The 72,089-nt window shown below is 38.8% G+C and overlaps 1 protein-coding gene and 1 long non-coding RNA gene across 2 annotated transcripts; one reads left to right on the top strand and one right to left on the bottom strand.

Annotated features, from left to right (window-relative positions):
* Positions 1-25,545: 25,545 nt before the first annotated feature.
* LOC311022188 lies at positions 25,546-26,815 on the top strand. The gene is made up of 3 exons (XR_014598095.1): positions 25,546-25,686; positions 25,965-26,217; positions 26,391-26,815. It is a non-coding gene; the product is annotated as an uncharacterized lncRNA (long non-coding RNA).
* A 400-nt stretch (positions 26,816-27,215) lies between these two features.
* On the bottom strand, positions 27,216-51,989 carry LOC311021982 (uncharacterized protein). The gene is made up of 6 exons (XM_084022943.1): positions 51,932-51,989; positions 30,133-30,347; positions 29,856-29,957; positions 29,066-29,129; positions 27,594-27,650; positions 27,216-27,348 (listed from the first exon to the last, which is right to left on the bottom strand). Exons 2-6 carry the CDS (start codon positions 30,342-30,344, stop codon positions 27,313-27,315), a joined length of 471 nt encoding a protein of 156 aa, XP_083879069.1. The 5' UTR covers positions 30,345-30,347; positions 51,932-51,989; the 3' UTR covers positions 27,216-27,312.
* Between the last annotated feature and the right edge of the window lie 20,100 nt (positions 51,990-72,089).

Below are 72,089 nucleotides of genomic sequence, written 5' to 3'. Positions count from 1 at the left end.
CCGCGCAATACACACCCATTGAAATCTCAGGATTTCTCCCAAAACGATCATGGTCATTGAACAGTGATTGATCAAAAACTATATGAGCTATTGAAACGCGAATTGACACACCAAGACAGAAGACTTGTGTCTACGTTTTAGAGTTTAAATGGAGTTTCTAGGTGAAAGTATGACTGAGCAGCAGGCTTTTGAAAAGCTACATTTTCTGCTTTTTTTTTCGCATTCATTTTTAGGGCCACGGGGCAATCGCACCGAGCACTGGTCCCTACAGCTATAAGCTGAAGGGACCAGTGCTCGGGGCGAAGCCCCGAGCACTACTGCTATTCATAGGATTTTTTCCTACTTATTGGTGGAAATGCTTTCAAGCATTTCCAACCTATGTTATCCTAATCTTTATTTTTATTTTTCTTCTTCCGTACGTTTTTCAGTCGCCTCTAACTTCTGCATACTTTCAGCTACAAAAACCATTCAACTATCAAAATGTTCAGCTTTTTCAGCTCTTTTATGCTCACCTTCAACCTTTTTTCTACCTTTCATACTTTTTCATATATTCAGCCTTTTCCATATTTTTTTTTCAATGCATTCCTATGGAGATCAGCCTAAAAACCTCTGTAACATCCTCCTCTTTGAACTCCGAATACTTTCACATACTTCCACCTACAGACTCCATTTAAACTTTAAACAACCTACAAGACTTTGAACTGTAACCATATTACTCAGTGTTTTGATATCTTTTACAGTTTCTCTATAATCACAGTTTATGTTTTATGTTTTTTTCAGACCTCATCAGAGTTTATAATGGGTGTGTATTGCGCCAGCTAGAGTGGGTGACATCATCGCTTAGAGTGTGAGAGCAGCCCAACACACTTCAGCTTTTTTTTCTTTCCAAACTCCTCCCGGCCACAATTTTCACGTTACAGATGTGATATTTTCCAATTTTGTAGACAAACTTGTCCTGTCTCTATCAATGTGCTCAAAAACTCTGTGAGATTTACAGAATTTGAACTAGCAACCTCTAAGCGCGGCCATGTCGGTTTTTTCTCCCAATGGGCTGCCATACAAATTGAGAAACAGATTTTCACAGAAACCTGAAAGCAGGGCCATTTCTAACTCGCCCTAGCGTCCACATTTCTGACACTAGGAAAAAATAAAAGTGATCATTGTCTTCAGCAGAGTCTTGTGGCGCTAACGGTGCGAAAAATTTTGGCGATGGGAGTTTCGGTGTGAGCGTGGCAAGCTTTTGTTCGGAGCGCCCGCAAAGCCGGAATGGAGCGATAGTGAGAGGCAGTTACACACACGCATAGAGGGCTTTGATCTCTGTGGCTTTGATCTTTAGAAGTGACAGCAGGTGTGCTCTGATTGGCTGACAGGAGCAGCAGACAGGAGCAGTCAGTGGGATTTGTAGTTCTTTGTAGTTCAGGCATACTTTCACCTAGAAACTCCATTTAAACTTTAAAATGTAGACACAAGTCTGTCTATCTCTCTCTGTCTCACTCTCTGTCTGTCTGACTACTACTACTACTACTTCTCCTACTAGCCTACTACTGATACTACGTCCCCTACTTGTATTTGTACTAGTACTACAACTGCTTCTACTACTAGCCTACTAGTGATACTACGTCCACTGCTCATACTTGTACTAGTACTACTACTACTTATTCTGCTAGCCTACTACTGATACTACGTCCACTACTTGTACTTGTACTACTGCTACTACTAGCCTACTACTGATACTATGTACACTACTTGTAGTAGTACTAGTATTACTACTACTACTACTACTAGCCTACTACTGATACTACTTCTAATACTTCTACTACTAGCCTACTACTGATACTACCTCCACTACTTGTAGTAGTACTAGTACTACTACTACTTCTTCTACTGCTGATACTACGTCCACTACTTGTAGTAGTACTAGTACTAGTACTACTACTTCTACTACTAGACTACTACTGATACTACTTCTAATACTTATACTACTAGCCTAATACTGATACTACCTCCACTGCTTGTAGTAGTAATACTACTACAACTTCTTCTACTACTGATACTACCTCCACTACTTGTAGTAGTACTAGTACTACCTCCACTACTTGTAGTAGTACTAGTACTAGTACTACTACTTCTACTACTGATACTACTTCTAATACGTATACTACTAGCCTACTACTGATACTACCTCCACTACTTGTAGTAGTACTAGTACTACTACTACTTCTTCTACTGCTGATACTACGTCCACTACTTGTAGTAGTACTAGTACTAGTACTACTACTTCTACTACTAGACTACTACTGATACTACTTGTAATACTTCTACTACTAGCCTACTACTGATACTACCTCCACTACTTGTAGTAGTACTAGTACTACTACTACTTCTTCTACTGCTGATACTACGTCCACTACTTGTAGTACTACTTCTACTACTAGACTACTACTGATACTACTTCTAATACTTATACTACTAGCCTAATACTGATACTACCTCCACTGCTTGTAGTAGTAATACTACTACAACTTCTTCTACTACTGATACTACCTCCACTACTTGTAGTAGTACTAGTACTACCTCCACTACTTGTAGTAGTACTAGTACTAGTACTACTACTTCTACTACTGATACTACTTCTAATACGTATACTACTAGCCTAATACTGATACAACCTCCACTGCTTGTAGTAGTAATACTGCTACAACTTCTTCTACTACTGATACTACGTCCACTACTTGTAATAGTACTACTACTACTACTACTTCTACTACTAGACTACTACTGATACTACTTCTAATACTTATACTACTAGCCTACTACTGATACTACCTCCACTGCTTGTAGTAGTAATACTACTACAACTTCTTCTACTACTGATACTACGTCCACTACTTGAACTTGTACTAGTACTACTACTGATACTATATCCACTACTTGTAATAGTACTACTACTACTACTAGCCTACTACTGATACTACCTCCACTACTTGTAGTAGTACTAGTACTACTACTTCTACTACTGATACTACGTCCACTACTTAAACTTTTACTTGTACTACTACTCCTTTTGCTACTAGCCTACTACTGATACTACATCCACTACTTGTAGTAGTACTAGTACTACTACTACTACTACTACAACTAGCCTACTACTGATACTACTTCTAATACTTCTACTACTAGCCAACTACTGATACTATGTCCACTACTTGTAATAGTACTACTACTAATACTACTACTACTAGCCTACTACTGATACTACCTCCACTACTTGTAGTAGTACTAGTACTAGTACTACTACTTCTACTACTAGCCTTGTACTGATACTACCTCCACTACTTGTAGTAGTAATACTACTACAACTTCTTCTACAACTGATACTACGTCCACTACTTGAACTTGTACTAGTACTACTACTGATACTATGTCCACTATTTGTAAAAGTACTACTACTACTACTACTACTACTACTACTAGCCTACTACTGATACTACCTCCACTACTTGTAGTAGTACTAGTACTACTACTTCTACTATTGATACTACTTCTAATACTTCTATTACTAGCCTACTACTGATACTACCTCCACTGCTTGTAGCGTAATACTACTACAACTTCTTCTACTACTGATACTACGTCCACTACTTGAACTTGTACTAGTACTACTACTGATACTATGTCCACTATTTGTAATAGTACTACTACTACTACTACTAGCCTACTACTGATACTACCTCCACTACTTGTAGTAGTACTAGTACTACTACTACTTCTACTACTGATACTATGTCCACTATTTAAACTTTTACTTGTACTACTACTCCTTTTGCTACTAGCCTACTACTGATACTACATCCACTACTTGTAGTAGTACTAGTACTACTACTACTACTACTACAACTAGCCTACTACTGATACTACTTCTAATACTTCTACTACTAGCCAACTACTGATACTATGTCCACTACTTGTAATAGTACTACTACTAATACTACTACTACTAGCCTACTACTGATACTACCTCCACTACTTGTAGTAGTACTAGTACTAGTACTACTACTTCTACTACTAGCCTTGTACTGATACTACCTCCACTACTTGTAGTAGTAATACTACTACAACTTCTTCTACAACTGATACTACGTCCACTACTTGAACTTGTACTAGTACTACTACTGATACTATGTCCACTATTTGTAAAAGTACTACTACTACTACTACTACTACTACTACTAGCCTACTACTGATACTACCTCCACTACTTGTAGTAGTACTAGTACTACTACTTCTACTACTAGACTACTATTGATACTACTTCTAATACTTCTATTACTAGCCTACTACTGATACTACCTCCACTGCTTGTAGCGTAATACTACTACAACTTCTTCTACTACTGATACTACGTCCACTACTTGAACTTGTACTAGTACTACTACTGATACTATGTCCACTATTTGTAATAGTACTACTACTACTACTACTAGCCTACTACTGATACTACCTCCACTACTTGTAGTAGTACTAGTACTACTACTACTTCTACTACTGATACTATGTCCACTATTTAAACTTTTACTTGTACTACTACTCCTTTTGCTACGAGCCTACTACTGATACTACCTCCGCTACTTGTAGTAGTACTAGTACTACTACTACTACTACTACTACTACAACTAGCCTACTACTGATACTACTTCTAATACTTCTACTACTAGCCTACTACTGATACTACCTCCACTACTTATAGTAGTACTTGTACTACTACTACTTCTTCTACTGCTGATACTACGTCCACTACTTGAACTTGTACTAGTACTTCTACTCCTTTGCTACTAGCTTACTACTGATACCATGTCCACTACTTGTACTTGTACTAGTACTGGTACTACTTCTAGTTTACTACTGATACTACGTCAACTACTTGAACTTTCACTTGTACTACTACTCCTTTTGCTACTAGCCTACTACTGATACCATGTCCACTACTTGTACTTGTACTAGTACTAATACTACTACTACTAGCCTAATACTGATTCTACCTCCACTACTTGTAGTAGTACTAGTACTACTACTACTACTACTAGCCTACTACTGATACTACTTCTAATACTTCTACTACTAGCCTACTACTGATACTACTCCTTCTACTTCTATTAGTACCCTACTAATACTACAAACAAAAAGAACATTCAAATATTAAAATGTTCAGCTTTTTAAGGACATTTCAACTTTTCTTCAACATTTTTTTGCCTTTCATATTTTTTGTAATAATTAGGTTTTTCATATTTGTTCAGCTATTTAGCTTATTTCATACGTTTGCTGATATTTAGCTTTCTTAATATTATTTTCAAATATTTAGCTTTTTTCATAATTTTGCACACAGTCAGCTTTATCTTACTTTTCACATATTCAGCTTTTGGAATATTCTCTACAGCTATTCAGCTTTTTCATACTTTTCATATATTCAACTTTTTGAATATTCTCTTCAACTATTCAGCTTTTTCATACTTTTCACATATTCAGCTTTTGGAATATTCTCTACAGCTATTCAGCTTTTTCAAACTTTTTGCATATTCAACTTTTTGAATATGCTCTTCAGCTATTCAGCTTTCTCAAACTTTTTAGAATATTCAGCTTTTTTTAATATTCTCTTCAAATATTCAGCTTTTTCATACTTTTGCACATATTCAGCTTTTTGAATATTCTCCTGAGCTATTCAGCTTTTTCATACTTTTGCACATATTCAGCTTTTTTTAATATTCTCTTCAAATGTTCAGCTTTTTTAATATTTTCTTCAAATATTCAGCTTTTTTAATATTTTCTTCAAATATTCAGCTTTTTTAATATTTTCTTCAAATATTCTACTTTTTTTTCAGTGTTGCTTCAGCATTAAAGCATTTCCACGTATTTCCGCAGGAAATGCATTTTCTAGTTAGGGCCACGGGGCAATCGCACCGAGCACTGGCCCCTACAGCTATAAGCTGAAGGGACCAGTGCTCGGGGCGAAGCCCCGAGCACTATTGTTATTCATAGGATTTTTTCCTAGTTGGTGGAAATGCTTTAAAGCATTTCCAACCTATGTTATCCTAATTGGTGGAAATGCTTTCAAGCATTTCCAACCTATGTTATCCTAATCTTTATTATTTTTTTTATTCTTCTTCCGTACCTTTTTCAGTCGTCTCTATCTTCTGCATACTTTCAGCTACAAAAACCATTCAAGTATCAAAATGTTCAGCTTTTTCAGCTCTTTTGTGCTGATTTTCAACCTTTTTTCTACCTTTCATACTTTTTCATATATTCAGCCTTTTCCATATTTTTTTTTCAATGCATTCCTATGGAGATCAGCCTAAAAACCTCTTTAACATCCTCCTCTTTGAACCCCGACTACTTTCACATACTTCCACCTACAGACTCCATTTAAACTTTAAACAACCTACAAGACTTTGAACTATAACACTATAACTCAGTGTTTTGATATCTTTTACAGTTTTTCTATAATCACAGTTTATGTTTTATGGTTTTTTCAGACCTCATCAGAGTTTACAATGAGTGTGTATTGCGCCTGCTAGAGTGCGTGACATCATCGTTAGAGTGTGAGAGCTCCTCGTCATACTTCAGATTTTTTTCCTTTCCAAACTCCTCCCGGCCACAATTTTCACTCTACACACGTGATCTTTTCCAATTTTGTAGACAAACTTGTCCTGTCTCTCACAATGTGCTCAAAATCTCTGTGAGATTTACAGAATTTGAACTAGCAACCTCTAAGTGCGGCCAAGTCCTTTTTTTCTCCTCATCCGCTCCAATGTTAATTGAGAAGCAGATTTTCAAAGAAACCTGATATGAACAGCATTTCTAACTCGCCCTAGCGTCCACATTTCTGACACTAGGAAAAAATAAAAGTCAACAGTGTCTTCAGCAGAGTCTTGTGGCGCTAACGGTGTGAAAATTTTGGCAATACGACTTTCGGTGTGAGCGTGAGAAGCTTTTGTTCGGACCCTCCGAAATGGAGGAATAGAGACAGGCTCTAGACAGTTACACAGGCGCGTAGATGGCTTTGATCTCTGTGGCTTTGATCTTTAGAAGTGACAGCAGGTGTGCTCTGATTGGCGGACAGGAGCGGCAGACAGGAGCAGTCAGTGGGATTTGTAGTTTTTTTTGTCAAACATCTTCTCCTCAGGTATACTTTCACCTAGAAACTCCATTTAAACTTTAAAATGTATACACAAGTCTGTCTATCTCTCTCTGTCTCACTCTCTGTCTGTCTGACTACTACTACTACTACTTCTACTACTAGCCTACTACTGATACTACGTCCACTTCTCGTACTTGTACTAGTACTACTACTACTGCTACTACTAGCCTACTACTGATACTATGTCCACTACTTGTAATAGTACTACTACTAATACTACTAGTACTAGCCTACTACTGATACTACCTCCACTACTTGTAGTAGTACTAGTACTACTACTACTACTACTACTACTTCTTCTACTAGCCTACTACTGATACTACTTCTAATACTTCTACTACTAGCCTACTACTGATACTTCCTCCACTACTTGTAGTAGTACTACTACTACTTCTTCTACTACTGATACTACGTCCACTACTTGAACTTGTACTAGTACTACTACTGATACTATGTCCACTACTTGTAATAGTACTACTACTACTACTACTACTAGCCTACTACTGATACTACCTCCACTACTTGTAGTAGTACTAGTACTACTACTACGTCTACTACTGATACTACGTCCACTACTTGAACTTTTACTCGTACTACTACTCCTTTTGCTACTAGCCTACTACTGATACCATGTCCACTACTTGTACTTGTACTAGTACTAGTACTACTTCTAGTTTACTACTGATACTACATCCACTACTTGTAGTAGTACTAGGACTACTACTACTAGTACTTCTACTTCTACTACTACTAATACTACTAATACTTGTACTAATATTACTAGTACTAGTAGTACTTCTACTTCTACTACTACTAATAATACTAATACTTGTACTAATATTACTAGTACTACTGCTAATACTACTGCTACTACTAATACTACTTTTACTAATAATACTAGTATTACTGCTACTACTACTACTACTGATACTACTCCTACTACTTCTATTAGTACCCTACTAATACTAAAAACAAAAAGAACATTCAAATATTAAAATGTTCAGCTCTTTATGGACATTTCAACATGTCTTCAAAATTGTTTTGCCTTTCATATTTTCAAATATTCAGGTTTTTCATATTTGTTCAGCTATTTAGCTTATTTCATACATTTGCAGATATTAAGCTTTCTTAATATTATTTTCAAATATTTAGCTTTTTTCATGATTTTGCACATGTTCAGCTTTTTCAAAATTCTCTTCAACTATTCAGCTTTTTGAATATTCTCTTCAACTATTCAGCTTTTTCAAAATTCCCTTCAACTATTCAGCTTTTTGAATATTCTCTTCAACTATTCAGCTTTTCCAAACTTTTGCACATATTCAGCTTTTTTAATATTCTCTTCAGCTATTCAGCTTTTTCAAACTTTTGCACATATTTAGCTTTTTGAATATTCTCTTCAACTATTCAGCTTTTTCAAACTTTTGCACATATGCAGCTTTTTTGAATATTCTCTTGAAATATTCAGCTTTTTTAATATTTTCTTCAAATATTCAGCTTTTTTAATATTTTCTTCAAATATTCAGCTTTTTTAATATTTTCTTCAAATATTCAGCTTTTTTTTCAGTGTTGCTTCAGCATTAAAGCATTTCCACGTATTTCCGCAGGAAATGCATTTTCTAGTCTTTATTATTTTTTTTATTTTTTTTATTCTTCTTCCGTACGTTTTTTGGTCGTCTCTAACTTCTGCATACTTTCAGCTACAAAAACCATTGAACTATCAAAATGTTCAGCTTTTTCAGCTCTTTTGTGCTGAATTCAACCTTTTTTCTACCTTTCATACTTTTCAAAATATTCAGCCTTTTCCATATTTTTTTTTCAATGCATTCCTATGGAGATCAGCCTGAAAACCTCTTTAACATCCTCCTCTTTGAACTCCGAATACTTTCACATACTTCCACCTACAGACTCCATTTAAACTTTAAACAACCTACAAGACTTTGAACTATAACACTATTACTCAGTTTTTTTATATCTTTTACAGTTTTTATATAATCACAGTTTATGTTTGATGGTTTTTTAAGACCTGATCAGAGTTTACAATGGGTGTGTATTGCGCCTGCTAGAGTGTGTGACATCATCGTTAGAGTGTGAGAGCTCCTCGTCATACTTCAGATTTTTTTCCTTTCCAAACTCCTCCCGGCCACAATTTTCACGTTACAGATGTGATATTTTCCAATTTTGTAGACAAACTTGTCCTGTCTCTATCAATGTGCTCAAAAACTCTGTGAGATTTACAGAATTTGAACTAGCAACCTCTAAGTGCGGCCATGTCGGTTTTTTCTCCCAATGGGCTGCCATACAAATTGAGAAACAGATTTTCACAGAAACCTGAAAGCAGGGCCATTTCTAACTCGCCCTAGCGTCCACATTTCTGACACTAGGAAAAAATAAAAGTGATCATTGTCTTCAGCAGAGTCTTGTGGCGCTAACGGTGCGAAAATTTTGGCGATGGGTGTTTCGGTGTGAGCGTGGCAAGCTTTTGTTCGGAGCGCCCGCAAAGCCGGAATGGAACGATAGTGAGAGGCAGTTACACACACGCATAGAGGGCTTTGATCTCTGTGGCTTTGATCTTTAGAAGTGACAGCAGGTGTGCTCTGATTGGCTGACAGGAGCAGCAGACAGGAGCAGTCAGTGGGATTTGTAGTTCTTTGTAGTTCAGGCATACTTTCACCTAGAAACTCCATTTAAACTTTAAAATGTAGACACAAGTCTGTCTATCTCTCTCTGTCTCACTCTCTGTCTGTCTGACTACTACTACTACTACTTCTCCTACTAGCCTACTACTGATACTACGTCCCCTACTTGTATTTGTACTAGTACTACAACTGCTTCTACTACTAGCCTACTAGTGATACTACGTCCACTGCTCATACTTGTACTAGTACTACTACTACTTATTCTGCTAGCCTACTACTGATACTACGTCCACTACTTGTACTTGTACTACTGCTACTACTAGCCTACTACTGATACTATGTACACTACTTGTAGTAGTACTAGTATTACTACTACTACTACTACTAGCCTACTACTGATACTACTTCTAATACTTCTACTACTAGCCTACTACTGATACTACCTCCACTACTTGTAGTAGTACTAGTACTACTACTACTTCTTCTACTGCTGATACTACGTCCACTACTTGTAGTAGTACTAGTACTAGTACTACTACTTCTACTACTAGACTACTACTGATACTACTTCTAATACTTATACTACTAGCCTAATACTGATACTACCTCCACTGCTTGTAGTAGTAATACTACTACAACTTCTTCTACTACTGATACTACCTCCACTACTTGTAGTAGTACTAGTACTAGTACTACTACTTCTACTACTGATACTACTTCTAATACGTATACTACTAGCCTAATACTGATACAACCTCCACTGCTTGTAGTAGTAATACTACTACAACTTCTTCTACTACTGATACTACGTCCACTACTTGAACTTGTACTAGTACTACTACTGATACTATATCCACTACTTTTAATAGTACTACTACTACTACTAGCCTACTACTGATACTACCTCCACTACTTGTAGTAGTACTAGTACTACTACTTCTACTACTGATACTACGTCCACTACTTAAACTTTTACTTGTACTACTACTCCTTTTGCTACTAGCCTACTACTGATACTACATCCACTACTTGTAGTAGTACTAGTACTACTACTACTACAACTAGCCTACTACTGATACTACTTCTAATACTTCTACTACTAGCCAACTACTGATACTATGTCCACTACTTGTAATAGTACTACTACTAGCCTACTACTGATACTACCTCCACTACTTGTAGTAGTACTAGTACTAGTACTACTACTTCTACTACTAGCCTTGTACTGATACTACCTCCACTACTTGTAGTAGTAATACTACTACAACTTCTTCTACAACTGATACTACGTCCACTACTTGAACTTGTACTAGTACTACTACTGATACTATGTCCACTATTTGTAAAAGTACTACTACTACTACTACTACTACTACTAGCCTACTACTGATACTACCTCCACTACTTGTAGTAGTACTAGTACTACTACTTCTACTACTAGACTACTATTGATACTACTTCTAATACTTCTACTACTAGCCTACTACTGATACTACCTCCACTGCTTGTAGCGTAATACTACTACAACTTCTTCTACTACTGATACTACGTCCACTACTTGAACTTGTACTAGTACTACTACTGATACTATGTCCACTATTTGTAATAGTACTACTACTACTACTACTAGCCTACTACTGATACTACCTCCACTACTTGTAGTAGTACTAGTACTACTACTACTTCTACTACTGATACTATGTCCACTATTTAAACTTTTACTTGTACTACTACTCCTTTTGCTACGAGCCTACTACTGATACTACCTCCGCTACTTGTAGTAGTACTAGTACTACTACTACTACTACTACTACTACAACTAGCCTACTACTGATACTACTTCTAATACTTCTACTACTAGCCTACTACTGATACTACCTCCACTACTTATAGTAGTACTTGTACTACTACTACTTCTTCTACTGCTGATACTACGTCCACTACTTGAACTTGTACTAGTACTTCTACTCCTTTTGCTACTAGCCTACTACTGATACCATGTCCACTACTTGTACTTGTACTAGTACTAATACTACTACTACTAGCCTAATACTGATTCTACCTCCACTACTTGTAGTAGTGATAGTACTACTACTACTACTACTAGCCTACTACTGATACTACTTCTAATACTTCTACTACTAGCCTACTACTGATACTACTCCTTCTACTTCTATTAGTACCCTACTAATACTACAAACAAAAAGAACATTCAAATATTAAAATGTTCAGCTTTTTAAGGACATTTCAACTTTTCTTCAACATTTTTTTGCCTTTCATATTTTTTGTAATAATTAGGTTTTTCATATTTGTTCAGCTATTTAGCTTATTTCATACGTTTGCAGATATTTAGCTTTCTTAATATTATTTTCAAATATTTAGCTTTTTTCATAATTTTGCACACAGTCAGCTTTATCTTACTTTTCACATATTCAGCTTTTGGAATATTCTCTACAGCTATTCAGCTTTTTCATACTTTTCATATATTCAACTTTTTGAATATTCTCTTCAACTATTCAGCTTTTTCATACTTTTCACATATTCAGCTTTTGGAATATTCTCTACAGCTATTCAGCTTTTTCAAACTTTTTGCATATTCAACTTTTTGAATATGCTCTTCAGCTATTCAGCTTTTTCAAACTTTTTAAATATTCAGCTTTTTTTAATATTCTCTTCAAATATTCAGCTTTTTCATACTTTTGCACATATTCAGCTTTTTTTTAATATTCTCTTCAAATGTTCAGCTTTTTTAATATTTTCTTCAAATATTCAGCTTTTTTAATATTTTCTTCAAATATTCAGCTTTTTTAATATTTTCTTCAAATATTCTACTTTTTTTTCAGTGTTGCTTCAGCATTAAAGCATTTCCACGTATTTCCGCAGGAAATGCATTTTCTAGTTATTGGTGGAAATGCTTTAAAGCATTTCCAACCTATGTTATCCTAATCTTTATTATTTTTTTTTTTCTTATTATTATTCTTCTTCCGTACGTTTTTTGGTCGTCTCTAACTTCTGCATACTTTCAGCTACAAAAACCATTGAACTATGAAAATGTTCAGCTTTTTCAGCTCTTTTGTGGTGATTTTCAAACTTTGTTCTACCTTTCATACTTTTTAAAATATTCAGCCTTTTCCATATTTTTTTTTCAATGCATTCCTATGGAGATCAGCCTAAAAACCTCTTGAACATCCTCCTCTTTGAACTCCGAATACTTTCACATACTTCCACCTACAGACTCCATTTAAACTTTAAACAACCTACAAGACTTTGAACTATAACACTATTACTCAGTGTTTTGATATCTTTTACAGTTTTTCTATAATCACAGTTTATGTTTGATGTTTTTTTAAGACCTGATCAGAGTTTACAATGGGTGTGTATTGCGCCTGCTAGAGTGCGTGACATCATCGTTAGAGTGTGAGAGCTCCTCGTCATACTTCAGATTTTTTTCCTTTCCAAACTCCTCCCGGCCACAATTTTCACTCTACACACGTGATCTTTTCCAATTTTGTAGACAAACTTGTCCTGTCTCTCACAATGTGCTCAAAATCTCTGTGAGATTTACAGAATTTGAACTAGCAACCTCTAAGTGCGGCCAAGTCCTTTTTTTCTCCTCATCCGCTCCAATGTTAATTGAGAAGCAGATTTTCAAAGAAACCTGATATGAACAGCATTTCTAACTCGCCCTAGCGTCCACATTTCTGACACTAGGAAAAAATAAAAGTCATCAGTGTCTTCAGCAGAGTCTTGTGGCGCTAACGGTGCGAAAATTTTGGCAATACAACTTTCGGTGTGAGCGTGAGAAGCTTTTGTTCGGACCCTCCGAAATGGAGGAATAGAGACAGGCTCTAGACAGTTACACAGGCGCGTAGATGGCTTTGATCTCTGTGGCTTTGATCTTTAGAAGTGACAGCAGGTGTGCTCTGATTGGCAGACGGGAGCGGCAGACAGGAGCAGTCAGTGGGATTTGTAGTTTTTTTTGTCAAACATCGTCTGCTCAAACATACTTTCACCTAGAAACTCCATTTAAACTTTAAAATGTATACACAAGTCTGTCTATCTCTCTCTGTCTCACTCTCTGTCTGTCTGACTACTACTACTACTACTACTTCTACTACTAGCCTACTACTGATACTACGTCCACTGCTCGTACTTGTACTAGTACTACTACTACTAGCCTACTACTGATACTATGTCCACTACTTGTAATAGTACTACTACTAATACTACTAGTACTAGCCTACTACTGATACTACCTCCACTACTTGTAGTAGTACTACTACTACTACTACTTCTTCTACTACTGATACTACGTCCACTACTTGAACTTGTACTAGTACTACTACTGATACTATGTCCACTACTTGTAATAGTACTACTACTAGCCTACTACTGATACTACCTCCACTACTTGTAGTAGTACTAGTACTACTACTACGTCTACTACTGATACTACGTCCACTACTTGAACTTTTACTCGTACTACTACTCCTTTTGCTACTAGCCTACTACTGATACCATGTCCACTACTTGTACTTGTACTAGTACTACTACTACTAGCCTACTACTGATACTATGTCCACTACTTGTAATAGTACTACTACTAATACTACTTGTACTAGCCTACTACTGATACTACCTCCACTACTTGTAGTAGTACTAGTACTACTACTACTACTACTACTTCTTCTACTAGCCTACTACTGATACTACTTCTAATACTTCTACTACTAGCCTACTACTGATACTTCCTCCACTACTTGTAGTAGTACTACTACTACTTCTTCTACTACTGATACTACGTCCACTACTTGAACTTGTACTAGTACTACTACTGATACTATGTCCACTACTTGTAATAGTACTACTACTACTACTACTAGCCTACTACTGATACTACCTCCACTACTTGTAGTAGTACTAGTACTACTACTACGTCTACTACTGATACTACGTCCACTACTTGAACTTTTACTCGTACTACTACTCCTTTTGCTACTAGCCTACTACTGATACCATGTCCACTACTTGTACTTGTACTAGTACTACTTCTAGTTTACTACTGATACTACCTCCACTACTTGTAGTAGTACTAGGACTACTACTACTCGTACTTCTACTTCTACTACTACTAATACTACTAATACTTGTACTAATATTACTAGTACTAGTAGTACTTCTACTTCTACTACTACTAATAATACTAATACTTGTACTAATATTACTAGTACTACTGCTAATACTACTGCTACTACTAATACTACTTTTACTAATAATACTAGTATTACTGCTACTACTACTACTACTGATACTACTCCTACTACTTCTATTAGTACCCTACTAATACTAAAAACAAAAAGAACATTCAAATATTAAAATGTTCAGCTCTTTATGGACATTTCAACATGTCTTCAACATTTTTTTGCCTTTCATATTCTTTTCAAATATTCAGGTTTTTCATATTTGTTCAGCTATTTAGCTTATTTCATACATTTGCAGATATTAAGCTTTCTTAATATTATTTTCAAATATTTAGCTTTTTTCATAATTTTGCACATGTTCAGCTTTTTCAAAATTCTCTTCAACTATTCAGCTTTTTGAATATTCTCTTCAACTATTCAGCTTTTTCAAAATTCCCTTCAACTATTCAGCTTTTTGAATATTCTCTTCAACTATTCAGCTTTTTCAAACTTTTGCACATATTCAGCTTTTTTAATATTCTCTTCAGCTATTCAGCTTTTTCTAACTTTTGCACATATTCAGCTTTTTGAATATTCTCTTCAACTATTCAGCTTTTTCAAACTTTTGCACATATTCAGCTTTTTTTAATATTCTCTTGAAATATTCAGCTTTTTTAATATTTTCTTCAAATATTCAGCTTTTTTTTCAGTGTTGCTTCAGCATTAAAGCATTTCCACGTATTTCCGCAGGAAATGCATTTTCTAGTTATTAGGGAGGCAGTGCTAAGCACAGCCACCTACTGTTTGCAGAGACAAACAGTAGGTGGCTGTGCGAAGCACAGCCACCTATTGAAATCCTGCGTGTTTTTTCTTATTATTCTTCCTCTTACCCGCTTTTTTTGATTCGCTAAAACTACCAAACAAAAACGAGCACCTACGCGAATGTAACATCAAAACGTGCGCCTTGATCGCGATCGGTGTGCTACTTTAAAAATGTCCAGAATATTAATTTTTCGCGACGTGAGTCGCGAAAAACCAACGAAATTTTCCCATTGAAATGAATGGGACGAGCGAAAAAAAAAAAGCAGAAAATGTAGCTTTTCAAAAGCCTGCTGCTCAGTCATACTTTCACCTAGAAACTCCATTTAAACTCTAAAACGTAGACACAAGTATTGTGTGCTGGTGTGCCAATCCGCGTTTCAATAGCTCATATAGTTTTTGATCAATCACTGTTCAATGACCATGATCGTTTTGGGAGAAATCCTGAGATTTCAATGGGTGTGTATTGCGCGGAACCTTCTGGGCTAGAGTGCGTGACATCATCGCTTAGAGTGTGGGGGCTTCTCAGATCTTTTTCCTTTCCAAACTCCTCCCGGCCACAATCTTCACTCTACAGACGTGATATTTTCCAATTTTGTAGACAAACTTGTCCTGTCGCTCACAATGTGCTCAAAAAGTCTGTGCGATTTACAGAATTTGAACTAGCAACCTCTAAGCGCGGCCAAGTCAGGTTTTCTCGTCATCCGCTCCAATGTTAATTTAGAAGCAGATTTTCAAAGAAACCTGATATGAACAGCATTTCTAACTCGCCCTAGCGTCCACATTTCTGACACTAGGAAAAAATAAAAGTCATCAGTGTCTTCAGCCGAGTCTCGTGGCACTAACGGTGCGAAAATTTTGGCGATAGGAGTTTCGGTGTGAGCGTGGCATGCTTTTGTTCGGACCCATGCCCAGAGGGGGAATTGAGCGATAGAGAGAAGCAGAGAGACGCTCCAAAGCAGTCATACACACGCAGCAAGGGCCGTTGCCATGGTGACAGCACTGTGTGGCACTGATCTTCATAACTGACAGCAGGTGTGCTCTGATTGGAGGACAGGAATGTACTAAAACTACATTAGTAGTGGGATATGTAGTTTTTTTAGTCAAACCTCTTCAGCTCAGCCATACTTTCACCTAGAAACTCCATTTAAACTTTAAAATGGAGTACTCGGTAGTACTTGAGTGACAGCTGAGTTCAGTGACCTGTACCTAGTAGTTCTCAGTACTTGAGTCTCAGTAGTACTCGGTAGTACTCGGTAGTACTCGGTAGTGCTCGGTAGTACTTGAGTGACAGCTGAGTTCAGTGACATGGATTGGCTAACAGTTGAGTGCGAAGCACTCAACTGTTTTACAATACATTGTACCTAGTAGTTCTCAGTATTTGAGTCTCAGTAGTACTCGGTAGTATTCGGTAGTACTTGAGTGACAGCTGAGTTCAGTGACCTGTACAGGGAAACAGTTGAGTGCGAAGCACTCAACTGTTTGACAATACATTGTACCTAGTAGTTCTCAGCACTTGAGTCTCAGTACTACTCGGTAGTACTCGCTAGTACTCGCTAGTACTCGGTAGTACTCGCTAGTACTTGAGTGGCAGCTGAGTTCAGTGACCTGTACAGGGAAACAGTTGAGTGCGAAGCACTCAACTGTTTGACAATACATTGTACCTAGTAGTTCTCAGTACTTGAGACTCAGTAGTACTCGGTAGTACTTGGTAGTACTCGGTAGTACTCGGTAGTACTTGAGTGACAGCTGAGTTCAGTGATATGTACTGGAAAACAGTTGAGTGCGAAGCACTCAACTGTTTGACAATACATTGTACCTAGTAGTTCTCAGTATTTGAGTCTCAGTAGTACTTGGTAGTACTTGGTAGTACTTGAGTGACAGCTGAGTTCAGTGACCTGTACAGGGAAACAGTTGAGTGCGAAGCACTCAACTGTTTGACAATACATTGTACCTAGTAGTTCTCAGTACTTGAGACTCGGTAGTACTTGGTAGTACTTGGTAGTACTTGAGTGACAGCTGAGTTCAGTGACCTGTACAGGGAAACAGTTGAGTGCGAAGCACTCAACTGTTTGACAATACATTGTACCTAGTAGTTCTCAGTACTTGAGACTCAGTAGTACTCGGTAGTACTTGGTAGTACTCGGTAGTACTCGCTAGTACTCGATAGTACTTGAGTGACAGCTGAGTTCAGGGCATATTTTCACCTAGAAACTCCATTTAAACTTTAAAATGGAGACACGAGTGGTGTGCTCTGATTGGTGGACAGGAATGTACTAAGAACTACATTTAGTAGTGGGAAATGTAGTTTTTTTAGTCAAACGTCTTCTTCTCGTCCATACTTTCACCTACAAACTCCATTTAAACTTTAAAATGGAGACACGAGTGGTGTGCTCTGATTGGTGGACAGGAATGTACTAAAAACTACATTTAGTAGTGGGAAATGTAGTTTTTTTAGTCAAACGTCTTCTGCTCGGTCATACTTTCACCTAGAAACTCCATTTAAACTTTAAAATGGAGACACGAGTGGTGTGCTCTGATTGGTGGACAGGAATGTACTGAGAACTACATTTAGTAGTGGGAAATGTAGTTTTTTTAGTCAAACGTCTTCTTCTCGTCCATACTTTCACCTAGAAACTCCATTTAAACTTTAAAATGGAGACACGAGTGGTGTGCTCTGATTGGTGGACAGGAATGTACTAAAAACTACATTTAGTAGTGGGAAATGTAGTTTTTTTAGTCAAACGTCTTCTGCTCGGTCATTCTTTCACCTAGAAACTCCGTTTAAACTTTAAACTTTTACAGACACACCCCCGGGCGGCGGCCCACTGCCTCCCTCTCAAAATTTCCCGGCGGGGGAATTTTCTAGTTATTATTATTTTTCCTACGGACGAATTTCGAGTGCCTAAAAATCCTACAGCTTTAAGAGTTGTAGGACAAATGATATATCAAAACGTGCGGTTCGATCGGGATCGGCGTGCTATTGCTTTTCTTAGCCGAACACGAATTTTTCGCGACGTAAGTCGCGAAAAACCAACGCATTTTTCCCATTGACTTGAATGGGACGAGCGAAAAAAAAAAAAAGCAGAAATTGTAGCTTTTCAAACGCCTGCTACTCAGGCATACTTTCACCTAGAAACTCCATTTAAACTTTAAAACGTAGACACAAGTCTTGTGTCCTGGTGTGTCAATCCACGTTTCAATAGGTCATATAGTTTTTGACCAATCACTGTTCAACGACCATGATCGTTTTGGGAGAAATCATGAGATTATAATGGGTGTGTATTGCGCGGAACCTTCTGGGCTAGAGTGCGTGACATCATCAGTTAGAGTGTGAGGGCTTCTCAGAGTTTTTTCCTTTCCAAACTCCTCCCGGCCACGATCTTCACTCTACAGACGTGATATTTTCCAATTTTGTAGACAAACTTGTCCTGTCTCTCACGATGTGCTCAAAATCTCTGTGAGTTTTACAGAATTTGAACTAGCAACCTCTAAGCGCGGCCAAGTCTCTTTTTTTCCTCATCCGCTCTAATGTTAATTGAGAAGCAGATTTTCAAAGAAACCTGATATGAACAGCATTTTCTAACTCGCCCTAGCGTCCACATTTCTGACACTAGGAAAAAATAAAAGTCATCACTGTCTTCAGCCGAGTCTTGTGGCGCTAACGGTGTGAAAATTTTGGCGATAGGAGTTTCGGTGTGAGCGTGGCAAGCTTTTGTTCGGACCCAACGCAGAGGGGGAATGGAGCGATAGAAAGACGCAGACAGAGGCTCCAAAGCAGTCATACACATGCAGCAAGGGCCGTTGCCATGGTGACAGCACTGTGGGGCACTGATCTTCATAACTGACAGCAGGTGTGCTCTGATTGGTGGACAAGAATGTACTAAAAACTACATTTATAGTGGGATATGTAGTTTTTTTAGTCAAACGTCTCCTTCTCGTCCATACTTTCACCTAGAAACTCCATTTAAACTTTAAAATGGAGACAGGAGTGGTGTGCTCTGATTGGTGGACAGGAATGTAGTAAAAACTACATTTAGTAGTGGGATATGTAGTTTTTTTAGTCAAACCTCTTCTGCTCGGGCATACTTTCACCTAGAAACTCCATTTAAACTTTAAAATGGAGACACGAGTGGTGTGCTCTGATTGGTGGACAGGAATGTACTAAGAACTACATTTAGTAGTGGGATATGTAGTTTTTTTAGTCAAACGTCTCCTTCTCGTCCATACTTTCACCTAGAAACTCCATTTAAACATTAAAATGGAGACAGGAGTGGTGTGCTCTGATTGGTGGACAGGAATGTACTAAGAACTACATTTAGTAGTGGGATATGTAGTTTTTTAGTCAAACCTCTTCTGCTCGGGCATACTTTCACCTAGAAACTCCGTTTAAACTTTAAAATGGAGACACGAGTGGTGTGCTCTGATTGGTGGACAGGAATGTACTAAGAACTACATTTAGTAGTGGGAAATGTAGTTTTTTTAGTCAAACGTCGTCTGCTCGGGCATACTTTCACCCAGAAACTCCATTTAAACTTTAAAATGGAGACACGAGTGATGTGCTCTGATTGGTGGACAGGAATGTACTAAGAACTACATTTAGTAGTGGGAAATGTAGTTTTTTTAGTCAAACGTCGTCTGCTCGGGCATACTTTCACCTAGAAACTCCGTTTAAACTTTAAAATGGAGACACGAGTGGTGTGCTCTGATTGGTGGACAGGAATGTACTAAGAACTACATTTAGTAGTGGGAAATGTAGTTTTTTTAGTCAAACGTCGTCTGCTCGGGCATACTTTCACCTAGAAACTCCATTTAAACTTTAAAATGGAGACACGAGTGATGTGCTCTGATTGGTGGACAGGAATGTACTAAGAACTACATTTAGTAGTGGGAAATGTAGTTTTTTTAGTCAAACGTCGTCTGCTCGGGCATACTTTCACCTAGAAACTCCGTTTAAACTTTAAAATGGAGACACGAGTGGTGTGCTCTGATTGGTGGACAGGAATGTACTAAGAACTACATTTAGTAGTGGGAAATGTAGTTTTTTTAGTCAAACGTCGTCTGCTCGGGCATACTTTCACCTAGAAACTCCATTTAAACTTTAAAATGGAAACACGAGTGGTGTGCTCTGATTGGTGGACAGTTTTTGAAGTACATCACAATACTCAAAACGGACTACTCTGACAGCTCAGTCAGCAAGCAGTCTCTGTATTTGCCTCTAAAACAACTCCGTCTCGTTTGAAATGTCGAAGAATCTCATCGTATTGTATATACACTCCGGCAGTAGCCCCCGTGGCCCTTTCAAAATTTCCCGGCGGGGGAATTTTCTAGTTAGGGCCACGGGGCAATCGCACCGAGCACTGGTCCCTACAGCTATAAGCTGAAGGGACCAGTGCTCGGGGCGAAGCCCCGAGCACTACTGCTATTCATAGGATTTTTTCCTACTTATTATTGGTGGAAATGCTTTCAAGCATTTCCAACCTATGTTATCCTAATCTTTATTGGTGGAAATGCTTTCAAGCATTTCCAACCTATGTTATCCTAATCTTTATTTTTATTTTTCTTCTTCCGTACGTTTTTCAGTCGCCTCTAACTTCTGCATACTTTCAGCTACAAAAACCATTCAACTATCAAAATGTTCAGCTTTTTCAGCTCTTTTATGCTCACCTTCAACCTTTTTTCTACCTTTCATACTTTTTCATATATTCAGCCTTTTCCATATTTTTTTTTCAATGCATTCCTATGGAGATCAGCCTGAAAACCTCTTTAACATCCTCCTCTTTGAACTCCGACTTCTTTCCCATACTTCCACCTACAGACTCCATTTAAACTTTAAACAACCTACAAGATTCTGAACTATTCAATTCATATTCAGTTTTTTGATATCTTTTACAGTTTTTCTATAATCACAGTTTATGTTTTATGGTTTTTTCAGACCTGATCAGAGTTTACAATGGGTGTGTATTGCGCCTGCTAGAGTGCGTGACATCATCGTTAGAGTGTGAGAGCTCCTCGTCATACTTCAGCTTTTTTTTCTTTCCAAACTCCTCCCGGCCACAAACTTCACGTTACAGACGTGATATTTTCCAATTTTGTAGACAAACTTGTCCTGTCTCGCACAATGTGATCAAAAACTCTGTGAGATTTACAGAATTTGAACTAGCAACCTCTAAGCGCGGCCACGTCATTTTTTTCTCCCAATGGACTGCCATACAAATTGAGAAACAGATTTTCACAGAAACCTGAAAACAGGGCCATTTCTAACTCGCCCTAGCGTCCACATTTCTGACACTATGAAAAAATTAAAGTGATCAGTGTCTTCAGCAGAGTCTTGTAGCGCTAACGGTGCGAAAATTTTGGCAATACGACTTTACGTGTGAGTGTGAGAAGCTTTTGTTCGGACCCTCCGAAATGGAGGAATAGAGACAGGCTCTAGACAGTTACACAGGCGCGTAGATGGCTTTGATCTCTGTGGCTTTGATCTTGACAAGTGACAGCAGGTGTGCTCTGATTGGCGGACAGGAGCGGCAGACAGGAGCAGTCAGTGGGATTTGTAGTTTTTTTTGTCAAACATCGTCTGCTTAAACATACTTTCACCTAGAAACTCCATTTAAACTTTAAAATGTATACACAAGTCTGTCTATCTCTCTCTGTCTCACTCTGTGTCTGTCTGACTACTACTACTACTACTTCTACTACTAGCCTACTACTGATACTACGTCCACTGCTCGTACTTGTACTAGTACTACTACTACTGCTACTACTAGCCTACTACTGATACTATGTCCACTACTTGTAATAGTACTACTACTAATACTACTAGTACTAGCCTACTACTGATACTACCTCCACTACTTGTAGTAGTACTAGTACTACTACTACTACTACTACTACTACTGATACTACGTCCACTACTTGAACTTGTACTAGTACTACTACTGATACTATGTCCACTACTTGTAATAGTACTACTACTACTACTACTAGCCTACTACTGATACTTCCTCCACTACTTGTAGTAGTACTACTACTACTACTACTACTACTACTACTTCTTCTACTACTGATACTACGTCCACTACTTGAACTTGTACTAGTACTACTACTGATACTATGTCCACTACTTGTAATAGTACTACTACTACTACTACTAGCCTACTACTGATACTACCTCCACTACTTGTAGTAGTACTACTACTACGTCTACTACTGATACTACGTCCACTACTTGAACTTTTACTCGTACTACTACTCCTTTTGCTACTAGCCTACTACTGATACCATGTCCACTACTTGTACTTGTACTAGTACTAGTACTACTTCTAGTTTACTACTGATACTACCTCCACTACTTGTAGTAATACTAGGACTACTAGTACTTCTGCTTCTACTACTACTAATACTTGTACTAATATTACTATAACTACTGCTAATACTACTGCTACTACTAATACTACAACTGCTGCTGCTACTACTACAACTACTTCTGTTACTACTACTACTACTACAGCTACTACTTCTGCTAGTACTACTACAACTACTACTAAACGGGCGGAATAATAATAATAAGTACTTCTGCGAGTACTTCTTCTGCTACTCCTACTACTACTTCTAGTACTTCTGCTAGTACTGCTACTACTAGTACTTCTGCTACTACTACTACTACTACAGCTACTACTTCTGCTACTACTACTACAACTACTACTACTAGTACTTCTGCTACTACTACTACTTCTACTACTACTGCTACTACAGCTACTACTTCTGTTAGTACTACTAAAACTACTACTATTAGACAAGACTATAAGACAAGTGTACCACAGGTATCTTATGCTGATGTTGTCAAGAGAGTACGTCCCAGTAATGACTCATGTGTAGCAGAACCTTCTAATGTGACCCAGGTAACCCACAGAGGTCAAAGTGATAAGACAAGTGCACCAAAGGTATCTTATGCTGACATCGTAAAGACAGGACATCACAGAGATGAACCATGTGTTGCAGGACCTTCTCATGCAGTAAACCTGGGACATCAGCCTTCTGTAAGACATGTGTGTGCGTCACGCAGCCAGGCTTCTAGTAGATATGGTAGAAACAAAAATAAGCAGTGTACCTGTAACTCAAATATGGACATACAGTACATACTGAACGCACACGGATGCATTGTGTATCTCACAGAGTACATAATCAAAAAAGAAGCTGGCATGTCTGAATACTTAAAAACAGTCATTGAGAACTCCAACAGAGACCATGTCAACGAATGTGATGAAATGAGGGAAATCATGCAGGCATACTCAAAAAGTGTGTGACCCGTGCATGTGGCATTAACATGAAAAAGTGTTCCTGTGGTGTCGTATTTATACCGACTGATGACAACGCATTGAAAATGAGTCGTCCCCTCTCGTTCCTGGAGAACACAACATCAGAATGTGCAGATGTGTGGATGACGTCTTTGACTGACAAATACAAAGCCAGACCTGAAACACCAGAGTTTGAGGAGATGTGTTTGGCTGATTTTGCAGCTATACTTGCAGGATTGTCTATGGCCAGCAAACAAAGGGGAAAGATGTGTTGCCCCTCCTGAATGAGATGGGATTTGTGCAAAGGCGGAAAAACGATAAGCCTGCTATCATCAGATATCACCGCACATCACAGGAAAAATATCCTGACAAGTATTATGGCACATTACTGAAACTGTACATTCCTCACCGATCAGAGCAGGAACTGAAAAGGCCGTACTTTCCCACATATGAGTCCTTCTACAACAGTGGCTGTGTTCAACTACCAGGCTCTGACCATCCCGAATATGTCCAACACATTGTGAAACGAAACAGAGACAAATATGAGAAAAACAGTGAGCAGATTGAGAATGCTGTTGAAGAGTATGAGCAGAACAGAGGTGTGATTGATGAATGGTGTAATCTGGCACCAGAATCTGAAGTAGTGAGGTTGGAGTGTGTTGAAGAGCTGGAGTCAAGAGAGCCAGATCATGAAAATGAACAAGAGAATGTCCCAGAGTAGGGTTGGGCATCGTTTGGATTTTACCGATTCCGATCCCGATCCCGATTCTCTGTTTCGATTCCTGTTCTAAACGATTCTCGATTCCGATTCTTTGAGGTGCAGGTCAACAGGTCCAGTGTTGCCACAGTTACTTTGAAAAAGTAATCTGACTACTGACTACTCCTTTAAAAAGTAACTTAGTTAAGTTACTGACTACTTGATTTAAAAGGTAACTAAGTTAGATTACAAGTTACTTTATAAGTTACATTCAACAGCTGCATCAGACTACCGATTATGCCAATACTCACTTTATTGATGTGCTTTTTTAACAGTAACATCAACAATATATCCATTTTAAGTTGCACTTGAAAACTATGTCCTGATATAAAATACATGTTTTTATATAAAAAAAATAAAGACAGTCTTTCTTGACTTCACTTAACTTAAATAATTGTTTGCATATTGTAATGGCAGTAACATCATGAATGAACATTTTATGAATATTGAACCAGGATTACAGCAGCAAGGATTGGTTTTATGAAACAAATGAGCACAGTCCTCAAGTATGAGAGGCGTGACGATGAAGGGAGGGGGCGGGGCCAGCAAGCAGCGAGACATTTCTCCACTTAAAGCTAGGGTCTACGATCCTGGAGAGCTAGCAAGAGAGCTAGCAAGATTTCAAAGTCGCACTTCCTCTAAGTTCCCCTCCCCCCCTCCCCCTCCCGTCAGTGCTCCGTCCAAAGCCACGCCCCCACAAACTTGAACGCGCATCTGGCAGTGAGACTCAGCAAGGAGGAGAGCCGACTTTGCCGACTCAGCCATTTCTGCCTCAGACTACGACTACCTCATGTCTCATTCATCAGTAAGCAAACTATTTTATTATTCTAATGATAATTAAAAAAAAAAAAAAGTACAATAGTATGTCTCTGCCGACCCAGAGGCTGCAGATTCAGCTTTCAAGCTAGCATGTTATGTTTAGTAATAATAACTTTAGATGTTTTGTGTTTGATGAACTCTCAAATGTACGTCACTTTGGATAAAAGAGTCTGCTAAATTACATGATAACAATGTAACGTTTTTTTCCCCCCTGACAAACGTGAATTTTGTGTTCAAATATCTCTTTGTTATTATGCTTGTTAGAGCTTTCACGACGAGAGCATTGGCTCTGATCCTAGCTACAGTCCGGGGCTGAGCACGTCTTCAGGTCTAAGGGGACAGGCCCGAGGTCATCGAACAAGAAGAGGCCGTGCTAGAGGTGGTGCACCGGGTAGGAGCCGAGGAACCTCGAGGTAGAGGACGTGGAGCAAGCCGGACTGCGACCGGAGAACACCTTCAACATGACGACATTGTGCGAGTGGAGAATCTGCAAGCTCAAAGAATTGCAGATGAGCAGGTAGCCTATCTAAAATAGCATTTTTAATCAATATTTTTCGGACCTCAACATCACCAATAACTATAAATGATGATGACCTGCCTTGTAGGCCTGTGAACACAAAAGTCCTCTTACAGGACAATACAGATCTGTCCAAAAAAGTCTAATCTTCTTGATGAATTATTGTTTTACAGGCCAGAATTCAAACACTGAGCTTTGAAGAATGCAAACATTTGCTGCAGACCTGCCTGACAAGGGACCCAAGCCTCATCTTTGATATCCTGCACATGTCAACATCAGGAGATGCTCCTCCACCAGGCCCTCCAGCTCCAGGTCAACCCACTTGGTGTGTGTGCCGCAACTGCCGTGACATGCCCACAGATATCGAAAGAAAGTGTTGTGGGCAACAACCTGACTCCTGCATTTCCATACTGCCTCACTTTGATGTATACATTCTGCAGGAGGGGGTCTTGCGACTTGCCAGAAGGATCTGGAACGATGTCCGGGCTGTGGAGGACCTTCCAAACCCAGGGGAGAGTAATAAACAATTCCGCCACGCAGCATACCAGCAATATGTTGTGTGGCAATATGGGGCACTGGGAGCTGGGCACAGAGTAGTAATTCCTAGTTGCTGTGTTTGGAAAATAAGAGACCACTACCCAGATCCACACAGACAGTATAAAGATTTCATCCCCAGTAGAGTGCAAGCACAGTGCAATAAATAGCATTTACTTTTGAGCCCTGCCGTTTACACTGTGTACTGCTTTACATATGCCTGTAAAATTTGCACTGAGGTTTACAGTCTGTACAGTCCAAAGTTCTGTTTTTTATTGTAATTTATAATTTGTCTAGTTTGAATAAAATTTAGAAAATGATAAGTGCCTTTCCTTTACTGTTTCTGCATAAGCAAGCTATTACATTTCTCACCTCCTTACATTCTAAATGAATGACAACAAATGTGGTCTAACACTTTTTATTATTTTATAAAAAAAATAAACATAAAAAAATAGACCTAACAAATACTTTTAAAAACAAGAACACCTGAGTGTATCTACACAAAAGAAAAGGTGTTTCCAGGGATGGCTGACAGGTCATGCTGTGCATGCGGCGTTATTGTCAGCTGTGGTGATCACTCCTTTGGCAGCGATTTACCTTTAGGAAGAATATCAAAATTACACATCTGACAATAATTACTGTGTTTCAGAGACACACAATGAATGACAACACTTACAACTTTGTTTCCATTTCACAAACATTTATGACATGTGTTTCATCCTTGGCTTTGTTAAGATAATTATTTTAGATCATAACTTATGATATCGATTTTTAAAATGACCTTTTGCACATAATTATGTTTGAACTTCGTGATCAAGCTACAATATTGTAAGAAAACTCACATAGCCCTCTGCTGAGTTGACTCTGCAGAAGCTCCTGCGTTGATGGGGCCGGGACACCTGACAGAACCCCATGTTGACGGGGATCATCAGGCCTCTTCCTTGCGACCCGTGGCACACCCCCAGTAGCGGACAACCTGCGCCGCAGAATTGCACTTTGGAGGTCCACAATGTATGTGTAGTCCTTTTCCACCTTTACTGTGTAAAGGCTCCACTTCCTGGACTTTTTATTGTACACCTTGCCGTATCTACCATAAGAGAAAAGATTAGAAGCTTAGTGATACATTCCTATTACCTTACAGTGTACATTATTTCATTTTTCCATATAAAATTAAACATACTGAAGAGAGCCATCAGCCCTTCTCTTGGCTGGTCTGTCAACGTGGTGGTTGTTGTCCAGGGCAGCCAACATGACTCGAGCAGCGTACACGGGCGGTGAAAAGCTGAAGCGCTTGCTTGCGTACATGAGAATATGATTGTGGAAGGACTCCAACTCTGCAGTTGACCTGAAACCACAGAGGAAAGATACAATTGCTTTATACTCTGGTAATACAAATGAAGAAATAGCAGTACAAATACAGAAGTACAGTTGAATATTTTCACAGGGGAAAACAGTAATTTGGACATAGACCTATGCTGACATACCTAAAGATATTTGTGTATGCTCTTTAGCCAGCGTGCATCAAGGACTAGTTCTGTCAGTCTGTGGTGTGCCATAGAACCCTTCTGGATCCACCCCTTCTCTCTGTCCCCCACCAAGGGACCATGATGACAGGCACCAAGGGCCCATGCATGTTCTCCAGTCACATGGTGAAGAAGTCCGGTCCACATGTCCTGCGGAACAAAAATTACACAGGTTGTGAATAATGTGATCAATAACAATAGAAGCCATTTTTGCCCCATAACTATTTAGTAGCGATGTCCAAATGAAGCATTTTCTTTATTTTCTGAGCCCAATAGATGGCGCTCTCTGTTCAACAAAGGGTTGAAGGCCGATATATTTCCATTTGCTACTGGTCTGCCATAGTTTGATCTGGGGCATTGTCTGGAGCATCATGCACAGTGTCCTCCATGCTAATTTCCTGAAGTGATTCCAAGCAAATTGGAGTCTTCAGAGCACCGCCAGTCCTGTTGTAATAAGAACAGCTATGAGAAATAAAAAACAAAACACAATAACTTGACTGTAAGTGGAGCTAGAGGGTATTGAAACTACCTTACACAAATACGAGGCCTAAAATCTGGATGGTCACTGTCATCATCATCATCATCTGTGTCCACTTCTCTGGTTGCATCTTCTTCTAATGATGACACAGACTGTGTTTCCGTATCAGGATTCCAGGTGTTGTCTTCTTCTTCCCAGTCAATGCTATAGAAAAAAGAAATTCAGAGAAAATAATATAATAATTCACAAAATGAATACAATTTTCCACAAACAGGAAAGTAAAAACATCTCTGCACACCACACATCAACTTACATAGTTTCGAATGTCGTTAAATTCATCTGCATCAACATCAGTGTTGAGGTCCAGTGACAACATACTAAAAAGACAGAAACACACACACACACACACACACACACACACACAAATGAGAGAATATTACATCACCACATAATAATGCACAGACCATGAATGTACTCTAAGTTTTATTCAGGAAATACTTGGCCAAAATCATCTAATAACATACCTTGCATCCAATTGCTGGAGAGCTGTCTCCTCTGGGCAGCTAATGTTTAACTTTAGATTGTTATAAACTGTTGAGAGGATCCTCAGTTTGCCCCTATCCTCTCTGCATAGCATCTACCAGCAGAGAGTCCATAGAAGAGACAGTAACATGATCAATTACTCCACTAACACCCCACAAAGGTAGAGGTACAACTTATTGTTAGTGTGTTTTATTTTATTACTAATGTTACAGACTCTGTGAAGTGCTGGACCTCCTAAGCTGAAGGACAGGTTTTTATCTTCAGGACATAATACTTCTCAAACGATCTAATCAACTTTCCTTGCCCCAACCACACCAGCAAGTAGGTTTCACTTTTCACCAAAAGTACACACACTCTTTTGCATTTACCCACTGTCTGCTATTAGATTTAGCAGAGATATCACTGATAGTATTGTATGTTTTTTTTTCTGGGGTTTCTCAAGGAGCACTTTCGCGCACATAAAACAAACAAGCTAGATATGAAAGATAGATGTTGTGTTGTGGATATATCCCACTACGTCGGTCAAAGCCATGTTCCTAGCAGCAGCTATTTGAACTCACCGGTCGGACAGAGACTCTGAAAATATAGTTGACACAGGTGGGAGAGGGGGTCTCATCAATCTGTGTTTTACTGGCGTGGAAGTTGATCGATCCTTCTCATGGCTAAAAACAACACACAACGGAGCTAACGTTAGCATTCGGCTAATACGAGCTACACACTAGCCAACGAAGCTAACGTTAGCATTCGGCTAATACGAGCTACACACGTAGCCAAGTTGGCAAACCTTACATATTTCATGAAAATAACAAATCCCCCCGAAACAAAACAAATCATTACCTGTCCAACAGAAAGAGAGCAACCTCTGCATCACTTTTCAGGCCCTTCACATGCCCCAGTTGTCTCCACCGCTCAAACGCTGCACCGATGTTGACTCGGGTCCGACTTCTTTCTTTATCCTGAGCCTTTCTCATTGCAACCTTTTCTGCCTCAGGCTTTCTTTTCCTTGCCTTTTTAGTGGGGTGAGTTGGTAGAAGTAACGCTGGCTGCATTTTCTCCGCCATTGTAACCAAATGAACTCCGTATTCCTGCAGAGGAGTGTGCTGAAATGTTCAGGTGTTGTGCCACCGGCATCAGTGAGACCCGACCTGTGCACGCGCGGAGGAGGGCGGGACATGAAGGCATCTGACCAGTCAGGGCAGTTTACCAATCCGTGCTAGCCGGACCTGCTAGCACTGATTGACTACTGGTTTGGCAATAGTAGCGCGTTAGACTACTCGTTACTGAAAAAAGTAGTCCGACTACAGTAACGTGTTACTAAGTAGCGCGTAGTTTTCCACATATGTTGCACTGTGCTAATCCGTCTTTGTTCAAATTAAAATGAAGCCAGACTTCCGAGCGGCGTCTTCTTCTGCCATCCATGTTGAGCGAGTGACGTTCTTCAATCTATCGCGCGCCGGGCAGTGTAATACAAACAAACTAGTGCGAGCGGAGTAAAACAAACAAACTAGTGAGGACGTTTTAAAAAACGAAAAAAAAGGATCGCAATTCCAACAGCTTCTTATCCGATGCCCAACCCTAGTCAAGAGTCTCGGTCGGTCGGTCAGTCTTTACAAAAAACATAGCGCCCTTTACCTGTGTGGCATTGAATTGCATTTCGACACGTAAACCCAACGCAGAACCATCACGGTCTCCAAGCAACCGTTGCGTAGCCGTTGCGTGATCACTACGCGGAAGCATAATCAGGGCTTTACTGTGTGCGCGAGCTTCGATAAGTGCTCCAGTGGCGCGAATTGGCTCATTGATCCAGAAGAAGTTGAAGAAAGAAGAAGTAAGTGTTCTTGTTCTTGTCTATGTTTGCTAACATATGCTAATTATTGAAGTTTAAAATCGATCATTTTAATTGATAAGATGTATTCCTATGTCGAGCTTTAAAAAAGAAAAGAAAAATGCCTACATTTGAGTTGGCTATAGGCTATATCAGCGCTGGTTAACTGTGAACTGTTACAGTGAAATGAATGAAAACGTTATGAAGATTTTAAAGAAAAGTGTTCATAACAAGAATGTAAGAGAGAGGAGTTTGGCAATAATATCTCTGCCATCTTAGATGACAGTGTGTGTGTGTGTATGTGTGTGTGTGTGTGTGTGTATGTGTGTGTGTGTGTGTGTGTGTGTGTGTGTGTGTGTGTGTGTGTGTGTGTGTGTGTGTGTGTGTGTGTGTGTGTGTGTGTGTGTGTGCTTATCTGTATAGTAATGTTACTTGTGTTTATCTTGTCATTTCAGATGGCTTTGAAATCACTGCTGTGGACTGAGCCCGACACCCCCTTTTTCCGGCCACCACCTCTCCACGTATGCGTGGTGGAAACGGCCGAACAGACAAAAGTCCTGTCATGGACATTTTCAAACGGTGGTGCCACAGCAGGCACCATCAAGAGAAATAAAATAGCGGTAATTTCTGATGGCAAGACGATCAGCAAAGTGGTTTTTTATGAAGAGTTTGCCTCAAAAATATCAGAGGGAAAAAGCTACGTTATAAAAGGCCACACACTGAGGGGGCAGAGTCTGCCTTATTATATTAATATAACGAAGAACACAAAATTCTTTAGAAGCGCACCGCTTCTAATTTCGGATGAGCTGCGAGAGGAGGCAGGTGCTCTCCTCCGACCCAGGTCTGCTGTGACCGCCCTCAGCAGATGTTCGGAGGGGATAGGTTTGATGACGGTGGAGGGCGAAGTTGTGGAAGTGAGTAAAGAAATAAAATAAATAATAAATAATATATATACATGCATACAATTTTTTATTATTATTTTAAGCCTTGCACATACCTTTAAAACGACAAAATGCCTGCATTTAAAAAACTGCCATTAAATGATAATATTAATTTCCACTTTCATTGAGTTAAATCTTGTAACCCAGCTTTTTTATTTTTATGTGTCTAATTTAAAAAGCAACAACTCCCATTTATTACTTTAGAGGACACAAATGTCACCTTCCTGAACCATCTATTTCACAACCAAAATAATCGAAAAAAATTAAGTATAAAGCCAAAAATGCCCCTACGGATGCACAAGGGTTAAATAAATGCATTGGCTACTAAAGGAAATTAAATTTAACATTTCTTGAGGATTGCTATAAAGTGTAAAATCAACATAACAATCCAACTTGTTGTTCAGGTATCAGCCTTGCAGAGGGTCGAGAGTGGGAAAGATGTGGTCCCTCTACGTAGGCTGACACTGCAACAGGTAGAGTATCCATAGTTTCATTATTTTAATTTAAGTTGTTGAGGTAAATTGGGGATAATTTATCTATTTTCATAGGCATTATGCTGTCAATAGTCTACATTACAATATTGTATTACCTTATATTCTACAGGATACAACTCGCATGCCCCTTTGCCTGTGGAGGGACGCAGCCGTCACTGAGACACCTGTGCAGGTGGGGACCCGCATCAGAGTGACACATGTCAATAGGCCTGCAAAACGCTCTGATTACGGCCCCCAGCTGCAAAGCACCACATTCTCAAAGATAGAGGTAGGCTACTTTGGTGTCACTTTTTCTGTTTGTTTGTTTGTTTGTTTGTTTGTTTGTTTGTTTGTTTGTTTGCTTGCTTGCTTGATTGCTTGCTTGTTTTTAACCATTTTGGAACACAGTGAATGCGATCGAGAATTTTTACAGGCATACACAAAAAAACCTTACACAATCACATTTGCAAAATATACAGCTATGTTTAATGGCCTAATTAACCCATTTAACAATGATCCAGTAGAAAGAAAGGAAGTACTGCACCAGCAATAGTTTTGGGAGCTAGCAGTCATTTACTTTTGAGACCATATTCAGACTTTATTTAAATTATTGTTTGATTATTTTCTTTACACAATCACATTTCCAAAAACAGTCTGCTGAAACAATTGTGTGATTTTCCACTATGTTAATCTGCCTGTCATAAAACATATCATAAAAAACCATGGTATAGTGGGCTTTACCATTAAAACTGTCATAAAAAAAATCATAATGTAATCATGAAATACAAAGTCATTGTATAGTTCATAAAACAGTAATAGCATGTCATTAAAAAAGTCATGGTAGATTATGTCATTAAAAATTACAAGTGATAATATAGTAAGTCCTAAAAGGGTAATAATATAGTATGTCATAAAAAAGTCATAATCATTAAAATAAAATAAAATATGAAATAAAAAAGTAATAGTATAGTTGGCTATATCCATAGAAATGTCATAGTCATGATAAAGGAATGCAATAAAAAGTCATAGTAAAGCAATTGTATAGTATGTCATAAAAATCATAATATAGTATGTTGAAAAAAAAAGTCATAGCATCATAAAAATGTAAATTTAAAAAAGTCGAAGCATGTCATTAAAATGTCATGGAAAATTCATAATACAGTACGTCATTAAAAATCATAAAAAGATCATAGTATAGTTCAGTATGCTATAAAGAAGCATACAAATAATAATATAGCTTGTCATTAAAATGTCGTAAGAAATAATATAGTATGTAAAAAAATAAAATAAAAGTCATTGTCAAAAAATCCCCAAAAAGTAATAGAATGGTATGTCATAAAATGAAATAAAAAGTCATTGTATGGTATGTCATAAAAAATATTTAAAAAGCTCATAGTATTGTTAGTATAAAAGTGTCATTAAAAAAGTCATAGCAAAGTATCTCATTAAAAGTGACATAAACATCATAACTTAGTATGCCATAAAAAAGTCACAGCATGTCATTATAATGTCATGGAAAATTCATAATGCAGTATGTCATTAAAATCATAAAAAGAAAAGTCATAGTGTAATATGTCATTAAAAATGTAATAAAGAAATTATAGCAATGTCATAAAAGAGTCATAGTATAGTATGCCATAAAGAAGTCTTGAAGTAATAATTTAGTTTGTCATTAAAATGTCATAAAAAGTAGTATAGTATGTAAAAAATGTAAAAAAAAAAAAAAGTAATTGTATATTCTGTCAAAAAATCCTCAAAGAGTTATGGAATAGTATATTACAAAAATATAGTAAAAGTCAAAGTATATCATAAAATTGTAATAAAAAGTCATTTTATAATATATCATTACAAATGCCATAAAAAAAGTCATGATATGGCATCTTATTAAAATTTTTAAAAAGTGTATGAAAAGTTTATCTAATACAGTATCTATATACGTACCTATATATACGTTTGCTTTCTCTCGATAGGTGGTCTCATCCCTGACAGAAGAAATTGTTGGGGCCATGGGGGTCACAGAAATAGAGGGGAAAGAGGGCACCCTCAACCTCCTACTCGAGGACGCACGTCTCCTTGAAATACCAGAGGCTCTCTGGTGTCCAATCGAGGCCCAGTTCGTGGCAGTGCCTCTAAAGGTGGAGATCAGTGTCTCTGGGACCACAGTTACAAGCATAAAAGTTGTGTAGGTGACACATAGGTGATTTATTCATCTTGCTGTTTTTTATAGTGTTCCGTCCTTTCACTTAACTGTTTTATCTGTTCGTATTTTGTTAATTTGTTAAAATTAAATGAATTAAATGTCCTACCTTGTTGCCGTTGTGTCAATTACACCTTATTAGAGATGTTAAAAGCTATTTGAATATCAATTTTGACTTATCCTATTTCTAGATTTCTGTAGATGACAACATTTAAGGCTTATTATATATTTTAAATGAATACATTTTCACATTACCTCAAATAAATTCCTACTCATAAGCAATAGCACACAAGAGAGTGAGTGATGTAGTGATCATCTAGCGTGTACAGTAATCAAGTGCAGCCCACACTTACCCCCCCCCCCCCCCCGGATGATAAGACAAACCTTTTTGACCCCCAGAGGAGAAATGTGTTGCTTACAGCAGCACAAAGAAAGCAACAGTGCACATAATTGAATAAATAATTAAATAAAATAGAGAAAAAATAATACAAAATATTAACAGGTATGTAAAAAAGTAAAATAAAGTAATAATATAATTCAAATATTATTTATCAAAATTAGAAGATAAAGTATTTGAATAGTTATTTTTATTTATTGAAAAAAGATTTTGCCAAATGCCATTTAGCTGTCTGTCCAGTCCTGACAAAGTCTTCTGCCTTGAAATGACAGCTGCATACAACTGTTGAACGGAGGAGGGGACATCTGTGTTATTGTCCATACCTTTATCTTTTGGGAACATATTCATAAAACTGGTCCATCTGGACATCACAATGCAATTCAGCATGGTTTTGGAGTTACAATTGAGGCATAGATTAAGTTCATGTCTGTTAAGTTAATGCTAGGCACGTTAGCCTCATGAAACAATAATAATAATAGTTAAAGCTGCGAGCAGGGATGAACGGGCCCTCACGCCTGGCTTGTGTCGGGGGAGCCAGGCAATGGAACCCTGGCAATGCAGTTCAATGAAGATGCACAATCTTTGACATGAAGCATCATCATGCTGCTATAGTCTGTCAAGAGAGATCCTGTGTTCCTGTGATACTCTGAGCTTCTATCATCTCTATCTGTATCATTCATGTCCCATTAATGCATGTTACTAACTTTCTTCCCCGGAGTTGTGCTTTCTTAACGCTTCCTGCTGCTATTATTACTGTTATTCATATATTTTATTATTAGTTCTATTAATTTTTTAACATTAATGAAAACACTACCAGTTGTATTTTTCTTTAGTATTGCAGCTTTTATTGCTACTACTTATCTTTTGATCATATTCACCACCATAATTATTATTATTCATATTTCTATCTAATTAACTGCCATTTTTTCTACTATTCATATCACTCTGGTATATTAACTGCAATAACTTGTTAGTCATATTCACATTACTACAGATATTATTACAGTTAATGTTAATTTTGTGGTTGCACCTTGCATCCCTGGGACTGTCTGTCTTGGTGTAGGCCTTTGTGCTTGTCTGTCCATCTGTCTGTTGTCTCTGTAAATCATAATTAAGACATAAAGTGTGGTTATGCCCTTCTCTCAATAATGTGTTGAGATAACTTTTGTTAGAATTTGGCACTAAATATAAAACTGAAGTAAATTGAGTTAAATATTCCAGCTAGTCTGGGGCTTAAACCAGGATCCTATCACTCACAAGCACGCTTCTCTAACCACTAGACTCTCACTGATGCTGTTATGCTGCAATAGGATATATTAGAGTCTACCACTAGCGGTTTTGGGCACGGGCCAAACGGGCAGCCGCCCGGGGTGGCGTGTTTCATAACATGTGGGCAGAGGTGGGTAGAGTAGCCAAAAATTGTACTCAAGTAAGAGTACTGTTACTTTAGAATAATATGACTCAAGTAAAAGTAAAAAGTATTGTCACCCTGTGTTACTTGAGTAAGAGTAAAAAGTAATGGGTGAAAAAACTACTCAAGTACAGAGTAACTGCCGAGTAACCTCCTTTATTAATCAGGTCAAATAATGTCAAATAATGCACGGAGAATTCCCTTAGACAACTGAAACAGTTTATAATAAACAATAATAAATAAATAACTCCACTTGTTTCGGGAGACACAAATGGCAACGCATAATGTAGCTGTTTTTTTTTTTGCCTGGAGTGTGAACATTTCTTTTATGTGGGGCCAGGTGTGTTGTGCCTCCTCCTCTTCGGCTTCTTCGGAATTGCATGCCGTCTCCATCGTTTTGTTTCTGCGCTCTTTTCCGCCTGTTTGCCGCGGGGAATGTGTGTGCGGTCATGTGATGGCTTAGGCTTTGCCTGATTGGTGAAACAGAGTTAGACGTCGCTAGGATTCAATTTCAATGTACGCACAGAAACGGCAAAATACAACAACAAATGGAAAAATACGTTTTTTAAGACAAAATCGAATGTTTTCAGTATCAGTGAAATCAGTAGTGTATATCATGGTGATCGGCCCGGTGCAAATAATTTTTTTTGTGCCCTCCATCCGCGCCCTAAACACAAGCGCACGCTTGTGAGCACTCCACGCACGCACGCACACACACGCTTGGACACACACGCACAGTACGGTATGATAACTCTCCCGGCCCGGGGAGAGAGACGTGCATCGGCTCGGCCCACAGTGCTCAGCAGCAGAGAGGTGACGAGACTAGAGCCGAGCTGTATTGTGTAGTGGAGAGGGCCAACACGCTATGCGTAATTGCGCACACACGCGCGATCGTCCTCTCAAATGCGGCTGCGTCTCTCCAGATCACTGTGTGAGCGAAAGAAAAGCTCTGACTTGCTTGGGCAGACGCACAGTGCGTACAGGATTCCGGCTGGCGGCGCCACTGGCTCTGGTCCCCACATAAACAAAACAGACCATGCAGCAGACGGATCGATAAAAAAAAAGTAGCGAGCAGAATCAGCCCAATGTAACGGAGTAAAAGTACCGCTCCTTCTTCACAAATTTACTCAAGTAAAAGTAAAAAGTTTGCTGCTTTGAAACTACTCATAGAAGTACAATTTTTCCAAAAAGTTACTCAAGTAAATGTAACGGAGTAAATGTAGCGCGTTACTACCCACCTCTGCATGTGGGGGTCGACACGAGCACTTAAAAAAAATCATCTTGGCCGCGCGGACCGTATTTCTATTATCTATCTGTCATATCACTATGTTGGGAATTGGCCAATTGGCCCCCTGCAGCTGCAGGCGCTCCTGCTTGCTGACATTTTCGTGGCCTGTGATCTGGCTCTGACGTCACCTACCAAGGAACAACAACACAGTTGCTTGGCGGTCATTATCTGAGCAAGTTTGACATTAACTAATGTGAATCACTAAAGGAGATATGAAACCAACGCAACGTTACAGAAACTACAGGAAATGACTCACCTACGGTACAGAAAACGATGTTATCATTAACGTAACTGTAACAGCAGGGGATTGTTGGTATATTGTATCTAGATCTAACTTAACTGACTTTAATGTGGTGGATCAATCAATGCATGAGAAGGGGAGAGAGAGTGTGTGTGTGTGTGTGTGTGTGTGTGTGTGTGTGTGTGTGTGTGTGTGTGTGTGTGTGTGTGTGTGTGTGTGCAGGCCCGTGCTCGGGACAAGATTATTTTCAGTGTGCCCCCCCCCCCCCCCCCCCCCCCCTTGCGCAAAAAGATGACAGCTTACAATGAAGTGTTGAAAGTGGTTATCTTTTTTTTTCTAAATTATTTTTTGTGAGTTTAATGTAGGCTTTCAATGAAGGCGAAGTGCAAAATACGTTTTCCCTGTATATTCTTGGACTATTTATTATTTTTAATTTCCCTGTGAACGTGTTGAAATAATAAACCCTCCTGACAGACGGCTGCGCGTGCACGCGTGTCAGGCAGAGGTTTACTGAAAGATGTGATTTCTGATAGGGGCACCTTATTAAAAGTATTTGTTGTTTTAATATAAAAATTCTTTAATGTATGTTTATTTGGTTTCAGTGATGATACTTTGGCCGTGAATAGAAAAGAAGAATGTGTGTGTGCAATAATATAATAATAAAAAATAATATAATAATAATAATAATAATAATAATAATAATAAGTGCTCATGAGAATGAACATCAGAAATTAAAAAACATAAACAATAAACAGTCTTACATTGAAACATTTCTTGCTTTTTTTTCATACTTTTGCACATATTTAAACATGCTCCACTTTGAAATGTCACTGCTTTCACATACTAAGTACTCCCTCACATAGACCAGCCACCACTGGTATGCCTTTAAAGGCAATGACTATAAAAAATCATAATTAGTCTGATTTTCAAAGTATTTTGTTTTTGACGCCAGAATGTCTGAGTTCCCCTGAACGCCTCATTAAAAGGTAGCTGCGCAGCAAAAATGCTGTGTCATTTTGTGCTGATCTCCTGTCAGGTAAGCAAGTCTGAGCCTGTCTCCCAACTAATGTGACTAATGTTTTGAGCAGTAAAAATACAGTTATTAGTTTTAAAAGAGTTTTAAACGTGGGTTCTAACTCATACTGCATTCGAACATTAATGGATAGGTGAAATATTTTCACCGTACAGCCGAGGAAAGCATTTTATCGGCTAGCTAATATTAGCGACGATGCTAATGCTAGCATCGCGGCTAACGCTAACATTAGCCAAAGAGGTAAATACAGCCTCTTTGCTTTAGCCATGGTAACTGACATACAACAACTGATTAAGTTAGTGGTTTATGTTAGTTTCTTTTTTGTTAAAGATGTCTGTTTTCACTAACTCAGCTAACTATCATGACACGAATGTGAAGCAGGAACATTAAAAAAAAATGGAAAATTAACCACTAACAAGCTAATTTATAATACTGTTGATGTGTGTCTTTGGCTCAATTTTAACCAGCAGTCTTAGCTGTTAGCAGCACTCAGTTAGGTAACTTTAGGCAACCATAGCCTAGGTGTTAAATATGATCCAGGGATCTCTTAAATCTACGTGCAAAAGTTTAATTTAAAAGTTAAATTTAATTGTATTTGTTGTTGAATGTGCATGTAACGCCAGTCTGCTTAAAGTAGAGGTTCCACACACTAATGAGTCAGCCTTTGAATGAGCTTGAATAAATAATGCTGTTACTAAGTAACAGTAGTTATCTACTTCTGTATGCAGGCTCTACTGTCGATATTTTGTCCTTATGTGTAAGCTGCATTCAAGCACATCATATTTATTTTATATTTATTATGTTGATATTGTAGCTGTGACTTAGAGCCAGACTATCTCTATTTTATGTTAGACGAAATGGAACATGGCATCGTGGATAATTCACACTGGACTTGATGTTTATAGTTGACGTGGAAAATCTGCATGCTAACTGAGTTTGTCACATTGTTTCTTCTCTTCAACAGAACATTCACACATCTCTACACTTTGGTTGGTAAGTAAATCAATATTGTAACTGAAATGTAATTGACTGCAGGTAACGGTTTAGCATTTGTACATCTTTTTTTTGTTTAGAAAAAACATTCATATATGATTTAAATCAGGTTTTGCTTTTATTTTGTGTACTGTTACTATTGATGCAGCATACACTGAACATATTGCAAATATTTTAATAGAACAAGTTTATATTGTAAATATTTTTTAAATATTTATCAACATGGTTCTCAAAACATGTTCTCACTTGGGTCAAGTATTTACTTTTTTAAAGTGTGAAAATCAGACTTGGTGGGCTTAATAGCAATGTCTGCGCTACATATTAATGGGATAAATAAAGCTTCTTGAATCTTGAAATGTGTGAGGTCGACTTTAAATCCAAATTGTACTGTAAAGTTATGGTACAGTTATGTCAGTTAGTCGGATCATTTAATTTTGAGGGTGAAAGGTTTATGAGTCCACGGTGAGAGTGTCTTTATCAGTCATAAGTCTGTTTGGGTGAAGAGTGAGGCTTCACCTCCTGACCGCCTGTCCTGACACTGATAACATTGGTTGTACAGGCAGGAAGGACTTCCTGTAGATTCTTTTTTAGTGTCCTTGAAATAATAAATAGAGAAAGGAATTGTCCACCTTGATAAGCAGTGGGACTTGAAATGAGCTGTGAGATCATGAGGTTGCTTCTGAAATGAAACTGATCATCTTTCTCTCTCCCTCTCTGCCTCCTTCCTTCTTCCATCCTGCTTTCTGTCTCTAATTGCAGACAATTCTCTCTGTTGGTGACCCGTTGCTGACTTTGAAGTGTAAGTTTACACACATGGATTTTGATTTTGCTATCACAAAACTGATATTTATTTGATTCACAATTTAGAAATTAGAATAACCTTTTACTGCCTCATGTGAACCCTTAAGCAGATTTTATAAAAGAATATATAATCTACTAAGGAGAAATGTTTAGCAGTACATAATGAACTTTGTGGTGCACAATGAAATTTAATCAAATAATGTGCTTTTTGCTTAATAAAGGAACACTAGAAGACATTTACAAGCAAACTGATTTAATTAATATGAATGTTAAATGTACACAAGGTTTTATAATTATTTCTGCTTCAAAATTGTATTTATTTGATAATGTAATAATTTATACTTTAAACTGATTTAAAGTGTCAATTTTGGCAGCCATTTTAGATTTAGTATCAGTTTTTAGACCAAACTGCTAATTAGTTTTTGTCATTTTTATTGTTCATAGTTTAAGTCTATGAAAACCAAAACGTTTTAGCCATTTGTATCTCGTCTTTTTTCGTCAAATGATATGAGTGTTTATTATGTAATAATTAACTTTACATGACAGTGCTGCCATCTCGTCATAGTGTCATTAGTCAGGTAAAATAAGGCAGTTGACGAACATATATCCTCTCCTTATCGTTACTTGCAATTGAGTGCATAAGGTTGGAGGTTGATTTAAACTTAAATTAATATAAAATCTTACAATCTTGTGAAACAGCATGCTCCTAAATACATTTTATCGTTCTGCAGATTTTCATTGTGTCACTACTGAAGAATGTAAAAATAAAAAATCTGCAGATTCTGTGTGGGTCTGATAATATCTCACCGGAATAACATGAATTACATAATGCTAAAAGTAAAGTAAAGAGGCTATTTCTTTGTGTTCTCAAGCATTTTACAAAACACATTTTTGACAACACTGGCTAGGTGTGTCCAGAGGTACAACCCCAATTAGCTACAGCAATAGCCATTGCATTTCATTTTTAGTATCCAAGTGCAAGATTTTGATAAGACAGGAGGAAGTAAATGATCTTTAGGATTGAAATGGGCTGTGAGGTGCTGGTTTTCCTAAACTGATAGTCTGTCTTTCTCTCTCTCCCTACCTGCCTCACCGTACTTTCACTCCTTCCCCCCGCCTACTCCCTGTCTCTAACTGCAGACCATCAGTGTCAGCAGCCCCACGGTGACGCAACAGTAAGTTCACATACATACATGAATATAAATGCGGAATTTTCAGCACTGAGCTTCAAATTAAGAGTTTTCCTATACACACTTACCAAAGTGGCAATGATACACAGACTTCTAAAACAGCCCCACAGAGTAGATGCATTTCATAACACCAGAATTGTAGTAATAATAGGGCTATTTGTTAGTTATTATGTTTTTAGACTGTTAATGTGAAGACATTCAAAGCAGAAACCTTTTTAAATGACATTTTATCTTTGGGTAAAAGTTACTCAATTTGATTTCTTATATTGAAACTGTCTAATGTACTATTTTTTTTTTCTTGTCTTGCAGGTCCGGCTGTCCAGCATCTCTCATCTCCCCTATCATTGAAGCATTCGATCTCTCCTTTACCTTCTATCCACTCTGTCTAAAATATTGGCTCTTCATTCTATCCTGTCACATCTCCACCTCTGTCTAAATTAAGGAATTCTATCTGTCTATCCCTCTAATCTGTCAAACATTGTGACTCTATCTGTTCCCATCAGAACCTTTGAAAAGCCTTGCATACCTTGAATATTGAAACATTACCTTGAAACTTTGAATATTGCATATATTACATATATTTCCACAAGCTTTTTTTGGCCACAGTTGAGTCTGTTCCTTTGATTAATAGATTAACAGAAACTGTTCATTCATATTGTGTTTAATATCTTGGTGTGAAAGAAAATAAAATAAATAACAGAAAATATATTTGTGGTCTTTGAACATTAAAACAATGCCAAAGAAAAATAAGAATTCCCAAGCTGCACGCCTGCGCTGGCAGAGGTCACATGAGATTCACTGTGAAACAACTAAAGAAGCAGAATGTGTTGGTCCTCAGAACAGTGGAGAAGTAAACATGTCTGCAGCATCTCATGTTCAAAGTGTGAAACAGGCAGGTCAACACGATACAACATCTGTACCACAGGTATCTTATGCTGATGTTGTCAAGAGAGTACGTCCCAGTAATGACTCATGTGTAGCAGAACCTTCTAATGTGACCCAGGTAACCCACAGAGGTCAAAGTGATAAGACAAGTGCACCAAAGGTATCTTATGCTGACATCGTAAAGACAGGACATCACAGAGATGAACCATGTGTTGCAGGACCTTCTCATGCAGTAAACCTGGGACATCAGCCTTCTGTAAGACATGTGTGTGCATCACGCAGCCAGGCTTCTAGTAGATATGGCATAAACAGAAATAAGCAGTGTACCTGTAACTCACTAACCTTTCTTGCATTCCTTCATGAGAATGAAAACCTGACCAGAGCAGACCTGGACCTTGTTTTGGATAAGGGTAATGTGATGTACTCAGAGGTGAGGAAAGGGCTAAACCATGATGACATCTATCTGACTACAGATGAGCTCCCTGATGAAGTTCCTGCACGCAGGTGTATACATTATGTGGACATGACACAACTTTCCAGATACGGCACATTTGGAGACCCTTTACCTGGAGCTGTAGACAGTTATCTGGACCTTGAGGCAGGACTGAGCTGCTTGTTATCAGAAGTGCAGTATGGTTTACTGATGATGAGACTGTTGTGTATTGCAGTATTCAGAACCAGGTCAGGCAGGTTTGGATTTTTTGACCCCCACTCCAGAACAGCTAATGGTTTGCCACTCCTCCCGGGTTCACACACTGCTGGTACTGCTGTCATGGTAACATTCACACGTCTCAGTGATATGATTGACAGGCTCATGACGTGTCACAGAATGTCAGGCGCACAGTCCTCCAGTAACTATGAGTTGAAGCCTGTGAAGTTTTACGATGTGAACACAGACATCCTTCAGAATATCCCAGACAGAGAGAGTCGACCTACAACTCATGCTGCTGCTGTTTCAACTGCTCTGCTGGATGATGCTCCTCAAAACAAGAGTGCTGCAAAGATAAACACTGTTGTCACTTATATCATTGTACATGAGGTATCTACTGATATGGAAACTGAACCAGAACCATTGAGCCAGTTCAACTTGAACTCTGTCAGATCACATGATGCTCTGCTGAATGACCCAAACTCTGCTGCAAAGGTAAACCCTGATGCCAGTGATGTCTCTGATAACATATTACAGGGAGTGTCCACTAACATTGTCACATCACATGATGCCCCTCACAGTGAGTCAAACTTATCTGCTCCATTGATAAATACTGTGGCCAATGATAATATCTCACATGACATCTCGCGTATACTGAAAAAACTTGGTAAAGAGCAAAGGAGAAAATATAAGAGTAGGCTAATGCGCTCTGAAAAGGTATCACAGAGAAAGGAGAATCAAAAGAGGAAAGAGAGGGAAAAGTATGCTTCAAATGAGACATTTAAAGCAAAGAAAAAATCTGACTCAAGCAGGAAATATTCTAATGAAGAATTCAGAGAAAGAAAACAAAAGTTTGTTGCTAATATCTATCAAAACAACTCTGAATTACGAAAACAGAAAATAAATAATATAAGAGCCCGGTACAGGGAGAATGCTGAATTCAGAGAGAGACAGAAACGATTCTTCAGCAGTCGATACAGGGAGGATGCTGAATTCAGAGAGAAACATAAGCGATTCCTCAGCAGTCGATACAGGGAGAATCCTGACTTCAGAGAGAAACAGCAATCTTATATCCGAACGAGATATAGAAACGACAAATCCTTCAGGGAAAGACACAGACAACTAATGAGAAAACGGATGCGAGACAGGTACGCGAACAATCTTGCGTTCAGGAGTATGCAGAACATGAGATGTGCCATGAAAATAAAAAAGAAATACAGACAGATGAACAGACCAACATGTGAGACAGAGGATGACAACTCTTTGATCAAAGAGGCCATAAAGATTTTCAGATCACATAGAAAGAACGGTCCCACTTATGTGTGCACTGTCTGCCATAAAGCTTCTTTTCAAAACCAAGTACGTCTTTGCAAAAGGTCAAATTATGCCAGAAATCCACACATGGTTGCTCGATGCCTGACTGGAAAGTATGTCCATGTTTGTGATGCTGACTGCAGAGATGAACAACAGTGTAAGATGCCTGATGAGAGAAGGAGAGAGTGGATCTGTCACACCTGTCATAATCACCTTAAAAATGGAAATATGCCAAGCCTCGCTGTTGCTAACAACTTACAGCTCGCTGATATTCCGTCTGAACTGTGTGATCTCAACATACTGGAGAGACATCTCATAGCCAAGTGCATAGCATTTGCCAAGATTATTCCTCTTCCCAAAGGCAGACAGAATCTAATACGTGGTAATGTCATATGTGTTCCCTCGGAGGTTCAGGAAACAGTGGAAGCCTTACCCAGACTGAGAAGTGAGTCTCAGGTCATGAGAGTGAAACTGAAGAGACGATTGTGTTACAGAGGTCACCAGCTGTTTCAGACTGTTACCTGGTCTAAACTAGTGCAGGCGCTGCATAAACTCAAACAGATCCACCCACAGTATCAAGACATTACTATCAGAGATGTGGCAAAGTTATGTGACCCAACACTTCCTGATGAGGACGATGACAATGATGAGAATGCAACAATGGAGGATGATGATTATGATGAAGCTGATTTAATGGAAATGGACAGGTGTGAGACTGATGCACTGTGTGAGGCAGAACATGAGCCGGAAAATGAACAGGATGTTGACATGTTGTCCAGTGATGGTGAACAACCAAAGGAGCAGAGAGATGATGATGAGCAGGAAGGTGACATGCCTAATGGTGGTTTTGCTCTGGAATCATGCCTTCAGCCATGTGATGTTGCAGAGGAAATACTATCTTTTAGTGAAGGAATCTACTCTGTTGCCCCCGCTGAAAGAAACAATCCAGTCAGCTTTTTCAGAACACCTAAATTGGAGGCCATGGCTTTCCCTGTTCAGTTCCCTACCGGTCAAAACACACTGGATGAACAGAGACCTATTAAAGTGACACCCAGCGGTTATTTCAAAGCGAGGCTCTTCTGTAATGATGGCCGTTTTGCCAGAGACACAAATTACCTGTTCTTTGCACAGTTTGTGACTGAAATACACTTGGCTACTTCTAGCATGACAATACAGTTACGTAAAGGAAAACCTTTGACCAGAGATGGACGAAAAATAACCTCAGGAATGTTGCAAGATAAACGAGAGGTTGAGAGACTGGTGAGAAACAGAGATGCAGTCAGATTCATGCAGCCACTGAGAGGAACACCAGCCTATTGGGAGAAAACGACCAAAGATCTCTTTGCCATGATCAGACAGCTGGGAAAGCCCACTTTCTTCTGTACATTCTCTGCAGCTGAAATGCGTTGGCCTGAGGTGATCGAAGCAATAAAAAGGCAGCAAGGTGAAGATGTGGATTTTGAAAGTCTGGACTGGTCAGCAAAGTGTGAGATCCTGCGAAGCAATCCTGTGACAGCCATGCGCATGTTTGATAAGCGTGTTGAGGCGTTATTCAGAGATGTCATCTTGTCTCCTGCACAGCCCATCGGCAAAGTTGTTGACTACTTTTACAGAGTTGAGTTTCAACACAGAGGAAGCCCACACATTCACTGCCTCGTTTGGATAGAAGGTGCACCTGTGTTTGATGAGGATGATGATCAGACGGTGTTGGATTTTGTGTCCAAATACATCACAGCTCAGCTGCCTGACCCACATAAACAACCTGAACTGTACAAACAAGTCACAGAACTGCAAATGCACAGCAAAAACCACTCAAAGACATGTTTCAAGACTCGCAGCTCTGGATGCAGATTTGGATTTCCCAAACCACCTGTGAGAGACACCATGATAACGAGACCTGATGAGGAATTTGATCCACTGCTCGTGGAACTAGCAAAAGAAAAGCTCAGACCACTGAACTTGTTGTTGAATGAACCTCAAACAGCCTCCCTGAGTTTAGACCAGCTCCTGGCTCGATGCGATTTAACACACATTGAGTATGAACGATGCCTCGACCTCATGAACAAATCCAGTGCAGTGATACTGAAACGTGACCCAAAAGACTGCTGGGTAAATGGATATAATCCGTTTTTGCTTGATGCCTGGGATGCAAATATCGACATACAGTACATACTGAACGCACACGGATGCATTGTGTATCTCACAGAGTACATAACCAAGAAAGAAGGTGGAATGTCCGAGTACCTCAAAACAGTCATTGAGAACTCCAACAGAGACCACGTCAACGAATGTGATGAAATGAGGGAAATCATGCAGGCATACTCAAAAAAGCGAGAGGTCAGTGCTCAGGAGTGTGTGACCCGTGCATGTGGCATTAACATGAAAAAGTGCTCCCGTGGTGTCGTATTCATACCGACTGATGACAACGCATTGAAAATGAGTCGTCCCCTCTCGTTCCTGGAGAACACAACATCAGAATGTGCAGATGTGTGGATGACGTCTTTGACTGACAAATACAAAGCCAGACCTGAAACACCAGAGTATGAGGAGATGTGTTTGGCTGATTTTGCAGCTACTTGCAGGATTGTCTATGGCCAGCAGACAAAAGGGAAAGATGTGTTGCCCCTCCTGAATGAGATGGGATTTGTGCAAATGAGGAAAAAGGATAAGCCTGCTATCATCAGATATCACCGCACATCACAGGAAAAATATCCTGAGAAGTATTATGGCACATTACTGAAACTGTACATTCCTCACCGATCAGAGCAGGAACTGAAAAGACCGTACTTCCCCACATATGAGTCCTTCTACAACAGTGGCTGTGTTCAACTCTCAGGCTCCGTCCATCCCGAATATGTCCAACACATTGTGAAACGAAACAGAGACAAATATGAGAAAAACAGTGAGCAGATTGAGAATGCTGTTGAAGAGTATGAGCAGAACAGAGGTGTGATTGATGAATGGTGTAATCTGGCACCAGAATCTGAAGTAGTGAGGTTGGAGTGTGTTGAAGAGCTGGAGTCAAGAGAGCCAGATCATGAAAATGAACAAGAGAATGTCCCAGAGTACATAAATCAGGCTAATGCTGTAACTGAAGCCAGAGCCATCAGAGAGTCCCCTGCATTAGACCCCACACTGTTACGACAGATGTATCAGAATCTGAACCAGAAACAAGCCTGTGTATTCTATGCAGTGAGAGACTGGTGTGTGAAACGAGTCTGTGGCCTTAATCCAGAGCAGTTCTTTTTTTACATCAATGGTGGTGCTGGAACAGGAAAGTCACATCTCATTAAATGCATCTACTCTGAGGCCTCTAAGATACTGTGCAAGCTGCCGAGACGTGCTGAGGAGGCTGACATATCAAACCCTACTGTCCTGCTGACTGCTTTCACTGGAACGGCTGCTTTTAACATCTCAGGAACAACACTGCACTCTCTTCTCAAGCTGCCCAGAAGCCTAAAACCTCCATTTCAAGGACTTGGCAACAAACTGGATGAAGTCAGATCTGACCTGTTGAATGCTGAAATCCTCATCATTGATGAAGTGTCCATGGTGTCAAAGCCCCTGTTTGCCTATGTTGATGCCAGACTCAAACAGATCAAAGGCAGTCAGAGACCCTTTGGAGGAATGTCAGTCATAGCCGTAGGAGACTTTTATCAGCTTCCACCAGTGAGACAGTCCAAACCTCTGTGTGTGTATGACCCCTGTGAGATTGACCTTTGGCAGGAACACTTTCAGATGATCACTCTGACTGAGATTATGCGTCAGAAGGATGATGTTGCCTTTGCAGAGATGTTGAACAGGATCCGAGTGAAAGAAAAGTCACGTGTTTTGTCTGAATCAGACAGAGCTCTGCTGTCACAGGCCGTCACTGAACCAGCACTTTGTCCAAATGATGTACTGCACATTTTTGCTACCAATAAACAAGTTGATTCACACAACTCAACAACATTAGCTCTGCTCCATTCTCATATCACCAACATTGATGCAGATGACTACAAGAAGGACCCACGAACTGGCAGAATGGCACGACAAGCCAAACCATATAAAGGAAACAGAAATGAGTTACCAGATACTCTAAACGTTGCTGAGGGTGCTCGTGTCATGCTCACCAGAAACATAGACGTGTCTCAAGGATTGGTGAATGGATCGTTCTCTACTCTGGTCAGGGTAATAACTTCTGAACAAAATGGTGTTGCACATGTCACTATGCTTGGGTTCAAGATGGATGATGAAACAGCTGGAAGGGATTACCGTAATAGAGCACCAGGTGGACCAGACAATCTAGTGTACATCGAGAGAGCCGAGGAGAATCTGAAACAGAAAGGAGTGGTACGCAGACAGTTTCCTATTAAACTGGCCTTTGCTTGTACAATTCACAAGGTCCAAGGTATGACAAGGACATCAGCTGTGGTCTCACTGAAACACATTTTTGAACCTGGCATGGCTTATGTAGCTGTCAGCAGAGTGACCTCTCTCAGTGGACTGCACATTCTGGATATGGATGAGAGTAAAATATACGCCAACCCACAAATCACTGGAGCCCTGCAAACTATGAGACAAGTCAACTTGGACGACATGATGCCTCTTCTTCAGATCAAACATACATTGAGTGGACCTGACACAATGACCATTATTCACCACAATACAGAGGGACTCCCAGCTCATGTCAATGACATCAAGAGCCATCATGAACTGTGTCTTGCAGATGTTTTGTGTCTCACAGAAACTCACCTACAAGGCTCCTTCGTGGCAGACAGTCTCCATTTAGAGGGTTACACCATGTTCAAACGCAACAGACACGTGTCCTACACAAATGTACCACAGATGGCCAACAGAAGAGGTGGTGGAGTTGCTGTTTATGTTAAAAACCACATTCAAGTGCATGAAAAACAGTATGTTCATAATGTAACTGACCTTGAGTTCGTAGCTCTGAAAGTTGAAGCCCCAGTGAGTGCACTGATTGCAGCTGTATACAGACCTCCAGACTACAGTGTGACATCTTTCCTATCAAACCTGGGAAGCCTGTTGGACTCACTTGAGATCATGGACTGTAACAACATAATTGTGTGTGGTGACTTCAACGAGAATTTCCTATCCAACGCCAGTAAGCCGATCCTTGAGCTGTTTCAGTCCCATGGATTTACACAACTGATCAATGGTGCAACCACAGAGAAGAACACACTGCTCGACCTCATTCTCATCTCTCAACCACAGCGTTGTCTCCAATCTGGCGTGATCAGAAGTTATTACAGTTATCACAATCCTGTCTACTGTGTCATGTCCTCTAACAGCCCATAATATGTCAGGTGAGTTTTAAAGATCAAGAAAAAGTCAAAGAACTTGTGATGGAACTTTAACTAGTAATAATACTAAAAGTAAGTGAGTGATAAATGTATTAATAACACAGCTTATATTAAAGAGTAAATGATTGAAATGTGCAATGTTAAAATCAAAAAGAGTATATTGTGATGCTATGTTTACTCAGAACAATGTAGAAAATATGACTTACAGAGATTTAAATGCCAAATACAATGGTCCATAATGAGGAGTATCCTCTGAGCAGCCAGGCTTCAACACCTTGCCAGGCTGCCTCAGTCTCTCTGAGGCTGGGAGGGAGGGAGGGCGGACCAGAGGATCTCCTCAACACTTGGTATGACTTCTGTAACGAGCCTATGAGAAACTGACATGCAAGGCCTCTTTGTTGCTGCAGGACCCAATTTCTCTCCACCACAGGTCTGAAAACTGTCAGGTAGAACAAAAATCCACTGAGCATCATGTGATTGTTTTTTAGATAACCATATTGTTGTTGGTCCGGTTTATCTAAGTGTCTATGTAAAGGAAACCTAAGTATGCTGTCACATGTAAGTAAAATAACATTTTGTTTGGTAATCATAAGTTTTGAGAATATTGGATAATACATCATTTCTTTTCAGATAACTCAGATATTCAGATATGTTGTTATGAGCTATATTGCCAATGCATTTTGACCTGTGCATTCATCTGGGTCGGGTCAGGGATGATGAATGCACAGGTCAAAACTGTTTCAGCAGCTGTATACAGCATTGTATACAGCTGCTAACATTTACTGTAGAAATCAGAAAGTAGGTGTTCTTAATGTAACACCTGCTCTCTGGTTTAGTGATCCCTACCAGCTGAAACTCCACATTATCATCCCAGCCAGTTTCTTGTTAGAGACTATAACTCGTGTAAGATTACTTTCCCCTGGACGAGAGACACAGTTCTCCTGTCTCCTCTATGACAACACCAGCTTCAGCCTCACACCCTTCAGCACTGTGAGGACCAGCTCACATCCACCAAGACATGCAGCCACAAGACAGCAGCAGCATCTTAACTCTGTCCACTGTCAGCGGACCATCACTGCTAGAGACACCTTCTACTTCCTGCCAATCCCAGTCATTCTTTAAAGCAGAGGATGAGATAACACCTGCCCGTCTTTGCCTCACCATCACTCTGGCTCTGAGATACTGGATCATCAACCAGGACATCATGCTGCCACAGACCAGATGCTGCAGCAGCATCAACAGTGGACCGTCACTGCTGGACCACAGACCTGTGTTCCACCTGCCAGTGCTGAGGTTTCTTCACAACAGACTATAAGGTATTGTTTTCTTGTTGTTGTATATCTGATATTCTCTTTCAATAGTGTACATTCATGTATTTACTTTGTATTAATGCAACAGTTTAGATAACATTGTTGAGTATAATGTTGTCATTCTCATTCGTCCTCTGTGATCCCTCCACTTCACAGTTAGAGTGGAGACACTCAGGACTGCACAGAGAGCTCAACATGTGAAAGAAGCTGAACATCATGAAGCCTTCATAAACCTCTCTGAGTGAAATGGCAGCAGTGTTCAAGGTATTTTATTAATGTCTGTTTTGTAACTTCTGAACATGTTTTGTTTCACAGTCTTCAGTTTATGACAATAACTTTATGTTTTCTGTTATCAGGACCTGCGCCATCCTCCTATCTCCACGTCACCACATGTGCATCCATTGCTGTGCACAGTTGACTTCAGTAGAGCCTAACTACTGTTGATCCTTGGAAAGTGATCGGGTGTGCTGCTGTAGGGAAGATCAGATCAGTCATCACTGTCATCACACTTCCTGCTGGGTGCAGAATCAGGCTAAACAACTAAAGGTAACATTTTTTTTACTCCTTTAGAACAGGATCCCTCTTTGACTAAACAACAAGCAAACATACTGTTTCATTACTGTTTGTGTGTGCTGTTTGCATTAACAACTAAAGGAATGGGAGGAATAAAGTTTCTGTCTGCTCTTCCCTTTAAGGCCTTTCCTCCTCCATGTCTACCGTGATGCTGTCCTCACACAAACACTGGCCAGATACCTGGAAGAAGCAGTCCTACAGCCACTGGACATGTCAAAGGTCATCATGTTACAGCCCTTTACATCTCCACACTGACACTGTGCTCCACTGACAATTTGGACAGATTCAACAAACAACAGCATACACGACTGATCCATGGACAGAATGACTACCTCTCTCAATAGTAGGACACCTATTTGTTATTATTTCTATCATCATTATTATTGATCTCTTTCTTATGTGATTCAAACAATGTATGTTATTTTTTATATTTCACCACAGTTAATATCTTTTATTTTATTTATTTATTTTTCATGTCATCTTTCCCTTTCCCTCTCCATCTGTTTTCTGACAGATTAATGACAGATGAAGGGGAAAGTTGTCAGTTAGTTCAGATGTTATATGCATCTAAACTAATTAACCTGAAAGAGAAGACATGTGTTTTATTATATATTATTTAAGTGATCATTAGTGTGGGGTTTCAGCTGGTAGGTTTGTTAGAGGATTTTCACATGTGTATCCTTAGCCTTGGGCTATTCTAAACCCAACTGAAAAGCTGTCACAGTATCAGACTGTGGAAGTAAGCTGAAGGTTTTGTCTCCAGAAGGCCCACAACACATGACTTGGTTAAATGAGCCTCGTCTAAAGATTTGATTGGTAAACAAATGTTCCCATGCTTGTCTTCTGACCTGAGGTCACACAAGTGACTCTAACCCCATGTTCCTTCAAAGTCAAGGACACAACCTGCATTTCAGTGAGGCTCAGTAAACTGAGCTAAATATTGAGATAACACACAAGTGAAATGACAGTGTTGACATGACTGTCAATCCAGGGCTGCTGCAGCTTGAAGCCATAGGGTGTCAAACTGATCCAGTAAAGGGTACTGTAGCTGCAGGTTTTCATTCCAACCAAGCAAGAACACAGCTGACTGGACTTATTCAATCAACTGAATTGTATTCACACAGTTGATTTGTTGGATCAGGTGTGTTCTTGCTTGGTTGGAATGAAAACCTGTAGCCCCTTTACTGGATCAGTTTGACACCTGTGCTAGACTATTGCGGGTATTAGCCTCGGTCTAACCACCATGTGAAAAGCCTCTGTCCACTATTGAAATTGTGATATTGTTCATCATTATCAAACAAATGACACTTTATATACAAAGCTCTGTTTTGACTAATGTGTCGCTATCATAACAATGTTTTTAGGCATGACACATTGTCTCCCTAATATGTACCCATGAATCTTGACTAAAGGTCTTGATCAACACAATATTATTTATGTACTGTGCTTATCATAAAAAACAATTAAGATAATAGGTGAAAGAAGGATGTGGACAGATGTTAGTTACCCAATACTGCATCCTTTGCACATACAGCACAAATTTTCTGCTATTGATGGCAACAATATATATTGTTGAGCCCTAAAACTATTTACAAACAATTTCTGCTTAGGCGCTGTTCATTTTTGAGTTTGCAAACTACAGTTTCTATGTATTTTTTATTTTCATCTATTTATTTGTTTTATTGCAAGATCCAACTGCCAGTGCATACGGGGATACATTGATTATCAAATTCTGTATTCAAATCTAATTTTATTTTAAGTTTTATTTGTTTCTTTGAATTAAAAGGGGGTCTACATGCAATAATTGAAATGATTCCCAATTCACGTTATCCCCATATGAATAACAGACTCTTAGTGAATTGCCACCAAAGTGGAGCCAAAACTCCATTTGAGTTTCCTTATGGTTAGTTAAAGTGTCCCCCATGGTGTAGGCAAAATCAAGCCCTAAAGGGGCTTTCACACCACCGTGTAGAAACTTAGCACCTCCAGTCATTTAAATAAGGGGAGGTGGCAGAGGGGAGGCCATTTTGATTGACAGGGATATAAAGAATGTGAATGCACACAGATTTTGGTCTTTGAGTTGCTTTTAATTTGATTTCAGTATTATTATTTTTTTTTTTAATTCATCTTTCTATTTCTATATATTCATTTTAAATTTAATTAATTTAATTTCAATTATGCAGAAAAAAATTAAGAAAGCTTAAGACTTGGTTCAATTTGATTTAATGTCAGTATTGTTTTTATTTATTTTCTATTTATCTTTCTATTTCTATGATTATATCGTAATTGAATTAATTTAAGTCCAATGATGTTTTATATGCAGAAAAAAGTGAGTGAATGCAGCTTATGACGATTCCCTTTTTCATTTCAAATTCGTAGTTCAATTTAATTTTAGTACAGAATTATTTTTCTTTATCTTTCTATTTCTAAATATTATTTCAGATTTAATTACTTTCATTTCAATTATGTTTGATATGCAGAAAAAAGAGTGAATGCAAGTTTCGCTTTTTAAATTTCAAATTCATAGTTCAATTTAATTTAATTTAAGTATTTTTTATTTATTTATTCAATTTAGCACTCTATTTCTATATATTAATTTGTATATAAATGAATATATATCATTTCATTAATTTAATTTCAATTGTGTTTTTTATTTACGGGGGAAAAAAAGAATGAACACAGTTTAAGATTTTGTGCTAAGTTTCCTTTTTTTCATTTACAATTCATAGATCAATTTAAGACTATTCATTCATATTTTGTGCCACTTTGTATTCATAATATACTGAAGCATTATCAATGTTTTATTTATAATTTATTGAACAATTTTACAATTTGTGCAGTAATCACAGTGAAGTAATACAGATTAAACAAATACATCAGTTCATTCTGTATGAACAATGTATCAGGCTTGTTTGTATATAATACTGTTGATAATGATATATTCATTTAATTCTGCTGACTCTACAACTACATTTTGAATTGTACTATTTACTGTGAATTACTACAGCATTATTGATTCATTAAATTATAATGCAATTAAAATATATTTGCAATGAGCTTACCCGTCTGTTTTGTATTTGTTAAAACATTGACACCAATGGTTTGCTTGACAATGTTATACAAAGATCCACACACTATTTCAGTGCCTTTATATTTTCTGTGTTTTTCTCCCCTCTGTCTGTCTGCCTGTCTGTTGTCTCTCTCTTTGTCCGTATGTATTTCACTCGGCCTCTGTCTGTATGTGTGTCATTCAGCTACAAAAACCATTCAGATATTTAAATGTTCAGCTCTTAAAGGACATTTTAACTTATCTTCAACTGTTTTTCCTGCCTTTCATATTCTTTTCAAACATTCAGCTTTTTTATTCTTTTGCACATATTCAGCTTTTTGAGTATTCTCTTCAGCTATTCAAATTTTTCATACTTTTGCACATATTCAGCTTTTTAAAATATTTTTGCAAACTTTGCAAGCTTTTTTCAGTGTAGCTTCAGCATTAAAGCATTTCCACGTATTTCCGCAGGAAATGCATTTTCTAGTTTTTTTTATTTTTCTTCTTCCGTACGTTTTTCAGTCGCCTCTAACTTCTGCATACTTTCAGCTACAAAAACCATCCAACTATCAAAATGTTCAGCTTTTTCAGCTCTTTTATGCTCACCTTCAACCTTTTTTCTACCTTTCATACTTTTTCATATATTCAGCCTTTTCCATATTTTTTTTTCAATGCATTCCTATGGAGATCAGCCTGAAAACCTCTTTAACATCCTCCTCTTTGAACTCCGACTCCTTTCACATACTTCCACCTACAGACTCCATTTAAACTTTAAACAACCTACAAGACTTTGAACTGTAACCATATTACTCAGTGTTTTGATATCTTTTACAGTTTCTCTATAATCACAGTTTATGTTTTATGTTTTTTTCAGACCTCATCAGAGTTTATAATGGGTGTGTATTGCGCCAGCTAGAGTGGGTGACATCATCGCTTAGAGTGTGAGAGCAGCCCAACACACTTCAGCTTTTTTTTCTTTCCAAACTCCTCCCGGCCACAATTTTCACGTTACAGATGTGATATTTTCCAATTTTGTAGACAAACTTGTCCTGTCTCTATCAATGTGCTCAAAAACTCTGTGAGATTTACAGAATTTGAACTAGCAACCTCTAAGCGCGGCCATGTCGGTTTTTTCTCCCAATGGGCTGCCATACAAATTGAGAAACAGATTTTCACAGAAACCTGAAAGCAGGGCCATTTCTAACTCGCCCTAGCGTCCACATTTCTGACACTAGGAAAAAATAAAAGTGATCATTGTCTTCAGCAGAGTCTTGTGGCGCTAACGGTGTGAAAATTTTGGCGATGGGAGTTTCGGTGTGAGCGTGGCAAGCTTTTGTTCGGAGCGCCCGCAAAGCCGTAATGGAGCGATAGTGAGAGGCAGTTACACACACGCATAGAGGGCTTTGATCTCTGTGGCTTTGATCTTTAGAAGTGACAGCAGGTGTGCTCTGATTGGCTGACAGGAGCAGCAGACAGGAGCAGTCAGTGGGATTTGTAGTTCTTTGTAGTTCAGGCATACTTTCACCTAGAAACTCCATTTAAACTTTAAAATGTAGACACAAGTCTGTCTATCTCTCTCTGTCTCACTCTCTGTCTGTCTGACTACTACTACTACTACTTCTCCTACTAGCCTACTACTGATACTACGTCCCCTACTTGTATTTGTACTAGTACTACAACTGCTTCTACTACTAGCCTACTAGTGATACTACGTCCACTGCTCATACTTGTACTAGTACTACTACTACTTATTCTGCTAGCCTACTACTGATACTACGTCCACTATTTGTACTTGTACTACTGCTACTACTAGCCTACTACTGATACTATGTACACTACTTGTAGTAGTACTAGTATTACTACTACTACTACTACTAGCCTACTACTGATACTACTTCTAATACTTCTACTACTAGCCTACTACTGATACTACCTCCACTACTTGTAGTAGTACTAGTACTACTACTACTTCTTCTACTGCTGATACTACGTCCACTACTTGTAGTAGTACTAGTACTAGTAATACTACTTCTACTACTAGACTACTACTGATACTACTTCTAATACTTATACTACTAGCCTAATACTGATACTACCTCCACTGCTTGTAGTAGTAATACTACTACAACTTCTTCTACTACTGATACTACCTCCACTACTTGTAGTAGTACTAACACTACCTCCACTACTTTTAGTAGTACTAGTACTAGTACTACTACTTCTACTACTGATACTACTTCTAATACGTATACTACTAGCCTAATACTGATACAACCTCCACTGCTTGTAGTAGTAATACTGCTACAACTTCTTCTACTACTGATACTACGTCCACTACTTGTAATAGTACTACTACTACTACTACTTCTACTACTAGACTACTACTGATACTACTTCTAATACTTATACTACTAGCCTACTACTGATACTACCTCCACTGCTTGTAGTAGTAATACTACTACAACTTCTTCTACTACTGATACTACGTCCACTACTTGAACTTGTACTAGTACTACTACTGATACTATATCCACTACTTGTAATAGTACTACTACTACTACTAGCCTACTACTGATACTACCTCCACTACTTGTAGTAGTACTAGTACTACTACTTCTACTACTGATACTACGTCCACTACTTAAACTTTTACTTGTACTACTACTCCTTTTGCTACTAGCCTACTACTGATACTACATCCACTACTTGTAGTAGTACTAGTACTACTACTACTACTACTACAACTAGCCTACTACTGATACTACTTCTAATACTTCTACTACTAGCCAACTACTGATACTATGTCCACTACTTGTAATAGTACTACTACTAATACTACTACTACTAGCCTACTACTGATACTACCTCCACTACTTGTAGTAGTACTAGTACTAGTACTACTACTTCTACTACTAGCCTTGTACTGATACTACCTCCACTACTTGTAGTAGTAATACTACTACAACTTCTTCTACAACTGATACTACGTCCACTACTTGAACTTGTACTAGTACTACTACTGATACTATGTCCACTATTTGTAAAAGTACTACTACTACTACTACTACTACTACTACTACTACTAGCCTACTACTGATACTACCTCCACTACTTGTAGTAGTACTAGTACTACTACTTCTACTACTAGACTACTATTGATACTACTTCTAATACTTCTACTACTAGCCTACTACTGATACTACCTCCACTGCTTGTAGCGTAATACTACTACAACTTCTTCTACTACTGATACTACGTCCACTACTTGAACTTGTACTAGTACTACTACTGATACTATGTCCACTATTTGTAATAGTACTACTACTACTACTACTACTAGCCTACTACTGATACTACCTCCACTACTTGTAGTAGTACTAGTACTACTACTACTTCTACTACTGATACTATGTCCACTATTTAAACTTTTACTTGTACTACTACTCCTTTTGCTACGAGCCTACTACTGATACTACCTCCGCTACTTGTAGTAGTACTAGTACTACTACTACTACTACTACTACAACTAGCCTACTACTGATACTACTTCTAATACTTCTACTACTAGCCTACTACTGATACTACCTCCACTACTTATAGTAGTACTTGTACTACTACTACTTCTTCTACTGCTGATACTACGTCCACTACTTGAACTTGTACTAGTACTTCTACTCCTTTGCTACTAGCTTACTACTGATACCATGTCCACTACTTGTACTTGTACTAGTACTGGTACAACTTCTAGTTTACTACTGATACTACGTCAACTACTTGAACTTTCACTTGTACTACTACTCCTTTTGCTACTAGCCTACTACTGATACCATGTCCACTACTTGTACTTGTACTAGTACTAATACTACTACTACTAGCCTAATACTGATTCTACCTCCACTACTTGTAGTAGTACTAGTACTACTACTACTACTACTAGCCTACTACTGATACTACTTCTAATACTTCTACTACTAGCCTACTACTGATACTACTCCTTCTACTTCTATTAGTACCCTACTAATACTACAAACAAAAAGAACATTCAAATATTAAAATGTTCAGCTTTTTAAGGACATTTCAACTTTTCTTCAACATTTTTTTGCCTTTCATATTTTTTGTAATAATTAGGTTTTTCATATTTGTTCAGCTATTTAGCTTATTTCATACGTTTGCAGATATTTAGCTTTCTTAATATTATTTTCAAATATTTAGCTTTTTTCATAATTTTGCACACAGTCAGCTTTATCTTACTTTTCACATATTCAGCTTTTGGAATATTCTCTACAGCTATTCAGCTTTTTCATACTTTTCATATATTCAACTTTTTGAATATTCTCTTCAACTATTCAGCTTTTTCATACTTTTCACATATTCAGCTTTTGGAATATTCTCTACAGCTATTCAGCTTTTTCAAACTTTTTGCATATTCAACTTTTTGAATATGCTCTTCAGCTATTCAGCTTTTTCAAACTTTTTAAATATTCAGCTTTTTTTAATATTCTCTTCAAATATTCAGCTTTTTCATACTTTTGCACATATTCAGCTTTTTGAATATTCTCCTGAGCTATTCAGCTTTTTCATACTTTTGCACATATTCAGCTTTTTTTAATATTCTCTTCAAATGTTCAGCTTTTTTAATATTTTCTTCAAATATTCAGCTTTTTTAATATTTTCTTCAAATATTCAGCTTTTTTAATATTTTCTTCAAATATTCTACTTTTTTTTCAGTGTTGCTTCAGCATTAAAGCATTTCCACGTATTTCCGCAGGAAATGCATTTTCTAGTTATTATTTTGCCTTTTCCGGACGAATTTCGAGTGCCTAAAACTTCTACAGCGATAAGAGTTGTAGGACAAGTGATATATCAAAGCGTGTGGTTCGATCGGGATCGGCGTGCTATTGCTTTTCTTAGCCGAACACGAATTTTTCGCGACGTAAGTCGCGAAAAACCAACGAAATTTTTCCCATTGAAATGAATGGGATGAGCGGAAAAAAAAAAGCAGAAAATGTCGTTTTTCAAACACCTGTTGCTCAGGCATACTTTCACCTAGAAACTCCATTTAAACTCTAAAACGTAGACACAAGTCTTGTGTCCTCGTGTGCCAATCCGCGTTTCAATAGGTCATATAGTTTCTGACCAATCACTGTTCAATGACCATGATTGTTTTGGGAGAAATCATGAGTTTATAATGGGTGTGTATTGCGCGGAACCTTCTGGGCTAGAGTGGGTGACATCATCGCTTAGAGTGTGAGGGCTTCTCAGATTTTTTTCCTTTCCAAACTCCTCCCGGCCACAATCTTCAATCTACAGATGTGATATTTTCCAATTTTGTAGAGAAACTTGTCCTGTCTCTCACGATGTGCTCAAAAACTCTGTGAGATTTACAGAATTTGAACTAGCAACCTCTAAGCGCGGCCAAGTCCATTTTTTTCGTCATCCGCTCCAATGTTAATTGAGAAGCAGATTTTCAAAGAAACCTGAAACGAACAGCATTTCTAACTCGCGCTAGCGTCCACATTTCTGAGACTAGGAAAAAATAAAAGTCATCAGTGTCTTCAGCCGGGTCTTGTGGCGCTAACGGTGCGAACATTTTGGCAATAGGAGTTTCGGTGTGAGCGTGGCAAGCTTTTGTTCGGACCCAACGCAGAGGGGGAATGGAGCGATAGAAAGAAGCAGAGAGACGCTCCAAAGCAGTCATACACATGCAGCAAGGGGCCGTTGCCATGGTGACAGCACTGTGGGGCACTGATCTTCATAACTGACAGCAGGTGTGCTCTGATTGGTGGACAAGAATGTACTAAAAACTACATTTATAGTGGGATATGTAGTTTTTTTAGTCAAACGTCTCCTTCTCGTCCATACTTTCACCTAGAAACTCCATTTGAACTTTAAAATGGAGACACGAGTGGTGTGCTCTGATTGGTGGACAGGAATGTACTAAGAACTACATTTAGTAGTGGGAAATGTAGTTTTTTTAGTCAAACGTCTTCTTCTCGTCCATACTTTCACCCAGAAACTCCATTTAAACTTTAAAATGGAGACACGAGTGGTTTGCTCTGATTGGTGGACAGGAATGTACTAAAAACTACATTTAGTAGTGGGATATGTAGTTTTTTTAGTCAAACGTCTTCTTCTCGTCCATACTTTCACCTAGAAACTCCATTTAAACTTTAAAATGGAGACACGAGTGGTGTGCTCTGATTGGTGGACAGGAATGTACTAAAAACTACATTTAGTAGTGGGATATGTAGTTTTTTTAGTCAAACGTCTTCTTCTCGTCCATACTTTCACCTAGAAACTCCATTTAAACCTTAAAATGGAGACACGAGTGGTGTGCTCTGATTGGTGGACAGGAATGTACTAAAAACTACATTTAGTAGTGGGATATGTAGTTTTTTTAGTCAAACGTCTTCTTCTCGTCCATACTTTCACCTAGAAACTCCATTTAAACCTTAAAATGGAGACACGAGTGGTGTGCTCTGATTGGTGGACAGGAATGTACTAAAAACTACATTTAGTAGTGGGATATGTAGTTTTTTTAGTCAAACGTCTTCTTCTCGTCCATACATAAAACAACTCCGTCTCGTTTGAAATCTCGAAGAATCTCATCGTAATGTACACTCCGGCAGTAGCCCCCGTGGCCCTTTCAAAATTTCCCGGCGGGGGAATTTTCTAGTTGGTGGAAATGCTTTCAAGCATTTCCAACCTATGTTATCCTAATCTTTATTTTTCTTTTTCTTCTTCCGTACGTTTTTTGGTCGCCTCTAGCTTCTGCATACTTTCAGCTACAAAAACCATTCAGCTATCAAAATGTTCAGCTTTTTCAGCTTTTTCCGGGACATCTTCAACATTTTTTCAGCCTTTCATACTTTTTCATATATTCAGCCTTTTCCATATTTTTTTTTCAATGCATTCCTATGGAGATCAGCCTAAAAACCTATTTAACATGCTCCTCTTTGAAAAGCATGGCAGTCTGCATACTTCCACCTACAGACGTCATTCAAATTTTAAAACATTCACAAAACCTTCAGCTATTCAGCTATTACTTTTCATTGTGATATCTATTACAGTTTTTAAATTATCAGTGTTTAAATATGATGCTGTTTTCAGACTTTTTTTGAGTTTTCAATGGGTGTGTATTGCGCGGAACCTTCTGGGCTAGAGTGCGTGACATCATCAGTTAGAGTGTGGGGGCTTCTCAGATTTTTTTCCTTTCCAAACTCCTCCCGGCCACAATCTTCACTCTACAGACGTGATATCTTCCAATTTTGTAGACAAACTTGTCCTGTCTCTCACAATGTGCTCAAAAATTCTGTGAGATTTATAGAATTTGAACTAGCAACCTCTAAGCGCGGCCAAGTCTCTTTTTTTCCTCATCCGCTCTAATGTTAATTGAGAAGCAGATTTTCAAAGAAACCTGATATGAACAGCATTTCTAACTCGCCCTAGCGTCCACATTTCTGACACTAGGAAAAAATAAAAGTCATCAGTGTCTTCAGCCGAGTCTTGTGGCGCTAACGGTCCGAAAATTTTGGCGATAGGAGTTTCGGTGTGAGCGTGGCATGCTTTTGTTCGGACCCATGCGCAGAGGGGGAATTGAGCGATAGAGAGAAGCAGAGAGACGCTCCAAAGCAGTCATACACACGCAGCAAGGGCCGTTGCCATGGTGACAGCACTGTGTGGCACTGATCTTCATAACTGACAGCAGGTGTGCTCTGATTGGAGGACAGGAATGTACTAAAACTACATTAGTAGTGGGATATGTAGTTTTTTTAGTCAAACCTCTTCAGCTCAGCCATACTTTCACCTAGAAACTCCATTTAAACTTTAAAATGGAGTACTCGGTAGTACTTGAGTGACAGCTGAGTTCAGTGACCTGTACCTAGTAGTTCTCAGTACTTGAGTCTCAGTAGTACTCGGTAGTACTCGGTAGTACTCGGTAGTGCTCGGCAGTACTTGAGTGACAGCTGAGTTCAGTGACATGTATTGGCTAACAGACACACACAGACACACACACACACAAACAGATAGAAAGACAGACAGACAGAGAGAGAGAGAAAGCGGGACAGACACAGAAAGAGATAGGGACAGACAGAGACAGAGGGACAGACACAGAGACAGAGGGACAGACAGAGAGACAGAGAGAGAGAGGGACAGACACAGAAAGAGATAGGGACAGACACAGAGACAGAGGGACAGACAGAGAGCGTGATGGACAGATAGATGACATATGACATCATGACATATGACATCGTCAGCGTGATGGACAGATAGAGAGAGGGGGGGACTGACAGACAGAGTGACAGACAGACAGAGAGTGAGTGAGACAGAGAGAGACACACAGAGAGAGAGAGACAGACAGAGAGTGAGACATTAGAGAGAAAGAGAGAGAGAGAGAGAGAGGGACAGACATTCAGCTTTTTCATACTTTTCACATATTCAGCTTTTTGAATATTCTCTTCAGCTATTCAGCTTTTTCATACTTTTCACATATTCAGCTTTTTGAATATTCTCTACAGCTATTCAGCTTTTTAAAACTTTTTGCATATTCAACTTTTTGAATATTCCCCTCAGCTATTCAGCTTTTTCAAACTTTTCAAATATTCAGCTTTTTTTAATATTCTCTTCAAATATTCAGCTTTTTCATACTTTTGCACATATTCAGCTTTTTTAATATTCTCCTCAACTATTCAGCTTTTACATACTTTTGCACATATTCAGCTTTTTTTATATTCTCTTCAAATATTCAGCTTTTTTAATATTTTCTTCAAATATTCAGCTTTTTTAATATTTTCTTCAAATATTCAGCTTTTTTTTCAATGTTGCTTCAGCATTAAAGCATTTCCACGTATTTCCGCAGGAAATGCATTTTCTAGTTTTTCTTATTTTTCTTCTTCCGTACGTTTTTTGGTCGCCTCTAGCTTCTGCATACTTTCAGCTACAAAAACCATTCAGCTATCAAAATGTTCAGCTTTTTCAGCTCTTTCCGGGATATCTTCAACATTTTTTCAGCCTTTCATACTTTTTCATATATTCAGCCTTTTCCATATTTTTTTTTCAATGCATTCCTATGGAGATCAGCCTAAAAACCTCTTTAACATGCTCCTCTTTGAAAAGCATGGCAGTCTGCATACTTCCACCTACAGACGTCATTCAAATTTTAAAACATTCACAAAACCTTCAGCTATTCAGCTATTACTTTTCATTGTGATATCTATTACAGTTTTTAAATTATCAGTGTTTAAATATGATGCTGTTTTCAGACTTTTTTTGAGTTTTCAATGGGTGTGTATTGCGCGGAACCTTCTGGGCTAGAGTGCGTGACATCATCAGTTAGAGTGTGAGGGCTTCTCAGAGTTTTTTCCTTTCCAAACTCCTCCCGGCCACGATCTTCACTCTACAGACGTGATATTTTCCAATTTTGTAGACAAACTTGTCCCGTCTCTCACAATGTGCTCAAAATCTCTGTGAGTTTTACAGAATTTGAACTAGCAACCTCTAAGCGCGGCCAAGTCAGGTTTTCTCGTCATCCGCTCCAATGTTAATTTAGAAGCAGATTTTCAAAGAAACCTGATATGAACAGCATTTCTAACTCGCCCTAGCGTCCACATTTCTGACACTAGGAAAAAATAAAAGTCATCAGTGTCTTCAGCCGAGTCTTGTGGCGCTAACGGTCCGAAAATTTTGGCGATAGGAGTTTCGGTGTGAGCGTGGCATGCTTTTGTTCGGACCCATGCGCAGAGGGGGAATTGAGCGATAGAGAGAAGCAGAGAGACGCTCCAAAGCAGTCATACACACGCAGCAAGGGCCGTTGCCATGGTGACAGCACTGTGTGGCACTGATCTTCATAACTGACAGCAGGTGTGCTCTGATTGGAGGACAGGAATGTACTAAAACTACATTAGTAGTGGGATATGTAGTTTTTTTAGTCAAACCTCTTCAGCTCAGCCATACTTTCACCTAGAAACTCCATTTAAACTTTAAAATGGAGTACTCGGTAGTACTTGAGTGACAGCTGAGTTCAGTGACCTGTACCTAGTAGTTCTCAGTACTTGAGTCTCAGTAGTACTCGGTAGTACTCGGTAGTACTCGGTAGTGCTCGGCAGTACTTGAGTGACAGCTGAGTTCAGTGACATGTATTGGCTAACAGACACACACAGACACACACACACACACACAAACAGATAGAAAGACAGACAGACAGAGAGAGAGAGAAAGCGGGACAGACACAGAAAGAGATAGGGACAGACAGAGACAGAGGGACAGACACAGAGACAGAGGGACAGACAGAGAGACAGAGAGAGAGAGGGACAGACACAGAAAGAGATAGGGACAGACACAGAGACAGAGGGACAGACAGAGAGCGTGATGGACAGATAGATGACATATGACATCATGACATATGACATCGTCAGCGTGATGGACAGATAGAGAGAGGGGGGGACTGACAGACAGAGTGACAGACAGACAGAGAGTGAGTGAGACAGAGAGAGACACACAGAGAGAGAGAGACAGACAGAGAGTGAGACATTAGAGAGAAAGAGAGAGAGAGAGAGAGAGAGAGGGACAGACATTCAGCTTTTTCATACTTTTCACATATTCAGCTTTTTGAATATTCTCTTCAGCTATTCAGCTTTTTCATACTTTTCACATATTCAGCTTTTTGAATATTCTCTACAGCTATTCAGCTTTTTAAAACTTTTTGCATATTCAACTTTTTGAATATTCCCCTCAGCTATTCAGCTTTTTCAAACTTTTCAAATATTCAGCTTTTTTTAATATTCTCTTCAAATATTCAGCTTTTTCATACTTTTGCACATATTGAGCTTTTTTAATATTCTCCTCAACTATTCAGCTTTTTCATACTTTTGCACATATTCAGCTTTTTTTATATTCTCTTCAAATATTCAGCTTTTTTAATATTTTCTTCAAATATTCAGCTTTTTTAATATTTTCTTCAAATATTCTGCTTTTTTTTCAATGTTGCTTCAGCATTAAAGCATTTCCACGTATTTCCGCAGGAAATGCATTTTCTAGTTATTATTATTTTGCCTTTTCCGGACGAATTTCGAGTGCCTAAAACTTCTACAGCGATAAGAGTTGTAGGACAAGTGATATATCAAAGCGTGTGGTTCGATCGGGATCGGCGTGCTATTGCTTTTCTTAGCCGAACACGAATTTTTCGCGACGTAAGTCGCGAAAAACCAACGAAATTTTTCCCATTGAAATGAATGGGATGAGCGGAAAAAAAAAAGCAGAAAATGTCGTTTTTCAAACACCTGTTGCTCAGGCATACTTTCACCTAGAAACTCCATTTAAACTCTAAAACGTAGACACAAGTCTTGTGTCCTCGTGTGCCAATCCGCGTTTCAATAGGTCATATAGTTTCTGATCAATCACTGTTCAATGACCATGATTGTTTTGGGAGAAATCATGAGTTTATAATGGGTGTGTATTGCGCGGAACCTTCTGGGCTAGAGTGGGTGACATCATCGCTTAGAGTGTGAGGGCTTCTCAGATTTTTTTCCTTTCCAAACTCCTCCCGGCCACAATCTTCAATCTACAGACGTGATATTTTCCAATTTTGTAGAGAAACTTGTCCTGTCTCTCACGATGTGCTCAAAAACTCTGTGAGATTTACAGAATTTGAACTAGCAACCTCTAAGCACGGCCAAGTCCATTTTTTTCGTCATCCGCTCCAATGTTAATTGAGAAGCAGATTTTCAAAGAAACCTGAAACGAACAGCATTTCTAACTCGCGCTAGCGTCCACATTTCTGAGACTAGGAAAAAATAAAAGTCATCAGTGTCTTCAGCCGGGTCTTGTGGCGCTAACGGTGCAAACATTTTGGCAATAGGAGTTTTGGTGTGAGCGTGGCAAGCTTTTGTTCGGACCCAACGCAGAGGGGGAATGGAGCGATAGAAAGAAGCAGAGAGACGCTCCAAAGCAGTCATACACATGCAGCAAGGGGCCGTTGCCATGGTGACAGCACTGTGGGGCACTAATCTTCATAACTGACAGCAGGTGTGCTCTGATTGGTGGACAAGAATGTACTAAAAACTACATTTATAGTGGGATATGTAGTTTTTTTAGTCAAACGTCTCCTTCTCGTCCATACTTTCACCTAGAAACTCCATTTAAACTTTAAAATGGAGACACGAGTGGTGTGCTCTGATTGGTGGACAGGAATGTACTAAGAACTACATTTAGTAGTGGGAAATGTAGTTTTTTTAGTCAAACGTCTTCTTCTCGTCCATACTTTCACCCAGAAACTCCATTTAAACTTTAAAATGGAGACACGAGTGGTGTGCTCTGATTGGTGGACAGGAATGTACTAAAAACTACATTTAGTAGTGGGATATGTAGTTTTTTTAGTCAAACGTCTTCTTCTCGTCCATACTTTCACCTAGAAACTCCATTTAAACTTTAAAATGGAGACACGAGTGGTGTGCTCTGATTGGTGGACAGGAATGTACTAAAAACTACATTTAGTAGTGGGATATGTAGTTTTTTTAGTCAAACGTCTTCTTCTCGTCCATACTTTCACCTAGAAACTCCATTTAAACTTTAAAATGGAGACACGAGTGGTGTGCTCTGATTGGTGGACAGGAATGTACTAAAAACTACATTTAGTAGTGGGATATGTAGTTTTTTTAGTCAAACGTCTTCTTCTCGTCCATACTTTCACCTAGAAACTCCATTTAAACCTTAAAATGGAGACACGAGTGGTGTGCTCTGATTGGTGGACAGGAATGTACTAAAAACTACATTTAGTAGTGGGATATGTAGTTTTTTTAGTCAAACGTCTTCTTCTCGTCCATACATAAAACAACTCCGTCTCGTTTGAAATCTCGAAGAATCTCATCGTAATGTACACTCCGGCAGTAGCCCCCGTGGCCCTTTCAAAATTTCCCGGCGGGGGAATTTTCTAGTTATTATTATTTTGCCTTTTCCGGACGAATTTCGAGTGCCTAAAACTTCTACAGCGATAAGAGTTGTAGGACAAGTGATATATCAAAGCGTGTGGTTCGATCGGGATCGGCGTGCTATTGCTTTTCTTAGCCGAACACGAATTTTTCGCGACGTAAGTCGCGAAAAACCAACGAAATTTTTCCCATTGAAATGAATGGGATGAGCGGAAAAAAAAAAGCAGAAAATGTCGTTTTTCAAACACCTGTTGCTCAGGCATACTTTCACCTAGAAACTCCATTTAAACTCTAAAACGTAGACACAAGTCTTGTGTCCTCGTGTGCCAATCCGCGTTTCAATAGGTCATATAGTTTCTGATCAATCACTGTTCAATGACCATGATTGTTTTGGGAGAAATCATGAGTTTATAATGGGTGTGTATTGCGCGGAACCTTCTGGGCTAGAGTGGGTGACATCATCGCTTAGAGTGTGAGGGCTTCTCAGATTTTTTTCCTTTCCAAACTCCTCCCGGCCACAATCTTCAATCTACAGACGTGATATTTTCCAATTTTGTAGAGAAACTTGTCCTGTCTCTCACGATGTGCTCAAAAACTCTGTGAGATTTACAGAATTTGAACTAGCAACCTCTAAGCACGGCCAAGTCCATTTTTTTCGTCATCCGCTCCAATGTTAATTGAGAAGCAGATTTTCAAAGAAACCTGAAACGAACAGCATTTCTAACTCGCGCTAGCGTCCACATTTCTGAGACTAGGAAAAAATAAAAGTCATCAGTGTCTTCAGCCGGGTCTTGTGGCGCTAACGGTGCAAACATTTTGGCAATAGGAGTTTTGGTGTGAGCGTGGCAAGCTTTTGTTCGGACCCAACGCAGAGGGGGAATGGAGCGATAGAAAGAAGCAGAGAGACGCTCCAAAGCAGTCATACACATGCAGCAAGGGGCCGTTGCCATGGTGACAGCACTGTGGGGCACTAATCTTCATAACTGACAGCAGGTGTGCTCTGATTGGTGGACAAGAATGTACTAAAAACTACATTTATAGTGGGATATGTAGTTTTTTTAGTCAAACGTCTCCTTCTCGTCCATACTTTCACCTAGAAACTCCATTTAAACTTTAAAATGGAGACACGAGTGGTGTGCTCTGATTGGTGGACAGGAATGTACTAAGAACTACATTTAGTAGTGGGAAATGTAGTTTTTTTAGTCAAACGTCTTCTTCTCGTCCATACTTTCACCCAGAAACTCCATTTAAACTTTAAAATGGAGACACGAGTGGTGTGCTCTGATTGGTGGACAGGAATGTACTAAAAACTACATTTAGTAGTGGGATATGTAGTTTTTTTAGTCAAACGTCTTCTTCTCGTCCATACTTTCACCTAGAAACTCCATTTAAACTTTAAAATGGAGACACGAGTGGTGTGCTCTGATTGGTGGACAGGAATGTACTAAAAACTACATTTAGTAGTGGGATATGTAGTTTTTTTAGTCAAACGTCTTCTTCTCGTCCATACTTTCACCTAGAAACTCCATTTAAACTTTAAAATGGAGACACGAGTGGTGTGCTCTGATTGGTGGACAGGAATGTACTAAAAACTACATTTAGTAGTGGGATATGTAGTTTTTTTAGTCAAACGTCTTCTTCTCGTCCATACTTTCACCTAGAAACTCCATTTAAACCTTAAAATGGAGACACGAGTGGTGTGCTCTGATTGGTGGACAGGAATGTACTAAAAACTACATTTAGTAGTGGGATATGTAGTTTTTTTAGTCAAACGTCTTCTTCTCGTCCATACATAAAACAACTCCGTCTCGTTTGAAATCTCGAAGAATCTCATCGTAATGTACACTCCGGCAGTAGCCCCCGTGGCCCTTTCAAAATTTCCCGGCGGGGGAATTTTCTAGTTATTATTATTTTGCCTTTTCCGGACGAATTTCGAGTGCCTAAAACTTCTACAGCGATAAGAGTTGTAGGACAAGTGATATATCAAAGCGTGTGGTTCGATCGGGATCGGCGTGCTATTGCTTTTCTTAGCCGAACACGAATTTTTCGCGACGTAAGTCGCGAAAAACCAACGAAATTTTTCCCATTGAAATGAATGGGATGAGCGGAAAAAAAAAAGCAGAAAATGTCGTTTTTCAAACACCTGTTGCTCAGGCATACTTTCACCTAGAAACTCCATTTAAACTCTAAAACGTAGACACAAGTCTTGTGTCCTCGTGTGCCAATCCGCGTTTCAATAGGTCATATAGTTTCTGATCAATCACTGTTCAATGACCATGATTGTTTTGGGAGAAATCATGAGTTTATAATGGGTGTGTATTGCGCGGAACCTTCTGGGCTAGAGTGGGTGACATCATCGCTTAGAGTGTGAGGGCTTCTCAGATTTTTTTCCTTTCCAAACTCCTCCCGGCCACAATCTTCAATCTACAGACGTGATATTTTCCAATTTTGTAGAGAAACTTGTCCTGTCTCTCACGATGTGCTCAAAAACTCTGTGAGATTTACAGAATTTGAACTAGCAACCTCTAAGCACGGCCAAGTCCATTTTTTTCGTCATCCGCTCCAATGTTAATTGAGAAGCAGATTTTCAAAGAAACCTGAAACGAACAGCATTTCTAACTCGCGCTAGCGTCCACATTTCTGAGACTAGGAAAAAATAAAAGTCATCAGTGTCTTCAGCCGGGTCTTGTGGCGCTAACGGTGCAAACATTTTGGCAATAGGAGTTTTGGTGTGAGCGTGGCAAGCTTTTGTTCGGACCCAACGCAGAGGGGGAATGGAGCGATAGAAAGAAGCAGAGAGACGCTCCAAAGCAGTCATACACATGCAGCAAGGGGCCGTTGCCATGGTGACAGCACTGTGGGGCACTAATCTTCATAACTGACAGCAGGTGTGCTCTGATTGGTGGACAAGAATGTACTAAAAACTACATTTATAGTGGGATATGTAGTTTTTTTAGTCAAACGTCTCCTTCTCGTCCATACTTTCACCTAGAAACTCCATTTAAACTTTAAAATGGAGACACGAGTGGTGTGCTCTGATTGGTGGACAGGAATGTACTAAGAACTACATTTAGTAGTGGGAAATGTAGTTTTTTTAGTCAAACGTCTTCTTCTCGTCCATACTTTCACCCAGAAACTCCATTTAAACTTTAAAATGGAGACACGAGTGGTGTGCTCTGATTGGTGGACAGGAATGTACTAAAAACTACATTTAGTAGTGGGATATGTAGTTTTTTTAGTCAAACGTCTTCTTCTCGTCCATACTTTCACCTAGAAACTCCATTTAAACTTTAAAATGGAGACACGAGTGGTGTGCTCTGATTGGTGGACAGGAATGTACTAAAAACTACATTTAGTAGTGGGATATGTAGTTTTTTTAGTCAAACGTCTTCTTCTCGTCCATACTTTCACCTAGAAACTCCATTTAAACTTTAAAATGGAGACACGAGTGGTGTGCTCTGATTGGTGGACAGGAATGTACTAAAAACTACATTTAGTAGTGGGATATGTAGTTTTTTTAGTCAAACGTCTTCTTCTCGTCCATACTTTCACCTAGAAACTCCATTTAAACCTTAAAATGGAGACACGAGTGGTGTGCTCTGATTGGTGGACAGGAATGTACTAAAAACTACATTTAGTAGTGGGATATGTAGTTTTTTTAGTCAAACGTCTTCTTCTCGTCCATACATAAAACAACTCCGTCTCGTTTGAAATCTCGAAGAATCTCATCGTAATGTACACTCCGGCAGTAGCCCCCGTGGCCCTTTCAAAATTTCCCGGCGGGGGAATTTTCTAGTTTACTAATCCCATTCATTCCTATGGGACTAATTTGCGGTGGTTTTTCGCGACTTACGTCGCGAAAAATTAATATTCTGGACTTCTTTTAAATAGCACACCGATCCCGATCAAGCCGCACGTTTTGATGTAACATTCGCCTAGGTGCTCGTTTTTGTTTGGCAGTTTTAGGGAATCAAAAAAACGGGAGGAGGAAG

This window comes from Eutrigla gurnardus (assembly GCF_963514095.1).
Source record: "Eutrigla gurnardus genome assembly, chromosome: 12".
Classification (NCBI taxonomy): domain Eukaryota; kingdom Metazoa; phylum Chordata; class Actinopteri; order Perciformes; family Triglidae; genus Eutrigla; species Eutrigla gurnardus.
This window is presented reverse-complemented; position numbering and strand designations above follow the sequence as displayed.

What these genes read in the sequence shown, in the direction of transcription:
- LOC311021982 (XM_084022943.1), bottom strand. Translation starts at nt 30,344, where the DNA reads ATGCAGCCAGCGTTACTTCTACCAACTCACCCCACTAAAAAGGCAAGG. An exon ending in GCTCTCTTTCTGTTGGACAG is followed by an intron (nt 29,958 to 30,132) that starts GTAATGATTTGT and finishes TGTTGTTTTTAG; the next exon opens with CCATGAGAAGGATCGATCAA. An exon ending in TCAGAGTCTCTGTCCGACCG is followed by an intron (nt 29,130 to 29,855) that starts GTGAGTTCAAAT and finishes CTGTCTTTTTAG; the next exon opens with TATGTTGTCACTGGACCTCA.